The following is a 60,948-nucleotide window of genomic DNA, read 5'->3' as shown; positions in this document are numbered from 1 at the left end:
GATATTATATTTAGAAATGAGAGGGTTGATGTATTGGAAATATTATGTATGACGCATATAAGATTTTAGGCATAGAAAAGGAGTAAAAATAAATAATCTATATTTTTATACTCCGATTAATACTTTGACCTGTGTAATGGATCAAAACACTGGTGTGAAGAGCAATATTATAGTGGTCACAAAGAGAAAAACATTACACATATACATAAATAAGGACATTTGTATATGGTTTTCAAGGTGTTACTTTGTCTTCACTTTGCCTCCAATAACATGAACATTACATGTAAGACAAAGTCATTTAATAGAAGACAAGCTAATAAAAAACTAACCCATAACTCAGACTATTTAGCTCAGAGATTTATTTTGTTTTTGTATATGAAAATTAAATGTGAGAAAAAATGGATGAGGAGAGCATCCTAGGAAAGCAAAGTTGTTGGCTATTGACATAAAACAAAACCAAAAGAAGTATCTTCAACTCCTAATGTTGCAACAAACTTGAGCTAACTAACAATGGGTTGCTACAATGTACAACCAGATGATCTTTAATGGGATTTACTATGTCTAAAGCTACCAAACTCATTTCTTATGTTAGGCCAGATTGTAATATGTTAATACGAACAATCTGAAGCGTTGGTAGCAACATCTTGAAGGATGATCCTGCACATTAATGTTTCATGTATGTGACAATAATAGACTATATGGTATAAGATAGAGATATTTTGATGTCAAATGTAAATGTTTTAATCATGCTTATAGAGACGTAAAGTAAATAACAATGTAAATATCTTTTGTATAAGGGTTAGAGCACCTTAAGTTTCTAATATATATAGTATATATACTTTACTGATAAAAAAAGACTAACTGCTATTTAGCATAATCTTTTTCTTGTTAGCATTGACTTTTGGCCAATACTAAATACCTATTTTATTATAATGTGTTTAACTTGTGATTGGAAACCATTCCTCAGTACCATTAAGTTCATGGATCTATTTAATTATGTTCTAAAAGAATTTAACTAAACTTGTATATTGCTTGAAAAGCTTTGTTTCATAATTTATTCAGATAAAATTGAAAAAAAAAGTTATCATATATTCAATGTATCATCTTAAGTTATTAACTTATACCCACATAATATATAATAAGTATCTATTCAACCAGAGCTTAGTTTATTTGTTGGTTTCATAACATTTTTGTTTACAATTTCTATCGAAATTATTAATATGGTTTCTCAATTTTTTTAAATATAGTTCTTATTTTTGTTAAAACGAGTCAACATGGTTTATTTTGTTAAATTAATGCTTACACCGTTTAGAGAGTGACAATGTCTTATTATAAATGGCACATAGCATTGTGTAAGTCCAATTACCTTACTATCACATTAATTAGATAAATCCAATTACATTGATCATACGAAGTCATCACTTATATGGTCACTTTCTAAACAATAAACAATGTCAATATCAATTTAATAGAATGAATCACTCTAATTTTCTTTAAGAAAACTACAATGAATTTTTTTTGAGAGAACATAAATTAAACAAGTCCCACAAAAATTAGAACAAAAGACTATTAAACCTTTTATATATCTTCGATTAAAAGCACAAAAAGTAAAGTTTACACTTGTTGCTGGATACAAAGTTGTACCAAATCAAACATCCGAAGCTAAATGTTTTATCTCTAAATCTGTTGAATTTCTTTCTTGTCCTGCAAACCATTGCACTGTTCGTTGAGCAATTGTCAACCAAATCCTTCTCATCCTCTCTTCCCTCTCGTTATTCCCACTTGATGCCTCACCTTGTTCCATTCTATTCTGCTTGCATGTTTCTATCAACCTTGGAATATGAGCAATATCAGACATAGATCTCTTCTGAGCTATATTCAATAACGTAAATGAACTTTCATCCTCGTTGAAAATAGAGGAAAGGCTCGGATTTCCACAAAAAGTTTCATTAGAGGGAGAGAATCTTCCAATTGAAACATGATGAATCATCTCACTCTTCAATGATAACATGTCCGAAGAGTTAAGATCACTCCACCTGCTTCTTCTAACAACATCAGAGACAACAATTTTGTGATAGAACTTGTGCACGTGTGTCCCATTTGTTCCACAAACCTCTTGGTCAACGAGAAGCTTTTTCTTGTTGCTCCAACCCAAATTCCAAAACATGCTTCCGATGTTAAACCTTGATGATGATGATGAGCCTTGATGGGAAGAAGGTTCCCTGTGTACAAAGATTTCAAGGTTAGTGTCATCGGTTAAATTTGAAGGAACTCTTAGGGACCTTGAACTGATTGAGTAGGTGAAGTTCTTGATGTCTAAGGGGTCAATATTATTCCTGCAAAGAGGGCATGTAGAGTGACTTTCTAACCACTTGTCAATGCAATTCATGTGGAAAGCATGTTTGCACTTTGGCAAGAGCCTAAGAATCTCAGTGTCCTCAAACTGTGACAAGCAAACTGTGCACTCTAGGCCTTGTTTGGACCCCTTAAGGGAAGAGAACATGAAAAATGGGAGTGCTTCAATCACTTTCCTGTCTATCCCTGAATGTCTTGATCTTGATTGTGTTTGTGCTTGAAAATTTGGTGAATCAGGGCTCCTTCTGTTGGTAAGTTCAAGAGGGATGCTTCTGCGGAACCTTATGTAGACAAGTAAGAGAAATGATATAGTGAACAATATTGAGAGGGCCAATACTACAACCATCTTGCTTGGACGAACAGGTTGAGGAAGATCTTGCATGCTATCTGTGTCATTGTTTTGTGCTTGAACATTAGAAATGAAAAAAAGAACCGTCATGATGAACACCAGTAAATGGTTCTTGAAAGCCATGTTCATGAAAATTTTGATCATGCCACTAGTGATTCTCTGGTTATGTTACTTTTCCCTGATATAAAAATATCTGGGTGGAAATGCATAGCAAATCATATTTAGAGCTATATCTATCTGTATCTGATGAATGCAGACAATGAGAAAGTTTTCAATCTCGGCTTTTAATTAGTTTCAGTCCCCAACTAGGAAGGTTCATCTGTTTGTTGGTTTATGCAATGAAGGCATCAAAAATTAATTAAGAATATCTTGAGATCAGTGACGACAAAAGGGTACATCATCCTGCAACTGTGACTGATGGAAAATATAGAAATTTATGTACAAGATTCAAGTTTAAAATGTGACGGATCGCAATATGATATTTTCTTTTTTCATATTATTATTTGTTTTTCTATATCTCTTGTTCTTTTCTTTTTCATGCATAAATTATCACAGTTTCCTTTGTCTTCTATTTTTTTAAAATGTATTTTCTGTCTCTCTTTTGTTATCCAAAAAAAATAGTGATAAGTATTCAACTAAATATGTATTGTTAGGTAGATTTCTATATCACAACCACTAATGGCATCGTTTACTTTTCTATTTGAAAGATCTATTTGCATGAGATTCAACTTTTTTTTAATAATCTACTCTATAGGTCAAGTTGTAAGGTTTGACGCTACTTAAAATACCTTTGTGCCATATCAAGCCAAGTTTTTAGAGGGGTAGTTCTGGAAGTGTGGGGATGCCTCCATAAACAACAAAGGAAGTGTAGAAACCCTTTTTTGATACAAAATTATAGGTTTAACAACTTTTATTTTGGGTTTAATAATTTATTGTGGTGTCCGTGAGATGCGCCTTCGGAAGGAAGAAAGTAAATGAAGAAAACTTTTATTACGAAAATTTTCTATTTTAATTAATTGATCAAAATCTTCTAACGAAATTTTACAAAATTACCACGTATATGCTTATTGTCACTTGACTTAGTTAAGGAAACGCAAATAAGTTAAGAAAAGGACTACAAGGTCATACATTCTTACCTCAAAATTGCTATAGCAATGGATAGAGTGTTCAAACACCTTATATAAGAAAAAATATTGAGGTGTATGTAGATGATATATATAGCGGTGAAGTGTCTTATCCTTAACCAACATTCCCAATAACGATGAAGTACATGAAATAGATGGAGGTAAGTTTCTGTGATTCATGTTGATGCAAGAGGGATCGAGACAAACTCTCATAAATGTCAGGCTGTGATTGATACGAGGAGCCACAAGAATGTTAAAGAGATCCAATAGCTAATACGAAGGTTAATGACTATCACGTTTCCTCCCAAAGTTACTTGACAAAATCAAGACAATGATAAAATAACTGAAGAAGTATACCAAGTTTTTGTTTAGGATTGCCAGTTCTAGGGCTAGTTCAAGCAAGTCGAGCAAATCTTGACATCCTTGCCCATCCTTTGCAATCTATATTACTAGACCACATCTTGGTCTACAAAACGGCTACCATAGATGCCATCAATGCAACTCTTGTTAAGGAGACTTATATTGAGAAAAAACTCATATACTTCATAAGTAGGAGTCTTCAAGATGCCGAAACAATATAATGGTGGAGAAAGTGTGGCTATCCCTTGTCACCACAATAAGAAGGCTGACACCCTATTTCCAAAGCCATATTGTAGCCATAAAAACCGACTACTCGATATAGAAGATCATGCAAAAATCAAACCTATAAGGAAGGATGTTGTCATGGTCTGTGGAATTCTAAGAATTTAACATTCATTAGTAAAAATTTCTTTTTAACGCGCCCTATACACTTCGGTTTTACAAAAATCGAAGCATATAAAAAAGCGGTGACATTTCTGTAAAAATAGCGAAGTTATATGCCTCGGTTCCTTGGCAACTGATGTAGAAAGGTTTTATTGCCTCGGTTATAAGAGCAATTGAAGCATAATAACCTGTTGAATCCACTGCAAGCCAGACTTTTCATCTGACACCTTTTCTGGAATGGACTTACTGCCTTGGTTCAGAGGGGAACCGAAGCATAAAACCCTACCAAATCCCTCTGCAACCACTAATGTACCCTGACATAATTCAGGGGAAGACCTATTGCCTCGGTTACTTACAAAACCGAGGCAGTATGTCTTGTCCAAGGCCTGACAGTTCTACTAACTCGAACGTTCTAATTTGTTTTGTCAAACCCTATTGACTTGGTTCCTTTAGACCCGCTGTCAAAAGCCCATTATGCTTCGGTTATAGCGCCAACCGAGGCGTATAAGTTGAAAATAATTTCAAATTTACCATTTGCTTTTTTATTTTGATTTTTCTCTTAACGTTTTAGGAATCGGTTCTACTAATAATCGAGGCAATAAGGGGTATATTGCCTCAATTTTTGGGTGAATCGAGGTAGTATGACTTACTTATGACCATAATCGCAAAAATGTTTAACCTACGTTGTTCATTGTCTTCCTCATAGATTTGTTTCCTACTGCTTCCTCTACTATTTGTTGCGGTCTTCTTCTTCTTCGTTGCGCTAGAATCACTCTTCTACTTCCTCGTAGCCCAATGGTGCTTCGTCTTCCTCCATTGGCGCGACATCTTCCTTCATTTGCACGACGTCTTCCTCGCGGCCATTGCCACCACCTCGCGGGCCATTGCCGGCAGCCATCTCACGAGCCATTGCCACCACCTGTGTTTCTCCCCGTTGCCCACCATTCGTTTTTGCCACCACCGTTCATCGTCTTCGCTGCCCGTTTGTGCCGTTACGCTCCCAGGTTCCTCTTCATCATCATCAATGAAGAAGATCCATGCTTATATGTCTGCTTTATTTAATTTTGTAATGGTATATTTTAATGGTAGATTTGTGTTAGTTATTTGGTCTCCAGTATAATATATTTAAAATGCTTATCTAGAAATTGAATTTGGTTTTTAACAAAATAAATTGGCATGTTAGTTATGTAGAAGATGAATTGCTTTTAGAATTTTATCATATTTAACCTTTAGCATATTAGGTCTGGTTATAGGATAACTGAGACTTATTGGTATCTTGATAAATGAAAAAATTTTGCTTGATTTTTCTAGACATAGATGTAGTATTGTGCAACTTTAGAATTGTGTTATTGTTAAAGTAAATTTCGCAATGTGCAACTTTATATATTAAATGTAAATTTTGCCTACAATACTAGTGGAGGATAAACATCTAATTATGTAGTTACTATCTAATTAATGTGTTGTTTGTTTTTTTCAAATAATTACTAGCTTTTCTTCCTTTATATGTCCTTTTTAAGGCCTTGTATTTGGGCCAAGGTTTTCTTTTGGGTTGTTTTTGAGTCAACATGAACCTCATGGGTTGTTTTTGAGTTCAATATATGCTTGTTGGGTGAGAGCAACAAATTAAAGGTGTTTTGGGCTTGCTTGCGGCTTAAAGTAACTTCTAGAATTTGGAGAAGGCTGAGATGCATTTATCTAGTCACATTCAAAGGAGAAGGCTCCTAAAGTATAAAGGCAAGATCAACTTCACATTCCAATAGGAGAAATTTGGTGTTTCGAAACCCAGTATAAGAAAAGCTTAACATTGAGACCATTGTTGATGGAAACCCATCTAGGGAGTTGGATGGAGATCCATCCAGTGAGCTTCAACTTGACCCATTGCTAAAAGATTGGAAGAAGAAGGGTTTCAAAGAACTATACTTTTATGGAGGTTAATTTACTAACTTTTCGACCTTTCTCTTATGCTTTGTTAATATGTACATATGTCTTTTTTAAGGCCTTGTATTTGGGCCATGCTTTTCTTTTGGGTTGTTTTTGAGTCAAGGAAGAAGAAGGCTCCCAAACGTTGCACCTAGTAAAGGAAGATTCAATAAGATTTTAAAGTTCAATATATTTATCTTTGGTTCATGTATTTGAGTTCCTTCTTTGTTAAGTTTTTGAGTCACTCCTTCTCCTATAAAAGGAGTGCTCAACCATTGTAAAAAGAGAACTTGGAAATATATGTTAGAGAATTACCAAAATTGCATCTTCTCTTCTTCTAAATTCACTTAGGATAGTCTTCTATCAAGAATTCTCCTTACCCTTACTTGTTGGTTGTCCTAACCTCATTCAAGAAGCATATAAAGACCACTCTACACGTACCAATTCCTTCATTAATTCATTGCTTCGGCTCATCTTTCTTCATTTCCATGGATACTTCATATAGTTGCTTGAAGAGCTTTCCATCAATTGTAATGGTGAAGCTCGGTGGGACATTCTTGAGCCGTCAATTTGTGTTAGGAAAATAATAGCCAAGGACAATCCAATGAACTCAAAGAGATAACCAATATATCAAATTTAATGAAATAGTCATGTAAGAAAAGTAGTGGTTAAGCAGATAACAATCCAACAATACAATACCTCGGTTCAAGAAAGAACATTCCAGAAAATAAAGAAAGCTCAACGACACTCTAAGACTTTAAGTAGAAGGAAAGATTGTAGCCAAGTGGGGCGAACTATATCCCATTACAAACCCTTTTTGAAACAGAGCCAACAAAGCCAAAAGAACTTAATGAAAAACTAATCAACGAGATCACCTTATAAGACAAATCTCAAAAGGAACTAAGTACGAGGACAAACATTTATTGATAGAATGCCTAAGACAACACAAAGGCAAACATTTGTAAAAAGCTGCTTAAGACTAAACCCACTAGAATAACCTAGTAAAAGCTCGACAATGCTTGCCAACTTAAAGCAAAATACCAAGGGCAATGACAAAGCAATCACTATTTTGTTTTGGATTTTTTATAAACCCTTATCTGTTTTGTTGTTTTTTCATGCTAATAATAATTTCATCTAGAGATGAGCTATGATCACACATTGCAAAACATTGCAAAATGTAACCATAAAGAAAGAAAGCCAAAGCAAAGAAAGTTGAAGGACGAAAATACTTGTAAGAGCAAAGAAGGCACCAACCGCAAGGGAGGTTTCCTTCCTTAGGCTTCTCTTCTGAACGCACAAGGAGAAATATCCACTCCTAGAGCTATCAAAATGGGTAACTTGGCCCGACCCAGCATGGGTTGGTCATTTAGTGATCCAACCTAACCCGACTCACTTATTAGTAAGCCGAAAAAATTCGAACTTGGCCCGACCCACCACGGGTTGGTGGGTTAAACGGGTTGGCTCACTTAATCACAAGGTTTTTTTTAAAAAGAGTACAATTTGATTTTAATTCAAATCTAAATAAATTTCACTCTAAAATGATGTTAAACTCCGAAGATAATTCAAAATAAATAAAAAAATATCATACAATGCAAGTGTAATCCAAAAACAAGCACAAAAGACGAACAAATAATGTCTAATATTGATAATTTTTGTGTCATTTATCCATTTATAAGATTAGACTCTTGAAGGGATAAATTCATAATATTTTTCTCTCTTAAAGCATCTTCTTCTTTATCTCCATCTATAATACAATAAAAAAATGTTAACTAATAATATTGAAACACAAAATAATAAATAATTAAATTAGGTGGGTTGGTGAGCCAATAAAAACTAACCCATATCAAAAAATTACATTTTTTTCAAAGCCTACCTAAGTTGGTAGCACAAGTTAAAGTTTGCTTGGCAGCACATGAGCCTACCTAAGATGGTAGCACCAATTAATGCTTGCTTGAGATGACATCACATACAAATCCTACCTAAGTCGGTAGCACAAGTTAAAGTTTGTCTCGATAACTCATGAGCCTACCTAAGACTATACCACGAGTTAAAGTTTGTCTCATCAGCAAATGAGCATCCCTAAGTCGATAGCACAAGTTAAAGCTTGCTTCAACAATAAATAAAAAGCTTGTTGAAGATGACAACACATGCAAAACAACACAAAATCTACCAAAACGATAATTCAAAACGTTTAAAATGGCACCTATGTCAATAAGCTGACCACAACTCGACGAAAGGTTTAGTTAAAGTCACAATGAGATATTCCAACTGCACATAAAAGCCGACTTCAACTCGACCAGTGGCCCAATTATTGCCGGGATAAAGTTCTTTTTCACCTACATAAGCAAGTTGGTCACAACTCTACCAAAGGGTTGATTGTCATCTTATCAAATTCAATTATTATACATGTCAAACTTTTGATTTTGGAGGACTTGTGTAACCAACCCATAAAAATAAACTTAAATGTGTTATTAAGATAAAAAATTTTACTTTTAATGATATTTTCAATTATATAGTTGTTGTGTCCTAGCATGGATGATGTCATTATTTGTCATTACTTCATATAAGTCTTATACAATAGTCATATATATGCACTCAAAAATCCTATAAAAGATGTATTCCAAGAAGTATGTACTCACTCAAAAATTCATTTATACTATCTTATACACATTCACAAATCTCAAACTCTTTTACTTATAAGAGAGTTTTTTTACAAATGAATCTTTTACAAATGAATCTTTTGCTATCCAAGTCATTATCAAGACCTACATATATAGCACTCTATTAGATTTTCTTTTCACGTGTTTTGTAGATAAAATCAAAACATTTTATATGAACTTTAGAGGCTAAATAATGAAAGAATTAATGTACAAATCACATATGCTTGTTTAAGACACTTTTGCGCATTTGTTGATTTCTCAAACGAATTTTCAAAAGCACGATTTCTGTCTATGGAAGTAAAAAAGAAATTCATTGTGACAGAATGCTTTCGCTTTGTCTTTTATTTAAGAGCATTTTCAAAACTTGCTTATGTTTATGTTTTTTTTGTCGTGCACCTTTTGTTTGGTTGAGGGGCAAACTTTTATCTGTCCAAGCACTATTACTGTACTTAACACACCATAAGGATGCGCAAGTGTTAGAATGTTCTTTGAAAACTGAGACGTCACCTATTGAGTAAGACGATCTTTCATGAGTCTGAATGTAACATTTGAAAGTTTTCTACTAATGTCATACTCATCTTAATCTTTATAATGTTTAATGCTTCTTGAGACTATATCTTGTTTAACGACAAAGTGTCCAAAGACGTTGATGTTATTGAGATTCATCCAAAACATGAAATTGTTACCTTCTATGAACTCAATCAAATTTGAAAGTGAAACTGTGGATCCATATAAAGTTAGAGTCCAGTTAAAATCATGATCATATGTATGTTTTAGACAGTTGTATGAATGCGGTAGACATTTATATGAAGATAGTAAGCCTCAAAGTAGTCATATTTTTTCCTTTCTGTTGAACATCCTCAATATGCAAACATTGACAAATAGATATAAAATTTGAAGCCTACTTCATTTGTTTTTGTCTAAGATAAGTGATAAAGTTTGCGCCAACATTTTCTTCGTAATTATTATAATCAAAATTTAAAAATAGATTTAGAAATCATGATTCGTTACGCAATTAAACGATAATATGTTTAAATAAACACAAAATTTATCTACTTTTTGTAGTTCACTTTTTCTTTTTGTTTGTATTTAAGTGTCTTTTATCGTATAAATTATATTTTTAAAGAGTATATATAAAAATATTACTATTACCATTATTATCGCTGACTAAAATTTAAACATACTGAATGAAGTTTGTGATTAAGTTTTTTTTTCATTAGTTATTGCGTTAATTTCAACTTTTATATCTCAAGCCACAACAAAGTCAGACGCCAATTCTTACATATTTAGAGGTGGAAGGTTGCTAATAAAGTAATAAAAGCTAAGTAATAGGAAAATTCTCTTCCAATATTCTTTTACATGTAAATTTTGATGCTAAAGGACACATTTTTCCCATAGATTTTTTTTGACATTTTTTTTGTTGATTATAATTTATTGAGTATTATAAAAAAAAATTAAATAACATGAATAAGTTTCATAAATTTCTATAACTTTTAATAAACTTTAGTTAGTATTAAGAGAAAATGTATTGTTAAATGTTTGAAGTTAATAAGGCGACATAGTCTTGTTTTGTTTGCAAATGTCAACTTGGAAATTCTGGTAGCTTTCTTGGTGCGGTGACTCATGGGTGTTGTGTCAGAATATGATAACTTCTGCCATTTTCCTTTGAAAATTTTGGATATATAAATTCAGTCACATTCTTATGGTTTCCAACTTGGAGAACTCAACCTGTGAATGAAAGAGCGTTAAAGGAACGTAACCTCCAACATCATCAGTGTCTGTGCCACACGTAAGGTTCCGAGCCAATGTTTAACTCTTGTTTTACTTTCATTAGTGTTAAGTTAAATAACTCTTCACCCACCTCACCTCGGTCTTTGCATGCAAAAGAATGAGTGAAAAAGAACAAATCTTGCAACCTTGATTCATTGATTAACATCAAGTAGGCACAGGATTCTGTTTTTCTCGTGCGTATATCCAAATAGGTGCTCAAATTTTTAAGTGGGTCTCTGCAAGTGATTTCTTTTGTGATCTTTTTTTCTTCTTAATTTCATGTCTTGGAAATTATAAAAAGAACTTATTCTTAAAGTAATTTGCAGTTTGGAATTAGACTTGTGGGTTGCATTGAGATTTGCATGCTGTATAGGTGTGCTGTCATTAGAATTGAACTTTTCTTGTTTGCATGTTGGTGTAAACTGTTAGTTTGGTGACTGGTAAGTGGTAAGATAACTTCTTGGTGCTTTTTTTATTAGGAAGATACTGCATTTGTTGTGTTTTTTCTGATCTTTTAGGCGCTTGCTTGAAAATTAGGAGATCAGTTTTGGTCTTTTCCCACTCTGGTTGTTGATCTGTTAATATTTTTCTTAGGCCATTTGCATCTTAGTTAAGCCACAACTTTTTTCACCTGAAACAACCAAGATTTTGAGTAGAGTGAACTGGGGCAAAAAGTATATTCATCTTTGTTTGGACATTGATAAATCTGTTTCTGAAAGTGAATTCTGATATAATCTTTAATTTGGTTGCCCCTTTTTGGTTTAACAGTACATTATTTTTGTGGTATTATCTGTAGAGGGGCTATGAACATTCTCTTCAACGGAAATAGTTGAAGAATTTCAGCTAAATGGGTCAAGAATTTTTATCCTTGTTTCAGCTGGAAACAAAGAGATTGCTATGGCTTATTGGCATTACCTATGCGGTCATCTTAACTTTTCACTACCTTGAGTTTCCATATGGAACTGTTTTAGTTTCTGTGTTCTCTGCTGACAAGATACCAACGCCAGGAAGTAGTACTTTCAAGTCTTCAGATGTGCCCTCCAAATCCAAATTGGTTAGAAATGTCACACTTTTCAAGCCATCAAACTTTGCTGTTGACCATGCCTTTGAGATTGCCAATAAAACTTTGATCTTTGGGCAAAATGAGACCATTCCAAGAACTAGTTTTGACTTGGAACCAGGACACAAATCAAACAAGTCTTTAGGATTTGATGGTTCTGACCATAGTTCCACTATCGGAAGTATTGTAAGAGCAGACAGAAAATCTGAATCACAGCAGGCAGAAGATTCTCAAACTTGCAGTTTTAACAAAACTATCAGCTTGAATTTCTCTGCAAACCGTTTCCAAGAAGACAACCTTTCATCACCTGAACAAAAATTTGAAAGTCCATTTGCTTCTTCGAGTAATGTGAGCACAGATATTACAACTGCAGTGATATCAAATGATTCCACCATATCTTTATTTCAGAAAGATAACATAACTAAGGTCAGTATGCCTAGTGAGAATAAAGATTATCATACACCAATTCCAGAAGTTACAACAGTATTTGAAATGAAGAAGTTATTACTTCAAAGCCACACTTGGTATCGCTCTATGGTATGTGAGTAAATTATGAAATTTCAGCTTTATTATAATGTGAGTAAAAAATTTTCCTTTTTGATATTACAGTGTTGTTTTATGTTTTTAATTTTCTTTTAGAGACCTAGGTGGTTTTCAGCTGTTGATGAAGAGCTACTGCACGCCAGATCAGAAATTGAAAATGCACCAATTGTAAACAAGGATCCAAATTTTTATGGTCCAATTTATCATAATGTTTCCATGTTCAAGAGGTAGTATTTGATCAATTCCATGTTGAGGATGCTTGGCTTTTATTAAATATTTGACCTTTTGAACAGTCTTGTGAGTGTAAAATTTTCATTTCAGGAGCTATGAACTAATGGAAAAGACTCTAAAAGTGTATGTATACACGGAAGGAGCCAGGCCAATAATGCACTCGCCATTTTTCACTGGACTTTATGCTTCTGAGGGATGGTTTATGAAGCAAATGGAAGCCAATGACAGATTTGTAACGAGAGACCCAAAGAAAGCCCACTTGTTTTACTTACCTTTCAGTTCTCGAATGCTGGAGGAAGCATTGTATGTGCAAGGTTCTCACAGTCATAAGAACCTTATTCAATATCTGCATAACTATGTAGAAATGATTGCAGGAAAGTATACTTTCTGGAACAGAACTGGAGGTGCCGATCATTTTCTCGTTGGTTGCCATGACTGGGTATGCTTCTTCTGATTCAACACTTTTCTGTGTTAATATGTTATGATACAAAATACTAGTCCATTATGCAGGCCCCTGGAGAAACTAAGGTTGAAATGGCTAATTGCATAAGGGCTCTTTGTAATGCTGATGTGAAAGAAGGATTTGTTTTCGGGAAGGATGCGTCTCTTCCGGAAACGTATGTCCGGAATGCTCAAATCCCCACTAAGGATCTTGGAGGAAATTCAGCTTCAAAGAGGACAATTTTGGCCTTTTTTGCAGGGAGCATGCATGGATATGTGAGGCCAATCTTGTTGCAGCACTGGGAAAACAAAGACCCTGACATGAAAATCTTTGGGAGATTGGCAAAGTCAAAGGGCAACAGGAACTACATTCAGTACATGAAGAACAGCAAGTACTGCATTTGTGCCAAAGGCTATGAAGTGAACAGTCCAAGAGTAGTGGAAGCCATTTTCTACGAATGTGTTCCTGTTATAATATCTGACAACTTTGTGCCACCATTTTTCGAGGTTCTGAATTGGGAATCCTTTGCAGTTATTGTTTTGGAGAAGGATATTCCTAATCTGAAGAATATACTCCTTTCTATCCCGGAAAAGGAGTATCTTCGATTGCAGATGAGGATCAGAAAGGTGCAGCATCATTTCCTTTGGCACAAGAACCCTGTCAGGTATGATATATTTCATATGATACTTCATTCTATTTGGTATAACAGAATCTTCTCTGCTCCAACTAACTCTCGATACTAGTCAATTTCTAGAGCAATTTTTCTCTGTACTGAATTTGTTTGTTCATAAATAAGAAAAAAATGTATAGTTTTCCAGTGCTGATTCAAATTTTACTGTTGTCTTCCTCTCAATATATTGGCATGACTATCTTCTAGTTGGGCATTCATTTTCAGTAATGTTTTTTTTAAAAGAAGGTTAGGTACAATGGTTTATTGGAAACATATGGTATACTAATAGTACTGGACTCAAACAACTATATAAAATTTTTACAAACACATAGATGGTACATATTTGAGATAGCATTAAAGAGAAAACTAATATTTATATAAATACTAGTTTGTGTCACGGGTGTTTTTTTAATAATATTTAATATTTAATAATAAAATTAATTTTATAGAATTGATTGATTTTATATATTAAATTTTGAATTAGTATAATTATAACAATAATTAAAGTAATGAATAATAAAATAATTATAAAAGAATTTTATATCTTAATTTGAATTATTATTAAATACTCCTTTATAATTTTTTGATATAACTTATTATATTAAGTTTGGAATAGATTTGACAAATAAATGATTTTTGTGTGAAAATATCATTATATATTATTTATAAATAAATAATTCAGGATTATTTATGATAAATAATTTATTTTTTCTAATAAATTTAATAGTTAGAAATAATATACAAAATAATGTATAAAAATTATTGTAATAAGTGTTAATTTGAAAATAATATATTTGAATTTACCATTATACAATGATACTTAAATCAATTATGAATAATTCGTTATAAAAAGTTTTCATTTTATTCAATAAATAATTATGGAATTAAATTTTAGATAAGATATAACAAATAAATAAATATATAAATAGAGTAATAATTATACTGGAGTTGCTTTTTGGACTTAAAGAAAAGTAAGTATAATTCTTTCTAAACAATAAATTATATTTACATGGATGGACAATATTTACTGGTTATATCAGGCAATGAATGTGATATATGTTACATATATCTTTGTTTTCAAGGTCATACATTTTTTTTCCATCCAAGATAAGTAAAAGTATTTTTTTTTAATTCTAGTAGGAATAACATATAATTGATATGTGTGAAAATTATATATGAAAAATTGACTTAAGTTATTGTAGATTGTCATGATATCAAAATATAAAGAAATTTTTAAAGAAATTGAAAATTGTCTTTTTTTTAAAATTTTAAAGTCATTAATAATTATACTGGTCAAAAATTAGATTAAAAGTTTAATTATTTATTTTGTTCCTAGTTTCGTTCAAGTGTATGAATTTGATCATACCTTTGAAAAGAGTGTCAAATGTATTCTCACTTCGTAAATTTTGTGTCAATAAAGACCCTTTCGTTAAGTTGAAACAAATAGAATTAAGGGATTGGTGATATGGCAGAAGACAATGTTAACGTGTTATTTTTTAGGTGTATTTGTGCTACGTGTGAGTGAATTAGAGGTTGATGTGAAAAGTAAAGATTTAGGGTTTTTAATTGGGGAAAAATTAAACTTCCTTGAATAAGGGATTTTGTAAACGAGACGAACTTAGGGCATTTGTGAGAGAGAATCGAGAATCGTGATTGCATAGACTTGTTCGTGTACATTGCGAAGACAAAATCAAATGCTTTTGGAGGTTTTCGTTCACAAAATGTTGTTTGGGGATTTGGATACGCATTTGCAGAGTTCGTGTTCATGGAGTATTTCGAAAAGCACCATTTGAAGGTGCGTGTATGTTACCTTTTGTTGTGTTTTTCGTTGTGGTCTCCCCAAAAAGTTTGATTTATGTTTGATTTGTTTTTTTTATTATCCCCCATTATCTGTGCTATTCGTTTGTTTGTGGTGTCCCATTGTCATTGTGATCCTCCATGATGGTGTGTGAAAATATTTGTTTATGTTGTGTTTATGGACCCTAAACAAAGTTCTTTTATTTGCTTATGGTCTGTTAAATGATGTGTTTATGGTTCCTATAGTACTATTTTATTTGTACTGTAGATAACATTTCGGTTACACATAGATTAACTATCAAAATTTCTTGTACTTTATAATCTTAATAAAAACATTGGTTTTATGTTACTTGGGTAAAGTAAATGTAGTCTAACAATTTTAATATTAGTTGAGATGGCCAACTCAGACATTAAAGTCGTCTTTCACCATGGGATAAATTTGAGAATAATGGGACATTCAAATATCACTATGGTCAAACCATTACTTTAAAAATTGACCCAAATCGATGGAGCTATTTTGAAATTTTGTTCATTCTTAAGGAGATGGATTATAGGAATGTAAAGGAGTTGTGGTATTCATTGGGTCATGGTTATTTGTTAAATGATTGTTTGGAACTATTATTTGATGACAAAGGTGCATGTCATCTGGTGAATATTGTCATGTTGAATGGTCAAGCTCACCTTTCTGTTATACACATGGTGTGTGAGCCTTAATATCTTGATATATTGGAATACTTTCCTGAACCTGAAGTTGAGAGACATAGTGGTGAAGCAAAAGTTGAGAGAGAGGGTGGTCAACCCCAAGTTGAGATAAAGGGCGGTCAACCCCAGTTGAGATAGAGGTTGGTGAACCAGAAATTGAGTTAGACCCAGAGGAAGAGGATGATGGTCCTGTTTTGGGAGAGGTGACAATGGTGTTGGTGTGAAGGCAAAGGGGGAGGGAGAGGATGTTGGTGATGTATTGGGGAAGGGTCACATTGATGTTGGTGTGGATGTAGAGGGGCGGGGAGAGGATGATGGTGTTGTTTTGGGGGAGGGAGAGGATGATGGTATGGAGGTAGAGGGAAAGGCAAAGGTTGTTGATGATGTATTGGGGAGGGTGACATTGATGTTAGTGTGGAGCTAGAGGGGGAGGGGGAGGGCGATGGTGTTGTTTTGGGGGAGGGAGAGGATGATGGTGTGGAGGTAGAGGGTGAGGAAAATGAGGTTGGCATGTATGTACCTCTGCTTGTGACACCTTAGTCAATAATATGTCTGAATCTTTTAACAGTGTCATATTAAATGTAAGGGGTAAACCCATCATCACCACTAAATGCCACTTCACTCCTAGGGTTTATAACTAGTTTCTCTTCTTCATAAACACTGGAGAGGAATCTAGGACATTCGAGCCAACTTTGTGTTTGGTGTTTACCAAGAACATCTTCGCGTCTAGGTTTTGAAAGTCATTTGTGCTGCTTTTCTTTATGAGAAGATGCCTCGAGAAGCATCAATTCTAATTTGATTCGCTTGGAGCGTCATCCATCAAATTAAGTTAGGTTTAAAATGCACTTCTTAAATGGTATCAAAGTCATGAATTTGAGTCTATCGTACGTAACAATATTTGTTGTTTGTTAAGGCTATAGTGTCATCCATTATTGAGTCATTATCAAACCACCATTTAATGTATAATCTCACACCTGAAATATATATACCCAATGTATAATCTCACGCCTAACGTAAGTATGTTGGAGATCTCACATGTAAAAATAAAATAATTTTATAAACTTTACTTTTACAAGTCGGAAATTCTAACTTTTAACAATTATCACTCATTCCATTGCTAAAAGTAAATAATGTGTTACTTTCCAATATATATTATTATGATCAATTTAACAACTACTAATTGAAAGAACAAGTTATATGACTTTTTCTATTATAATGTGCTTCTTACTTTTTCTTCTTACTTTTTCTCGCTTAATATGAAACAGTAATTTCACACTTAAATTAATGTTAAAATTTAAAAATAAAAGAGACGGTAATAAGACAAAGAATTACTTAGGAGTAAAAGGTGCATAAAAGTTAATGCAAGTGCAGATGTCACCTGAGTTCCATGTGAATAGAACATGAGATAACATCAGAATCATGCAGAGACCATAATATGCACAGGATATATATATATATATATATATATATATATATATATATTATTGTATCTTATATTTGGTAGTGAGAGACCGTACTTCAAACATTAACGTGGTAGAAGTGTGCCATCTTCCACATGTATGGGCAATGCATGTGACACAATAGCTATGAAGCGGTGAAAGCTGCATGTTTCAGTGACGACTCACTCACTCATTCACTTCCTCATTTTTTACCCATCAATAATTAAATTCAGAGAACCACCCTGCAGCTACTTATTTTTGTCTTTGATGTATACAGTTATAAAATCCATGTAACACCCGAGATATTGAACTGCGTTGCCGTTTACTGTACATAAATGCAAGAGTGTGCAAATATGGGTGTGCCCTAAGTTTCCCTTTCTGTGCCACCAGTTATCATTTTTCTTTTCCTTTGACTAAAACTTGAAAAATCCTTATCTAGTACACAGAGGCCTCAATAATGGTTACCAAAGTTTCAATATTGACAAAAAAGTAAGTATATTAAACAGTAGATACTCCAATCCATATACAATATATTAATAAGAAAAATTCCGAGTCTGGTATTTTAAATACTCAATCTTTTTTACATTGTAAACCTTTTTCTCCCACGTGTTAAAGAGAACATACATACACATTAAGCACAACCAAAATTGAATATAGTAAATTATTTCACATGACATTTAAATCTTCAAGTTCTAAACGACTTTTTAGTACATGATTTTATAGATAGATAATAATACTTTGATAATTTTTTGACAATATTTTAACATAATTTACGTGTCATTATGTGATTGGTCCAAAAATAATCTACAATTAATAATAATAATCATAAACATTAACGTGATCAATCACAGAATAACACATAGATGATGGTAAAATGTTGTCAAAAAATTGTCAAAGTATCATTATTCTATGTTAATAGTTATTGTTTCTAATGTGTTTGTATACATTTTTCAAAAACTACTTATAAAAATTTAATGAATGTGTTTTTTTTTTGTCATTTATTCTAGATATAATAATCACACATAAGAAGTATATTGTTATTTTAGAATTTCAAAGGTTGAAAAAGTTACATTAATATCCAACTCTACCTATGTAATATCGTTATTATTACTCATGTAACTTAAAACCAGTTTAACAAATACGTTATATAAAATGTATTATTTATATTATGTTTCTACAAATTTATTTTAATTTGTATGTAAATGTAAATGAATTCCGACCAGTAAAAAGCTTTTTTTTTTAAATGTTTACAGAAAATATTAATAGAATCTTCATTCTTGGACTTTGTTAATCACCAACCCTTAGTTTCATCTGCCAAAGATATTAGTACATTTAAAGGTTAAATATGTTTTTAGTCCCTTAACTATCAAGGAATTTTAGTTTTAGTTACTCTTTCAAACTTTGGTACACTTTGGTACACTTTGATCCTTATCCTTAAAGAAATTATAATTTTAATTTTTCGTCCTCCAAAACTAACGTCGCCGTTAAAAATAGGTTGAGCTCGCTAACGTCTGACCATGTGTGGTTTGCGTATTTTTCGTTTCCTAGGAGGTCGTCTGCGGTTTCTTCTAGGTCTCCACCGCTGTTCTCTCATCCACAATCGACGAGAATGACGCCTGAAACGCTGCAAGGGGCTCCTTCACAACGAAGAAGGAGCTGTTGGAGAAGAAGTGGAGAAGAAGTGGAGAAGAGATCTAGGACAACAAAGAGTCGTGACGCGCCGAAGACGCTCTGATAGCTTTCGCAGGAAGGGAAGACGACGACAACGAAGCTAATCCTTCAACGACGTCGTTTGGCGACGGAAAGGAGTTAGGGTTTCGAGTGGTTTCATCTTCGAAGGTCGAAATCGAAGGTTTCGAAAACCCTTGTTGCTGTCTTCGTTTATACGCCATGGAATCAATCCACCACGATTGTGTGGATCGAATGAATCAATCACAGAGAAGAAAAACACCGAAACGATTCGCACTGGAAACAAACTGAACTGGCGCCACTGCGAGTGCCACGGACTCGGAGCTACCAGAAACTGCTTCCTCCCCAACTCCCGACAGTGACACCGCCTTGTTCAACTGTGCTCGTCATTTCCCCGAGTTTGAAATGTCAGAAAGTGCTTTCTTGGTACCAGTAACTGATTTTCCAGAAGCTTTGTTGGTGATTCTTTGTTCAGTTTCAAGATTCTTAGACTTCTGCAACTTGGGCGCTTGATTAACAAAGGGTTTGCCAATGTTCAATGAACCATCAAGGGCTTTCTTTCCATCAAATTGGTTGATGAGGTTCCCTGCATTGGATAGATCTCCAAGTGGTTTTCTTCCCCAGCTCTACATTTCCTCTGTCCTGGTAAATCTGCCTTCCCAAAAACAGATTCTGCTCTTGCGCCAGTATCATGAATAAGCCTAATATTCTCCATTAAGATCCTTAAACTAAATCCCAATATTTCGAGTGATGCTTGATGCAAATGCTTAATTGAATGAAACGAGATAAGCCCTCAAATCATACGCTTGACTAAAAGAAATAGAAAACCCCACTCAAGATTTCAAATTTCCCAACCCAAAAACAATCGAAGATTTCAAAATCCAAAAACATAAAACCCTCACATTTTTTTTCTTCTAAACTTACTGGAGAAAAAAAAAATGAAACACGATCTTCTTCTTTCACACTACGGAGAAACAGATAACAAAATCTACCAACATGCACGCAAATAAAGTGAAAATTTCACAACAAAGCGAAAGGAAAACTTACAAATAACTCCTTTCTTTGATTTCTGGATTAATTGCTTCTTTCTAACTACTTCTTTTGGTAACAATTCGCTCTTGATTTCTTTATTTCTACCAAGTACGGTGGTTCTGGTCAACGAGGTGGTTGCGACCGTGGACGGGGACAAAGATGCAAGAAAGGAGACGACGCTCGTGAAAGAAAGAGAAAAGGTGAGAAAGATTCAGTGAGTGTGAGAAAAAAAATTACTTGGCACACACTGTTAGTCACCTTAGCTAAATTTTAACGCCGTTAGTTTTGGAGGACGAAAAATTATGGTTTGTTTAAGGAGAATAATCAAAGTGTACCAAAGTTTGAAAGAGAGACGAAAAACAAAATCGCTTCATACTTTAAGGAGTAAAAACATATTTAACCCTACTTTCAATTTTAGTACAACCCTATTATAAATTTTTTAATTTTTTTATTAATTGATTAATAACCAGTGTGTGAAATTTGTTGAGAAAGTAAAGATCAGGGAGTTATGAAATTGGAATTAAATGCTTTCTTTTCTTGCCCTTCTTAGAACAAGGAATCCAATTCATTAATTCACCAAAATCAATCATAAATGGGAATGACCTTGTCGGGCCGTGAGATGATCATCCATGCTCGAACATGGCCCGTATGTGTCACCATTAACGTCGTTAATCGTTTTCTTATTAAAAATGTGAGGCAAATGGTTAGGTTTCAAGAGGTTTCTTTTGCACATTGTGAAGAAATAATCATGACCCTTATTAAAACATGTACTGTATAGTGAAAAAGTTTAAATTTATGGATCCATCAAGAGACAACAGCTCATTTTAAAGGTGCAATGTCAACTTCTACTCGCTAGTAGGGATACTCAGGAGAACGTACATAGAAAAACCCACCACGAGGAACATTAATGGGTGATCGTACTCATCCAACGACAATAAAATAATACTTTTATTGCAAAAATATAAAATAATACTTTTATTGCAAAATATAAAATAATTTTGAATAAACCAATTAAAAAATAAAAATCTCACTTTTTTATTTGGTATGAGAAGAGTGTAAGTAAATTGAATGGTATATATGTAAAAATTTTCAAAATTAATTTTCCTGTCGTTATTAACGCTATGTCATATTAATTGGGTTTCTTAACTTTCTTCCTTGTCCGAATTTGAATCATTATTCGATAATTGGCACCGTAATTTACATAGATTTTTAATGTGTCAATTCTAAAGATAGGACTCATTGTTCATTTTAGGTACGTGTGACATCGATTTCAGCCCCGTATCATTCTACAAGTGTCAGAAATTAATAAAAAATATAAATAACATCAAAATATAAATGTAAAATTTATATTATATTTCTAATTATCGAGGATTTTTTTTCTTGTTCAAATTCCTTTTAACCAAATCAATTTGATATGATTTCTATATAAATAGAACTAGTAAATAATTGTTTTTCAAGCTAAATTCAAGTGTTTTAAGGTAAGCTTCCACAACTAACACAATATTTATATGCAAATCATCTATGTTGTGTATGAATTTCGTAAATACATTTAATTTATTATATTGTCTCTTTATGTGAAGAATTAACAATTCATCCATTTCTTTTCGTATTTTTGTGTTTTTAGATAAAGATAGAATGGTGTAAATGGAGATTAAATATAATGAAGAGAAATGTTGAAGATGAAAATAAAGATGATCAAAGTAAAAATATTTGAGAAATTGAAAAAATTAAAGTGCAAAAACATAAAGGAGATAGAGTTAATAGGTGAAATGAACACAACATCATATTAACTAACATGATGTTTTTACCTTAAGTCTATGCTAGAAGGGTTCCTGTCCTAGAGAGGGATTGCTTCCATGATTGCCAAAACTGAAGAAATTGTTGTTTAATAGACTTGATTATGAAAAAACTCTAGAAGGAAGATACTTAAATCTGAATACAAAAAAAGTGATATAGAGGAAAAGTAAAACAAAGAATGTAATGGAAATTAGTTAGAAAGAAGATTTGATATTATCCTCGACCATAAAGTTTAATGGTCGGTTGATCATGGGGAGCATGATTAACTCCATTAGCAGGATCATTAAATGGATGATGCATTTGGAGACAAAACTGAAGATGACGTGAGCAGTGTGATCAGAGGATGGTGTTGTTCCATAGGAGGATTTGGTGTGATCTCTAAAGTAGGGCATATTGGACGTGATAACCCAACGTTAGCTAGAGTTGAGGCATCTGGGGCTAGTAGCGTCTCAGGAACCTTTAAAATGTAATGGGGCTACCTCTTTAGCTTTCTTTACAACTTTTCCTTGGATTTCTTCATATGAAATGTCTAAATCTTATAATTTTGCATGAACCCTTTTTGGTAAAAGTGAAGATTAACCACTTCATTTTTTAAAATTCTTATATATTGACACTTGATGCATAAGCATCTAATCTTCCATCAAGAGTATAATATTTATACTTTTGAGCTATCTGAACAAACTCTTCAACTCCTTAGACAAATTGTTCAACTTTTTAATCAAAAGTTTTTTCAAACTTCTCTTTCCATTGTAACAACGGTCATACTTCTATCTAAAGTGGTTGAAAACTTCGCTCACATTCTGTGATAAGTCGAAGGAGAAAACTTTTAGATATAATAACATAAGTCCATGTCACATAAATAATAAATCGATAAACATTTTACCATAAACAAGTTCTATGCATCAACATTAGCTTAGCTCTTCATCTCTATCCCATGCTTTTAATACGGAAAATAAAATAAACTAAAAATTAATTTCTCAATTCGGTAAAGTAATGGGAAATAAATATAAAGTTCGTAAATAAAGAGTAATGAGTGGTGAGGATTGAAGAATGTGTGCTATTTGGAAGATGTGATGTTTTGAGAAGAAAGTGAAAGACAGAAACGGTCGGTCGGCGAAAGGGAAAGAAACGGTGTATACATGGCTTCTCATTCGCTAATATTTATTTCAGGTTGAGTTGACGTTAAAATTAATTGAATTAATGGTATATTAATTTGAGTATTTAATTTATGTTTTTCAAAAACACTAAAATGATCTATGCTATTTTATAGTATAAAGAAGATTTTTCTTTCTTTTTTTTCGATTTTATCTTTTAGTAACCATTTTTGTAAATTTAAATTATCTTTACCTATATATTATATTTATATACAAGATGATTTGTTTTATTATATATATATATATATATATATATATATATATATATATATATATATATATATATATATTGTGAAACCCTAAATATTTAGCAATAATAATTCGATGTTAAATCAAATTAATGCACACTATAATCAATACTTATCTCATTAAAACCCACTTCTATTTCTGCTAAATCCTTCTGCTGGGCACTGAAACCAAACCTTTCATCATTCTCTGAAAACACGCACCACGTCATACACTCAGTGCATTAAAAACGCACCAAGCGCTGCATGCACGCATGCCACTTGTCACGCTGGAAGTTTCGGACGTCAGAGTGGAGGTGCAGGTGTCCGAAAGTGAGACGCTCGTTCGTCTGGAATTGGAAGGAACAAAAGTGATTTTCGAAAACCCTTCCGCTCACCTGCATCACTCATCTTCTTTCTCAGAAATCAAACCTTTCATCTTCTCCGACTTCTCTCTAGGAACCTTCATCTTCTCTCTACCATTACTCACTTCTTTCAACTCCAATCAACTTTCTGAAACCGTAAAAACGTTCACGGGCCAGTAAGCTCCATTTTGATCCGAACATCTTTTGATCCTGTAACCGGTAAGTTTCCCAGCCTTACCCTAGTTCTGGAGTTACTATGAACGTTGTTTCAGTTGCATGCAAGGATAAAATCTGAGTTTCTGAGTTTTCTTTGGTTAGACTTAGTTAAGGAGCGTAAGGAAGAGCTTAGCGGGTAGAAAGTCATAGTTGGGCAGATTCAAGTTACACTGTTAAACGTTCACTGCTATCCAGGTAAGGGAAGCTTATATGTTTAATTTATACTGTATGTTTATATGATCTGATGTGCATGTATGAAATGTATGATGTTTGAGCTGTATGGACGACCACTGTTATGGAAAATGATTTCTGATCTTTGCTTGATCTGCATGTTGGTTTGATACGTATGAAAAATGGATCTTATGGTGTATGAAGTAAATCTGTATGTTGATGTTGAATACGAAGTTACTGGAATGAATGTTATAAAGTTTATAAATTGAAAATTTATATGAATTATATGGTATAAGTTTAAATGTTGAAATCTGGAAATCTGTTAAGGTTGAAAAACCTGAAACTTAAATCAATTCCTATGATCAATGACGCTCGTCACTGTACGGTCTTAAACCGTTCGGTTTCCTTACAATAACCTAGAATGGAATTCTTTCATTTGGAAAGAACTCTGCCCGAGAACGAGCGTCCCATTTGGATGTCTGAGCGTTCGGTTTTGCTCAGCAGTATTTAAATATTTAAAACTTTATGAATATGTAACGTTCGGTCTTAGACCGAACGTTCGTCCTTAAACAGCGTTCGGCCTTATGTCGAACGTCCGTACTAAATAGCGCTCGGTCTCATACCGAAGCGTTCGTCTTAATTTGCGCTCGGTCTTATACCGAAGCGTTCGTTCTAAATAGCGCTCGGTCTCATACCGAAGCGTTCGTCCTAAAGAGCGCTCGGTCTTGTATCGAACGTTCGTCACGAATTACCTTCGGTCATCTATTTAGCGTTCGCTTTAATGAAGTGTTCGGTCTTAAACCGAACGCTCGTCCTTATTCTTAATTCCTTAACGAACGTAAATAGCGTTCGTCTTTGATAGCGTTCGGCCTTATGTCGAGCGTTCGTCTTTGATAGCGTTCGGCCTTATGTCGAGCGTTCGTCTTTGATAGCGTTCGGCCTTATGTCGAGCGTTCGTCCTTAATAGCGTTCGGCCTCATGTCGAACGTTCGTTAGTATTCTCAATTTCTTCTTGAGCATTCTTCTTATATTGAATCTGGTCCAAGGTATTTATTTTGAAATCTTCTAAGTACCAATACACTTCAAATTGAGTCAGTGCGATTGACTGGCCAAACAGAGAGTCACGTCTGTACATCCAGTATTATATTTGAACGTTCGTCCTACTTCTTCAAAGGACTGAACGTTCGTTCTTTTGTACTCTTAAAGTTAAAGATGAGATTGATTATGAATTATGACAAATTACAGTGCGAACGTTATATCAAGTGATTTTATGATTATGGAATTTGAACGAGCGTTTCAAGGAGGAACGTCTCATATATGTTGAATATTGGATTGGTAAAGTATGACTGTGGACATGCTAATGCTGGCTTGGTCCATCCTGATATTCCGTGACACTCATCTTCACGTAGAGGAGAGTAGTTCATGTGTGGGAATGGCAGGAGGTCCTTAGTCCATAAGTTAACATGGGCGACGTAAGAACGGACTAACCTCGAGTGGCAGCTGATTAGGTATATCCCGGCTACTACACCACTCGGGTGCAAGGACGCCTGTAGCTACACGGTTCATACAGTCCGGACGGTCTGTCTTATATACGTATTTCTATGATTATTATTTGATAAGTTACATGTTGTATGTGTGAATCGAAATGTAAATGTATATGTTAATTGTATAAATTAAATATTATAAGCCTACCCTTGCATTTCCATTGTGTTGTCCACTGTCCATGTACGTTCGTCTTGTCTTGCAATGATCATCCGTGTAGATGTGAGCAGATGGTGGTGCATCTCTTGAAGAAATGCTGGAAGAAGAAAATTTGGATGATGCAAGTCTGGTTGAGGTGGAAGTCAAGGCCGAGCCTTAAAGCGCTCGTAGACGTTAGGGTGTATTTGTTAGCTCGTTTTGGACGTTCGGTTAATCCTTTTGTAAAACCGTTCGTTCTGTTTTAATTCCCTGTACTTTGTTACGCTCGTTATTTTTGTACTGCAGCCGTTCGGCTTTGAACCCTTGAATTCTGTTTAATGCCAAAGACTGTTTATGTTACTGTTAATTGTAATTAATCCTAATTTATGGTAATTACGGTATTTTGGGATGTTACATTAGTGGTATCAGAGCAGTTTTGTTCTCTTCAGGACACTGTAGGGTTATGAGTGCATTGTGTTTGTGCTGTGTGATTATTGTATGTTTAATGAGTTATTATTGTTTTAACTCTTGGACATAACTAACGCTCGTTTTTCTCTGTATCCAGAGAACAAATGGCACCTAGATTGCCTCCCCCTCCTCAACCGAATGAACCTGATGCTTCCAACAACTCTAGGTTGTTGGAGAACGTCATTGAGAGACTCCAACAACAAAATACCACCCTCATGGAACAAAACGCCACTCTGATGCAGCAAAACCAAGCTGCTATGCAGAGTCTGGAGGCCTCTCGTGCAAATTCTGAAACCACGCAGAGGCAGTTGATGGAGATACTTGCAGCAACTAGAGGTGCGTCTGGAGCATCCTCTTCAAACGCTGCTCAACCAAATGCTGAATGGAGTTTGGAGAGTTTTCTCCAGCATCATCCGTCCAAATTCAATGGTAAGGGTCTCCCTGATGAGGCGGACCAGTGGCTAAGGGACATGGAGAAGATTTTCAATGCCAAGAGATGTCCGGACGAGAACTGCTTGGCGTACACTGAATACTTGCTGTCTGGAGAAGCGAGCCACTGGTCGGCGAGCGCAAGGGCTATTCTGGCCGACGCTCGACAACCGATCACTTGGGAAGTGTTCAGAAACAAATTTTATGAAGAATACTTCCCTGACAGCGTCCGTTTTGCAAAGGAAGTCGAATTTCTGCAGCTCGTCCAAGGCAGTATGTCAGTTTCAGAATACACCAACAAATTCAAACACCTTGTGCGATTCAATACTATGGCCACCAGTGGAGAGTGGCAATGTAGGAAGTTTGAGAACGGTTTAAGGAGTGACTTGAAAGTTATGATTTCAAGCTTGTGCATAAGGACGTTTCCTGCCATGGTTGAGAGGGCCAAGGTGCTGGAAAAGAACATGGCGGAAGCTGAACGACACAAGAAGCAACAACAGGTTGTAAGGGGACCAATCGTAGCAAGGAGTAATACCAATCAGAGGAGATCCCCTTACGCTCGTCCAAATCAGCTCTCGAACACAAGCGGGTCACAAGCATTAGTCCCTGCCGGACAATTTGGGCAGCAAAGTACTGTCACTTGTTTTCAATGTGGAGGGCCACACTACCGTTCATCATGCCCTCAGTTGGCGGGAGGAAAACATTGCACTCGTTGCGGAAGAAGTGGACATGTGGTGAATGAGTGCAACTTTGGTGGGCGAGCAGTGATGAGGCCACCAAACGCTGGCCGAAATCAGCCTAGAGGAGGACGAGCTCAAGCAGCTGGACGCGTGTATGCTATTACTGGTGCAGAGGCAGCCAGCTCAGGTACACTCATCATCAGTACATGTTTAGTGTATGGTAGATCTTGTTGCGTACTGTTTGATTCGGGAGCAACACATTCCTTCATCTCGAAGGCGTGCGTTGGCAAACTGGGATTAAAGTTGAGTGAAATGCAGTTTGATCTGGTGGTGTCAACCCCAACGGCTGGAGAAATCAGGACGTCCACTATGTGCGTCCGGTGTCCTATAGAAGTGGAAGGCCGTAAGTATAAAGTTAATCTCATCTGCCTACCTCTTCAAGGTTTGGAGGTGATACTAGGAATGGATTGGTTGGCTACCAATCACATCCTCATAGATTGTGGGAAGAAAGAGTTGGTGTTTCCGAATGAAGAGAGTGAAGAATTGAATGTAACGCTTGGTCAGTTAAAGGAGGATATAATGGAAGGTGCGAGCTGCTTCTTGGTCATGACGCATGAAAGTCAAGAGCTTGGAGAATTGAGGCGTGAACGAACGTCCGTTATTGGCAGTAAAGAGCGAACGTCCATTTTGGAGGAGTTTCAGGACGTTTTTCCAGAAGAAATACCAGGGTTGCCTCCTGTTCGTGAAGTTGAATTCACCATTGATTTGGTGACCACTGCAGCCCCTATATCTGTTCAACCATACCGTATGGCGCCTGCAGAGTTGGTTGAACTCAAGAAGCAGATTGAAGAACTTATGGATAAACAATTCATAAGGCCGAGCGTGTCACCATGGGGAGCGCCTGTGCTCTTGGTGAAAAAGAAGGATGGCAGCTCTCGTTTGTGCATAGATTACAGACAATTGAACAAGCTGACCATCAAGAACAAATACCCGTTGCCAAGGATTGATGACTTGTTGGATCAATTGCATGGGGCAACGGTGTTCTCTAAGATAGACTTACGTTCGGGATATCACCAAATCAGGGTGAAGGAGGACGACGTCCAGAAGACTGCTTTCAGGTCGCGTTATGGACACTACGAGTATGTAGTGATGCCATTTGGAGTAACGAACGCTCCTGCAGTGTTCATGGATTATATGAACCGCATCTTCCGGCCATACCTGGACAAGTTCGTGGTCGTTTTTATAGATGATATTCTCATCTACTCTAAGACACAAGCTGAACATGAAGAACACTTGAGGGCAGTGCTGAGCGTGTTGAGGGAAAAAGAGTTGTATGCAAAGCTGTCCAAGTGTGAATTTTGGATGAAGGAGGTACAGTTTTTGGGCCATGTGGTCTCGGCTGAAGGTATTTCCGTGGATCCATCTAAGGTGAGAGCAGTGCTGGATTGGAAAAGCCCGCGTTCGGTTACGGAAGTGAGGAGTTTTGTTGGACTTGCGGGCTACTATAGACGCTTCATAGAGGGATTCGCCAAGATAGTGGCTCCGCTTACCCAATTGACTAGAAAGGATCAGCCGTTCGCTTGGACTGACTTGTGCGAGGAACATTTCCAGGAGTTGAAAGTGAAGTTGACGAGCGCTCCTGTATTAGTCATTCCGGACACGTCCAAGCCCTTTGAAGTCTACTGTGACGCGTCTCATCAAGGGTTGGGCTGTGTGCTTATGCAAGACAGACGAGCAGTAGCATACGCGTCTCGTCAGTTGAAGGTTCATGAACGCAACTATCCAACGCATGACTTGGAATTGGCAGCGGTCGTTTTTGCACTGAAGATTTGGAGGCATTATCTATACGGATCAACATTTCAAGTCTTCAGTGACCACAAGAGCCTCAAGTATTTATTTGATCAGAAGGAGTTGAACATGAGGCAGAGACGTTGGTTAGAGTTCTTAAAAGACTATGAGTTTGAGTTGCTCTATCATCCTGGGAAGGCCAATGTAGTGGCGGACGCTCTAAGCAGGAAGTCAGTGCATGTCTCGTTATTGATGGTGAAGGAGCTGCGCTTAGTGGAGAGTTTCAGGGATCTAAGGTTGCAGTTTGAGTTAGAACCGAACAGCATCAAGTGCATTAACCTTAGAATATCAAGCATTGTATTTGACCGAATCTGGATGAAACAACGAGAGGATGAAGAGCTAGTGAAGATTTTAAGCGCGCTCGGTACGGATCAGGCCAAGCATTTCAACGCTGGAACGGACGGCATGTTACGTTACATGGGTCGGACGTGCATTCCTAATGATGGCGAGCTGAAGAGGATTATCTTGGAGGAAGGACATCATAGTCGTCTTAGCATACACCCTGGCATGACTAAGATGTATCAAGATCTCCGGAAATCTTTTTGGTGGCCTGGAATGAAGAGTGACATCGCTCGTTTTGTGGCATCTTGCTTGACCTGTCAACGTGCAAAGGCTGAACACCAAAGACCAGGTGGATTACTTCAACCATTGGAGATTCCAGAGTGGAAGTGGGACAGCATTTCCATGGACTTCGTGACTCATCTACCACGAACGGTTAGGAATCATGACTCAATCTGGGTAATCGTGGATAGACTAACGAAGAGCGCCCACTTCCTGCCCGTGAACTTGAAGATGTCAATGACAAATTTGGCTAAGTTATATATCAAGGAGATCGTTCGTCTTCATGGAGTGCCTTCAAGCATCATTTCTGACCGAGACACGAGATTCACATCTCGGTTTTGGCAATCATTACAAGGCGAATTGGGGAGCAAGCTGCAGATGTGTTCAGCATATCATCCGCAAACGGACGGCCAATCCGAACGTACCATCCAGACGCTAGAAGATTTATTGAGGACGTGCGTCCTAGACCACTTAGGCGCATGGGATGAGGTCTTGCCACTGGTGGAGTTCGCGTACAACAATAGTTTCCAGTCTAGCATTGGAATGGCGCCGTTTGAAGCTCTCTATGGGAGGAAATGCCGAACCCCACTTTGCTGGTTCCAAGAGGGAGAGAGCGTGCTGACTGGACCTGAACTCATCCAGCAAACAACCGAGAAGGTTAAGTTGATCCAAGATAGATTAAGGACGTCCTTGAACAGGCAGAAATCCTATGCGGATAGAAGAAGAAGACCATTGGAGTTTGCTGCAGGAGACCATGTGTTCTTGAGACTCAATCCGATCACTAGAGTAGGCAGAGTCGTTCGTCCAAAGAAGTTGTCTCCCAAGTTCATAGGGCCGTATCAGATTTTGAAGAAGATTGGACCAGTGGCCTACGAACTTGCCTTGCCTCCCCAGCTATCAAACCTTCATCCTGTCTTCCACGTCTCACAACTCAGAAAGTATTTAGCCAATCCCTCTAATGTCTTAGAACTTGAAGACATTCAACTGCGTCCAGACCGAACGTTGGAGTTACAACCAGTCCGCATTGAAGACGTTCGCACCAAGCTACACAAAGGAAAAGACGTTCGTTTAGTGAAAGTTGTGTGGGACGCTAAAACTGAAGATTCAACGTGGGAGGTGGAGAGTGCAATGAAGGATATGTATCCGCAATTGTTTACATGTAATTTCTGAATTTTCGAGGACGAAAATTTTTGTAGTTAGAGAGAATGTGAAACCCTAAATATTTAGCAATAATAATTCGATGTTAAATCAAATTAATGCACACTATAATCAATACTTATCTCATTAAAACCCACTTCTATTTCTGCTAAATCCTTCTGCTGGGCACTGAAACCAAACCTTTCATCATTCTCTGAAAACACGCACCACGTCATACACTCAGTGCATTAAAAACGCACCAAGCGCTGCATGCACGCATGCCACTTGTCACGCTGGAAGTTTCGGACGTCAGAGTGGAGGTGCAGGTGTCCGAAAGTGAGACGCTCGTTCGTCTGGAATTGGAAGGAACAAAAGTGATTTTCGAAAACCCTTCCGCTCACCTGCATCACTCATCTTCTTTCTCAGAAATCAAACCTTTCATCTTCTCCGACTTCTCTCTAGGAACCTTCATCTTCTCTCTACCATTACTCACTTCTTTCAACTCCAATCAACTTTCTGAAACCGTAAAAACGTTCACGGGCCAGTAAGCTCCATTTTGATCCGAACATCTTTTGATCCTGTAACCGGTAAGTTTCCCAGCCTTACCCTAGTTCTGGAGTTACTATGAACGTTGTTTCAGTTGCATGCAAGGATAAAATCTGAGTTTCTGAGTTTTCTTTGGTTAGACTTAGTTAAGGAGCGTAAGGAAGAGCTTAGCGGGTAGAAAGTCATAGTTGGGCAGATTCAAGTTACACTGTTAAACGTTCACTGCTATCCAGGTAAGGGAAGCTTATATGTTTAATTTATACTGTATGTTTATATGATCTGATGTGCATGTATGAAATGTATGATGTTTGAGCTGTATGGACGACCACTGTTATGGAAAATGATTTCTGATCTTTGCTTGATCTGCATGTTGGTTTGATACGTATGAAAAATGGATCTTATGGTGTATGAAGTAAATCTGTATGTTGATGTTGAATACGAAGTTACTGGAATGAATGTTATAAAGTTTATAAATTGAAAATTTATATGAATTATATGGTATAAGTTTAAATGTTGAAATCTGGAAATCTGTTAAGGTTGAAAAACCTGAAACTTAAATCAATTCCTATGATCAATGACGCTCGTCACTGTACGGTCTTAAACCGTTCGGTTTCCTTACAATAACCTAGAATGGAATTCTTTCATTTGGAAAGAACTCTGCCCGAGAACGAGCGTCCCATTTGGATGTCTGAGCGTTCGGTTTTGCTCAGCAGTATTTAAATATTTAAAACTTTATGAATATGTAACGTTCGGTCTTAGACCGAACGTTCGTCCTTAAACAGCGTTCGGCCTTATGTCGAACGTCCGTACTAAATAGCGCTCGGTCTCATACCGAAGCGTTCGTCTTAATTTGCGCTCGGTCTTATACCGAAGCGTTCGTTCTAAATAGCGCTCGGTCTCATACCGAAGCGTTCGTCCTAAAGAGCGCTCGGTCTTGTATCGAACGTTCGTCACGAATTACCTTCGGTCATCTATTTAGCGTTCGCTTTAATGAAGTGTTCGGTCTTAAACCGAACGCTCGTCCTTATTCTTAATTCCTTAACGAACGTAAATAGCGTTCGTCTTTGATAGCGTTCGGCCTTATGTCGAGCGTTCGTCTTTGATAGCGTTCGGCCTTATGTCGAGCGTTCGTCTTTGATAGCGTTCGGCCTTATGTCGAGCGTTCGTCCTTAATAGCGTTCGGCCTCATGTCGAACGTTCGTTAGTATTCTCAATTTCTTCTTGAGCATTCTTCTTATATTGAATCTGGTCCAAGGTATTTATTTTGAAATCTTCTAAGTACCAATACACTTCAAATTGAGTCAGTGCGATTGACTGGCCAAACAGAGAGTCACGTCTGTACATCCAGTATTATATTTGAACGTTCGTCCTACTTCTTCAAAGGACTGAACGTTCGTTCTTTTGTACTCTTAAAGTTAAAGATGAGATTGATTATGAATTATGACAAATTACAGTGCGAACGTTATATCAAGTGATTTTATGATTATGGAATTTGAACGAGCGTTTCAAGGAGGAACGTCTCATATATGTTGAATATTGGATTGGTAAAGTATGACTGTGGACATGCTAATGCTGGCTTGGTCCATCCTGATATTCCGTGACACTCATCTTCACGTAGAGGAGAGTAGTTCATGTGTGGGAATGGCAGGAGGTCCTTAGTCCATAAGTTAACATGGGCGACGTAAGAACGGACTAACCTCGAGTGGCAGCTGATTAGGTATATCCCGGCTACTACACCACTCGGGTGCAAGGACGCCTGTAGCTACACGGTTCATACAGTCCGGACGGTCTGTCTTATATACGTATTTCTATGATTATTATTTGATAAGTTACATGTTGTATGTGTGAATCGAAATGTAAATGTATATGTTAATTGTATAAATTAAATATTATAAGCTTACCCTTGCATTTCCATTGTGTTGTCCACTGTCCATGTACGTTCGTCTTGTCTTGCAATGATCATCCGTGTGGATGTGAGCAGATGGTGGTGCATCTCTTGAAGAAATGCTGGAAGAAGAAAATTTGGATGATGCAAGTCTGGTTGAGGTGGAAGTCAAGGCCGAGCCTTAAAGCGCTCGTAGACGTTAGGGTGTATTTGTTAGCTCGTTTTGGACGTTCGGTTAATCCTTTTGTAAAACCGTTCGTTCTGTTTTAATTCCCTGTACTTTGTTACGCTCGTTATTTTTGTACTGCAGCCGTTCGGCTTTGAACCCTTGAATTCTGTTTAATGCCAAAGACTGTTTATGTTACTGTTAATTGTAATTAATCCTGATTTATAGTAATTACGGTATTTTGGGATGTTACATATATATATATATATATATATATATATATATATATATATATATATATATATATATTTTAAGTTTATCTGTTTAAGTAACTGTTATTCTAAATTAAAATAATTATATTATTATTTTTGCTTTATAAATAATCATTAATTTAAATTTTATTATTTTATTAATTAAAATAACTATTTAACTATTTTATCTTTTTAACTACTAATTTTTTCAATTTCAATAATTATTTATATTAAAAAATGACACAATGTTTTTAATAGTAATTTTTATTAAAAACTATTTCTTAGTGTAATAGATTTTTACTTAAATGATAATTATTGGCGCTCCTGGTTTCAATGCTTATGTGAGGAAAACAATTAAGATGACATAAGGTAGAATTGCAAGGAACACACTAATGTCAATTCGAACAGGATTTAAGGATTGACACTGACAGTTTGGATTGGAGGAAAGTGCAGATTGGCTAACTCCTTCGGTCCATGACTAAAAAGCTTGAAACAGTGACTTAATAGAGAGAACAACTTTGTGCACCTACAGGAAAAAGTCTTAGCAATTAAATCGGGAGTTAAGGTCCAGAATGATATCTGACCAAAACAAAAACGCATAACCAAGTGTATTACTTTATCTTACTAGTTTATGGTGCAAACCCTTGGCTTTATATTTAAATACCACTGAAACAAGACAACATAAAAAAAACGTGTAGCATTTCGGTGCTGGCAAAGGGAGAAGAAATCAACACATGTGACTCAGCCAATGATTTAAGCACAACTCAAGTATCAACAGGAAAAAGAATTTTGCAAATTTGTTATAAGATGAAACAGGAATCCTGAATTCGAGGTCACGTACCTCCTAAGAAAATTAAGAGAAGAGAATGAAATATATTTTTCTGTCCTTTCCAAAGCACAGTACAACAATTAAAATAGTTACTCCCAAAATTCCTCTAGGACAAGTGGCACACAAGCCAAATAACACAATAACAAAAACCATAACTAACTTCTTGTAGAACATCCGGCACCAACAGAAACAATTAAAATGAGATATATTAGTGATGAATGAAATCAGACCACCCAGCTGGTCTTTTCACCAATTTTTTGGGTCTAGCACCCTCATCCAAAGGACCTTGCATAACAATACCATCCCCTTCGACAAGGACCTTGTCCTCAAGGTCATACAATAATTTGAGTTCCTGCCATTTTTCCCACCACGTGTCATCTGGAGACAACCTGTTCCACTGAACCAAGGCAAAACGAGTGGGAACACCATCCACAAGAGTTGTCTTAAAATCCAAAACAGCCAATGGAGTGACAAGAGGGCTGTTCTCCACAGACTCAGGAGGAAGATGATCAATACTTGGAGGAACGGGTCCTTCATGACGCTTCAACATAGAATAGTGAAATACATTGTGTATCTTGGACTGTGGCAGAAGCTCAATCTTATATGCGACTGGTCCAATACGTTCAAGCACTTTATAAGGGCCATAGAAGCGCTCGGCTAGTTTATGATACCTGTGTCCAGAAACTGAAACTTGTCTGTATGACTGAAGTTTCAAATACACCTGATACGGGCGTCGCGACCCGTCAAATTTGATTACACGAAAATATGCAGTATAACTAGGAAGTGACTCCTAGGTCGTCTCTCAAGGACCAATTTTGAGTTGGTTCAGTCTCAGATTTTTTTACACGAAGGGGGGGTTTTGTGATTGTGTTTGTTGTGGTAAAATTAAAGTTGACTAGAAATTAAATAACACAAAATTAAAAACACTGAAATAAATTTTAAAGACTGTAAAAACTGAACGGTAAAAGATGGTAAAAATGGAACAGTAAATATTCAGAAACGGTAGAATTGAACGGTGTAGAAAACAATAAACGATAAAATAAAAGAGACGGTAAAATTAAAAGCACTGAAAATGAATGAACACTTGAAAATAAAATTCTTGAATAGGTAAAAATTCAACGAGCAAAACAAACTTATACTGCTTGAGAAATAAGAACTACATTTTTGCACTGTTTGAAATGGAAACTGAGAACCCCTGGAAGAGAGGAACCGAGAGTGTTTCTTACACTACTCCTAAACTACTCTAAAATCTAATCAAATCTTCTACTTTGCTTCTCTGCTGCTGCTCCAATTTATAGCCAAAGCTCAGAATTTTGTTGCTGCTGCTGCCTCCCGTGACTTCCCTTAATTTCAGGATTTTGTTTTTGTCTTTAGTTGACAATTGGCAGCCCCTGAATTCTTAACCAAACATTCACTAATCCCTTGGATGTATGAAAATAGGTGGGACCCTCTCCAAATTGCTTGTCCGTTTGTAGCTGTGTTTGCTGGATGCTTTCTCTGTTGTAACACTTCAGTTCCTCCTGCTATCCTTTCACCTCAATTCCAAAGAAATCGTGAACTCCTCTCCTTCTTGTCCGTAGCCTCCTCATCTCCCAAGCTGCTGGGTTTGTTTTCTGCTTCCTTAATCCAAGGGGATGTTGCCAAATTCCTTGAAAGGTGGTGCCCACACTCTCTGTAGCTTCCTCTGTGCAAGCTGGACCTTGAAGCTTCTCATTCTCTTTGCTGCATGGATGAATGCTTTCCCCTTCTTCCTTCCAGCTTGTGTGCTTTTTCTCTTTGGACCGTGCTTCTTCAAGGTGCTGCACCGTGAGCACCATTCCAGCTTCTTTGCTCACGGTTGTTCCTCTTTTGCTCCATTAATCATCATGCTGCATCTTCATTCCATCTCAGCTGGACCATGTGAATACTTGAACTTGGATGTGGCTGCTGGATGCCTCTCCAACAATACCGTGACAGCACCTTCTGGTGTTGGTCTCTCATGCTGCACTTTCAGCTGCTGGAATTTTAAGATCATTGCTTCTTCACGTGGACTGTGAGTGCCTCCCAAGCTCTGGATGTTGCAGGCTGTGCTGCTGTCCAAACACTTCTCCTCTTGGTGGCTTCTCTTTGCTTTCTCGGTTGCTGGTGGTGATGAAGCCTTGCAGGATGATGATGGACCGTGAGTGAAGATGGTGGGCGTGTGCTGGTGCAGCTGCTCCGTTCTCTTCTCTCCCGTGTGCTCCTCTCCTTGGCCTTGCTGCAGGTGGCTACTCCAGCTTCAAGCTGCTGGACCGTGAAGCCTCTTCTGCTGGACGGTTCTCCTTCTTCCAAGGCCTTGTGTTCGACGTCTTCTTCTTCAAGTGCTGCGTGAGCTGCTGCCATGGCCGTGTCTCTCTTCACCTTGCAGCTTCCAAGCTTCTCATGGGTGTGTTGCTTCTTTCCCTCAACGTGATGGCTTTGCTGGAATGAATGGGTACATGTGCTTTTGTTATCAATTGAAGACTCAAAACCGTGTAGTGGAAAAACATGGGAATTAAAATCTGCACATGTAGTCAAAGTGGGCCGTCCACTTCCCTCTTCCTTCTTTATGTGAGTTGCAGCCAAAATGTATAGAAAGTGGTGAAGTGCCCCCTTGTTTCAGCAAGCTTCAGGTTAATTATTGGATGTGCAATATGGAAAGCAACGTGGTCTCCTCTCTTTACTCTTACTTCAAATAAAATTCAGAACTTCTTGGTGCTCCTTAGCCATTAACTAAATGCCAAAATAACCTTGAATAGGGAATAAAACGTGAGTGGTGGCTTTTTTTCTTCAATTAATGGCCAAGAAGCCACTTAAAAATCACGTTCAGCCAAGAAAAAGTGTGCTTCCATTATTCTTTCCAAAACCGTGAGTGATGTGTTGTTTCTTTCTCCAATTTTTCAAGCTAGCGGGGCCATGAAACCACTTCCCTTAATAAATTCCATGAACTTACGTGAACTTTCATTTGGTGGCCCTTCTTCATTCCAAATTCTTGCCAATTGCAAAATTCTTCATTTGGGAACAAGGAGTTGTCGTAGCCTTTTCTTAAAGAATGTGGTTTCCTCCAAAATAAAATTGTTATCTTCCAAAAGAATTATAAAACCGTGAGTTTGCAATGTAGTGGTCTCCTCTTTTATTTCATGTGCTTTTCAACATGGTTTGGCCGTGTGATGCTCCTAATTAATTTCTTCCACAAAATTTAATCCCCAATAATTTTCCTGCAATCATTAATGAAAATAATAAGCTCAGATAATTCAAATTAATTAAAATAAGAATTTCTGATCAAATTACGCATAATTAACGAAAACGGAATAATATCAGACATTTAAGCACAATTTCCCGATTAATTTTAGCACAATAAACTAAGTGAAGTGAAGAAAATAATGATTCATCAACACCCATGTCCCAACCTCAAATTTCAAATCCCTACGCTTCGAATCTGCAAGCTTCTTCATTCTGATTTGTGCCTTCAACAAATTGGCTTTGAGGAGTGAAAAAATCTCCTCACGGGATGTAAGCCTCTGATAGACTGTCGTTGAAGCTATCAAATTAATAGTACTTTTCAAGGCAACTTTAGTATTTCCAAGTAGTATTCAAGAAAGTAGATAGGGTTAAAGTAACCTTGAGTCGTCTCCCAACGAATACAGAATTGCCTTTTAATATTTGAATCTTATGAATGCAATGCAATGTTCAAGAATAAAAATGATGTTTGGAGAAGGTTTAAAGAACAAATAAGAAACTTAAAAACGATTATAATGAAATAGGCTAATTCCACTGCTTTTCCAAGATAGATTCATCATCGGTTATTCACAGATAATTATTCAAATGATTATTATTTAAGTTTCAAATTAATTAAGTACATTCTTAATTAATTTGAGAGCGATTATGCACTTAATCAAAGTAAATTCTCAATCAAATGCAAAACCTCTTTAGATTATTCACAATGAATTCAACCAAAGTACATTCTCAATCAAATCCTATTGTGTTTAATCATGTCTATTGTTAAATCGCCTAACCAAATTAAAAACTAATCAATCAAAGTAAATTCTCAATTGATTATAGTTGAAATTATTACTACCAATCAAAGTACATTCTCAATTGATAGTAAAAACCATTTAATCATATGAAAGTTCCTAAATTAAATCAAAGTAGATTCTCAATTAAACCTAGAAACCCTAAAACTCATATAATCAATATGCATGTAGATTCAAACACATTATGATGCAAAAATCTTTGCTTTTAATTTGATAGAGAGATGAAAGACATACAGAGAGAACAACTTAAATCAATAATCAAAATAAACAATTGCATTAACTCAATCTAACCTCAGAATCCATAATGGAATTACAGTAGAATAGGCCTAGATGCTTAGCTCTCCCTGAATGGAGTTGAATACAAGATGAAATAAGAGAGAGAGAAGTGGTGAATGAATGAATGAAGTGAAGTCCTTTTCTGTCTCCCCTGGGTCTCTTTATATAGGGCTTGATTAGGCTTGGACTCTGAAAATTCAGTTGATAGAATCTTTTATCTTATATCTTCCAAATAACTAAAAGATTTAGATAATTATAACATTATTTGGAAGATATTTTCTGTTGATATTCCCAAATTAAATTAATTCAACAACTGAATTTTATCTTTTAGCTTTTCTGACTTTCCAAAATTTCACAAATCCCTGAAATTTCTTCTATCTACACTTTAGCCCCTTCAGAATTCTCCAAAATTGCACCAGAAGCCCCTGTTGACCAGCTTTCACTAAGGGAGGGCGTGGCCAATGAGAGTCTGCCATGTGGCAGCCCTCTTTCTCACCCAATTAGGGTTTTCTAATGCAAGGCAATTAGTGTCGTCACGCGACCTGTGCTTGCACCGTGAATGAAGAACACTTCTTTGCTTCTCGCACCAGGATTTTCGAATGGAGATGACTCACGGCTTCTGAATTGGATTTCTGTGTGGTTATTAAATATGGTTTCTTCTTGCAGGTGATGCATCGTGATCAATGGAGAAGAAGTTCATGGTGGTGACGCGAGGGAGGAGAAGATGATGGTGTTTCGAGTTTGGCGAACTCGTAGAGACGCGATCACGATGATGGATTTTGAAGTAGCGGCGACATTGATGCACTAGGGTTCGGCAAAGGAGATGACGGCGAGGATGCGGCACGGTAGCAAGGTGTGTTCATGGCGGAGAAGATGAAGATTGTGGCGGCCTGATGAGGAACTCACGATGAAGGAGGAGGAGTGTCGTCACGATTGCTTCTGGTTTCTGTTGTAGTTTCCTGGATTTGCAGGTCTAGCTTTGATGTAGGTTCGTGTTGATGGTGGGGAGCGGCAGTGATGGAGAATGGTTGTCCGGCGAGATGATAGTGGATAGTGGTCGTGGTGGTGGTGCGGTTGTTGTGTGTGACAACAACTGTCGATGAGGAGGGTGGCGACGGCGTGAAGGTTGACGGTGGTGCGGGGTGAAGCGGTGGAGGCGGTAGTTGACGGCGCGTCCACGGCGGCTAGGGTGGTTGCTGGTGGCTGACGGCACCTAGGGTTGGATTTGGGAATTAGGGTTTCTGGGGGAGAAGATGATGATGTGGCAGAGGGGGGTGATGTGGCAGCATGTGGTTGGTCTATTTGGTGTGCAGAGGATTAATGACGTGGCAGAATCTGGTGGAGAAACTTAGGGAGGTGTAGTAGAAAAGGCTTAGTGTTTGGGCTTGGTTGTTGGCCTGTTTCAGAAATAGGAGTGTATGTAGGGATTTTAGGAGGTGCAAGGGTAAAGTCTGTCTGTTTGGCCCATCTGTACATTATTTTCCAAATAAAACCTGATTTTGGGCCTTGAATTGCCATTTGGACCAATACAACTTATAATTTCAGCTGCACAAATAAACGTAAGAACATCCAAGAATATTTTATGCGCTAAAACTCACTTTTTACGTCTCTTTAATTCTCAAACCCAACAATTCCAATCATCACAAATCCTCTTTAAATCAATCATTCAAGCACATGAATTTCATCAAAAATTTAATTTTTAAAGCATAAATGTGGGCATAAATATGCACTCATCAGCCTCCAATAGGTGTTTCATGGAACTCTCTTAATAACAAAGAAATGAATTGGGACTTGTCGCTAAGCCAAATTTTGCCACGGTAAATAAGCAATTCACCATTCCAATTGAAATGAGGATACGAAGAAGAATCTGAGAGATATTTATCCCTCATGAGGATGAAATTTGGGTCAAGTAACTGTGATTCTTTTAAATCACGCAAAACCACAAATTGAGGGATAGTGAGCATGTGCATCTCACCTTGAGTAAGGCAATCAGATCGTGAAAGGGCATCTGCAACTATGTTTAGCTTTCCTGGTTTGTACTGAATTTCATAAACATAACCGAGAAGCTTAACAAGATAATGTTGTTGTTTTGGGGTCTGAATAACCTGAGTCAATAGCTCTTTCAAGCTCCTCTGATCAGTGGATGATAAAGAAATGGCCTAGCAAGTATTGACGCCACCGTTTCACTACACTCGTAATGGCATGAAGCTCCCAAACATAAGCAGAGGACTTGGATAAACGAGGGCAAAACACTTTATTGAAATAGGCAATCAGATGATTGTCTTGAGTTAATACTACACCCATCGCCAATCCAGAGGCATCAGTTTGTACATAGAATGTTTTAGAGAAATCAGGCAATGACAAAACAGTAGTACTAGTCATAGCGGATTTCAATGTATCAAATGCTTGTTGAGTTGTGAAAGACCATGTGAAATTCCTTTTCTTGAGAAGGTCTGTCAAGGGTTGGGCAATTGCCGCATAACCACGTACGAATTTGCGCTAAAACCCTGTTAATCCCAAGAATCCATGCAATCCCTTAATGCAAGAGGGAGTTGGCCACTGAACCATAGCTTGGATTTTTGCAGGGTCTGGAGACACACCCCCTTTAGCTACAATGTGCCCCAAATAGGCGATCTTTAATTGGAAAAAGGAACACTTCTGAGGTTGCAAATAGAACTGATTGCGTTCAAGTATCTCAAATACCTGATGAAGATGTGACAAATGTTGGGCAAAATCAGTGCTAAAGACCAAGATATCGTCAAAAAAATACAATAATAGTCTTACGTAACAAGGGCCGAAAGATGTCGTTCATAGTAGATTGAAATGTTGCTAGAGCGTTGCACAAGCCGAAGGGCATTACACAATACTCATAATGACCGTCGTGTGTTCGAAAAGCCGTTTTGTGGACATCAGTGGGTTGAAGTCGAATTTGATGGAACCCGGAGGTGAGATCTAATTTCGAAAAACATCGTGCAGATCCCAGCTCATCCAACAACTCATCGACAGTGGGAAGTGGAAATCAGTCCTTGACAGTGATGGCATTCAAGGCGCGATAATCCACGCACATCCGCCACGAGCCGTCCTTCTTTTTCAAGAGTAGAATTGGGGAAGAGAAAGAACTTGAACTTGGTTATATCCAACGTGATGTAAACATTTTGGAAACCTGCTTTTCTATCTACAATTTCTGAGAGTGAGGATACTTGTAAGGCCGGACATTGACAAGATGAGAATTAGGGAAAAGGGGAATGACATGATGAGTTCCACGTGATGGGGCAGAGATGTTGGCTCAGAAAATAAGGAGGAGAAAGAAGTGAGTAATTGTTGTACCCTGGGATCAGAATGTGTAGGAAGAGAGCAGTGTGTAGAAGCTGTCCTAACGACTAAAGAGAAAAGTTGGACCGTTGGATTTGAACGAGCAACACGTCTAAGCTGATGCAAGGAAATGGAAGTGGGTTGTGGCCCAGAATCTCCTTTGAGTTCTATGATAGATTGATTAAAAACAAATTTCATAGTGAGTGCTTGATAATCCATTAATATGGGCCCTAATTGCTTTAACCATTGGGCCCCAAGGACTACATCAGATCCCCCCATATCCAGCACATACAAATCTATGTGAAAGGAATGCCCCTGCATTAACAACTCTATTGTAGAACACACTGTAGTACAGGCCAACTCTTCGCCACTCCAACCCAGTACTTTGAGAAATGTGGTGGGGGATTGGGGAGGCCCAAATGAATTGCCACTTCCTTGTGAATGAAATTATGGGTGCTACCCCCATATACCAACACACAGATCGGGTTCTGGCCAATATGACCCGTGAGACGGAGGGTTTCTACGGCCCCGGTGCCAGACAAAGCATGTAAACTAATTTGAGCTGGTAAGTCCAATAAATCTATGGGTTGTTTCGGATGTTCATCCATTGGCGGTTCAGGATTCAAAGTCGTTGGATCTGAGGCCAACCCACCCGCAGAATCATCCTCTTCAGCGATAAGAAGAAGGAATCGAGCTGGGCACCGATGAGATCGTGAGTATTTTTTATCACAATTAAAGCAAAGCCCCTTCTCACGGCGCTCTGCCATCTCTGTCTCTGTTAACTGACGATAGTGAGTTTTTGGAGATGGAGAAGGCGAAATGGGAGGAAGAGGTTTCGGTGGTGGTTGCTGTATAGGAGTGGGAACAGTGCGCGTAGGAGATGAAGATGGCCAGGATAAGAGTGGTTTCACACGTTGAACCCTAGAAAGAGCCCATAATTTCTCTTCCTGCAACCGAGCCAAACCCACTGCTAGCGACAACGTCTATGGTTGTTGAGCCACCACCTCACGGAAGATTTCCTACTTGAGGCCGGAGAGGAAACAACTCAATAGGAAAGGCGGTGACAACCCAGTCACGTGATTTGCCGTGGCCTTAAATTAATTGAGGTAAGAAGAAACAGAGAATGTCTGAGAAAGCTTAAAGAGCTTACCCCTTGGATCTTCAAATGCGTTGGGAGCAAATCTGGCCTCGAGAGCTTGCAGCAAATGAGTTGAGGAAAGAATTTGGTCGTTACGGTACATCCATTGAAACCATGCCAAAGCTGCCCCATTAAGATAGAAAGATGCAACAATGATACGTTCCTCTTCAGGTGTGTTATGATAGTCAAAAAATTGGGTGATCTTAAAAATCTAGCCAACAGGATCAGTACCATCAAAACGGGGTACATACAGTTTCAAGAAATGACGTTGTGAAGGTGTGTTTTCAATGGAATGGAATGGTGGAGGAGATGAAGGGGATTCCAAGTGAGAAAGACGAGTGTGCATATCGGTCATTTGAGTGGAAAAGATTGACATCTGTGAAAGCATTTCATCAAGCTTATCAGAAAGGGTTTTAAGGCGCGTGTTGTCTGCCACGGAAAAGAACATGACGAGAGCACCAAATGTTATAAGATTAAATAGGGAACCCTGAATTCGAGGTCTGGTACCTCCTAAGAAAATTAAGAGAAGAGAATGAAATATATTTTTCTGTCCTTTCCAAAGCACAGTACAACATTTAAAATAGTTACTCCAAAGATTCCTCTAGGACAGGTGGCACACAAGCCAAATAACACAATAACAAAAACCATAACTAACTTCTTCTAGAACATCCGGCAGCAACAGAAACAATTAAAATGGGATATATTAGTGATGAATGAAATCAGACCACCCAGCTGGTCTTCTCACAAATCTTTTGGGTCTAACACCCTCATCCAAAGGACCTTGCATAACACAATTCAAGAAGAGGCAAAACATTAGCCTATTCTGTCTTAATGGCAAACACCTGACTTTAAGTACAATTTAAGTTCTTTCTTGTAACTAGCTAAAGCTACACCAATATGCAGTGTGACTCATACCATATAATAAGAGTGGAAAGAGTTGGTTCTTATGCAAGGTACTCTGCCTGCGGTAGCACAATGGCCAAAAAAAAATGCATTACAAACTATTGACCCGCCACAAGACATTCAGCGTTGTATCACACAAGAATGAGTCAGAACCAGGCTTGATGCAGCCACGAGTGAGGCTCAATAGAACACAAAATGGTTACGCTCAGCAACACATGATCAGTGAAAGTTGATACAACTCAAGTAATTCATCACTATCCGCATAGGCCAAGACAGCCACAGCGTATGGTGCGTGTTAAAAAACCAACAATCATTCGCATTTATGCATGAATTACGAATTAGAGAGTAGTAGGAGTGAATGTTAATATTCAATTAGGTCTAGTACTTCCGTGAAATTCAAGTATGTCACACACCAAAACCAAATTCCAATATTCACTTAATTGATCAAAGACCACAAAAAATGGAAGCAACTTCAGAAGAAACACCACAACACAAAAGTTGATGGAAAACAATTTTTCCCCTCACAGAGAACACATAAAATAGATTTTAACACCCTAAGAAATCATATTCGACAATATCATTGCACACATATAACACTTTATAAAATAGGGGTTCAATTTTTACAGTTAATTGTCAAATACAAAACGTACCTAAACCAAGATCCCTCAATGAAGATCCCACAAACACATGACGAACCTTCCACTAAAGTCGTTGAAATTGTAGCACGAATGAACTGTCCAATTAGAACCCTCAAAGCAATAGCCAACCTCACGTCCTAGCAACGGCCTCCTCACAGTACAAAAACTTGTTTCTTAGAATGCTAGGAAACCAAGGAACTACCTAAAAGGTGACATGTACCACTTGTGATCTTTCTATGATTGTACAACCTCCATAATTTGCATTTGAAAATCCTACAAGACTAGGTTCAGCCTCTTAAGGTTACCATAAACCAAAGGACATAGTTCCCTTAAGAATATACTTAACTATGGTGAGATGAAATTCCCTAGGACTAGTCTGGTACCTAGCATATACACAAACACTTTGCATGATATCTGACCTACTTGTAGTAAGACATAATAATGACCTTATCATGCCTTTATACAGAGTTTGGTTTATGAGCGTACCTTATTGATCATTGTCAAGATAACATGTGTTGCCATAAGAGTGTATACCTCCTTAGTTTTGTCCATTTGAAAAAATTTTAGGATTTCTTTACAATATTTAGTTTGGGAAAGAAACATACCTTCTTTCGTTTGCTTTATTTGTAAACCAAGGAAGAAGGTCAACTCACCCATCATTGATATCTCAAATTCATCCTGCATAATCTTAGCAAAATATTTATTATTTGATCTAAATATAATATCATCAACATATACATGGGTAAGCAGAATATGTTTTCCCACTCTTTTAATAAATAAAGCGGAATATTAATTTTGCCTCGATTAAATCTATTTTATAACAGGAAATTACTAAGCTTTTCATACCAAGATCTAGGAGCTTGTTTTAAACCATACAAGGATTTCTTTAATTTAAAGATGTGACTTGGATATTTATGATCTTCAAAACTAGGTGGTTATTCAACATATACGTCTTCTTTTAGAAAACCATTTAGGAAAGCACTTTTAACATCCATTTCATATAGTTTAAATTTCATAATAGATGCATAAGAGAGAAGTAGGCGTTGAAGTACCTGAAAAACACTAGAAGAGGGCGGGGGTGAATAATGTTAATGGAAAAATTCTTTTTGCAACCCTTTTGATATAGAACGTTGTCGAGTTTTCAGTTTTTCTTATAAATGCTAGATGCTCAACCTGGTGAGTGATTATAATAGATAGTTACTAAACTCAATCCCTTATGTGTTTTGTTTTTTATCACGACAACAACATATATGTTTCCATGACAATAACAATAATGTTTCTTTATGTTTAAATCATATATTGCTTGAAATGTTTGGTTTGCATACTTACTACGGTCATACATGTGTTTATATCTGTAGTATGCATACTCATGTTTTCAAATGTTAAAACCACTTACACAAAGCATATATGTATGAAGTAATCGATTATACTAGTTATGTAATCAATTAAGTTCATCATATTAGCTAATGCTTAAATTGTGACAAACTACAAGTTTTAACCGATTACATTATATGTATAATTGATCTAAACTTGTGCCTATGCTAATACCTATTTGCGATCTGCTATGATGAGTTTTGAGAAGAAAAAGTTTTCAAAATTGACTAAGTGTAATACTTAACCGATTACACAATTTCCTTAATTCGTTAAATCTGGTATACATTGAAAATTGTTTTCATAATAAGTCTTAACTGTCATAATAGTCATATTTTCAAATGTTTTGACTTAAAATTTATGTGCAATCGATTACATTAATTACTTAATCAATTAAATTTGTTTTAATGTAATTCTGGTGAAACTCTGTTAAATGTGTAACCGATTACATTATTTTGGTAATCGTTTAAAAAGCGTCAAACATGAGGAAATCTTTATATTGATGTGTAACACTTTGCATTAACAACTTTTGTTCATTTGAACTTTTAAATTTGACATAAGAGAGTCAAGAAAGATTTATGCAGGTGCGCTGGTTCTCCAAGAATCAAAATGCAAAAGATTTCCAACTTTGAAGGATTCTTGAAGGATTGCTTTGGATTATCATTGGCTGATCAATCATCTGCACATTGAGGTGTTTTCTTTCTAGATCAGTACTATTGTTTACAATCCGTAGATTGTTCTTGTGAGTTTAAGAAGGGTCTCAAAAGGGTACATCAGATAGACGATTGTTCTTTATGTACTGTGTTTTCCTATATTAGATTTGTTAGTTAGTGAGGATATTACATTTGAGAGCTGGTCTCTGTAAGTCTTGTTGTATTAAATCTTTATAGTGGAAGGTCTTTCAATCTTAGGTTTATTGAAGGAACTGGATTAGGCATTGAGGCCAAACTAGTATAAAAATCTGTGTTTGTTTTCTATCATGTGACTCTTTTACTGCATTATTTCTTTATTGTCTCTAGTGTTAAACATCATTCTAAAGATTTCCAAAAACATAGTAAAAGAAAGCATTTTTATTCAAAACCAATTCACCCCCCTTTTGGTAAGAGAAATAGGCCTTACATTTCTTACAATTGGCACTAGAGTTGGTTTTCGAAAAGTACTCGAAAACTCATTGATTAGATTTTTTGTGTAATCAATTAATTTGATCCTGATTGCCTCTGTTTCTCTGATCATGAGTAACAGTGAATTTAATGATGATTGATCGAATGCTATTTGTAAAGATGTGTGCAGTTCTATCATTAACATTTCTTATGAGTTCTTTAAGACATGAACATCTCAAAAATATTTTCAAGAAGGAGAAAGCAGCACCAACACTCTGAAATCTGAACATAAGAAATCAAATCTTTTGGCAGAAAAGTTCACCAGATTTCTGAATACTAAGAATATTGGTATCAAACCCAAGGACATTCTAGAGTTGTGTAAGGACCAAAATCTACAGCGACTGACCTTAGTATGATGGTAAAATAAAACACTACTGAAGCATGTGTACAAGAAGGAGAAAAGGAATCAATGTGGTATCTGGACAATGGGTGATCTAGACATATGACAAGTGATCCAACCAAATTCACCAGGCTCTTTCACAAGACAAGCGACCAGTGTTGATGGATTGGCAAGTATACCAAATCGCACAAGTAATATAAAATGATAAAACCAAGTATCGTATCCTAGAAGACTCTCGGCACTAGACAGTTGTATGATAACTTGATTAACTAAGACTTAAATAAAACGATATTGTTGGTTTCAAATGCAAAGGCATAAAGTTAAATATGAATGCAAGTTGATCAATAGCAAAAGAGCATAATGATAACAGATGTTGTTTTAATATGAGATGAGTATGTTGTTGGGGTCAGATTTCACCAAGTTCCTTCTCATGTATGTAAGAATTCTTCTTTATGCATTAATGTCAACGTAACTCACTAAATCACTTAAATTCGATCCCTCGGCGAAAAAGCCAATCCTTAATCACCAGTTCATGCAATTCCTAGCATTCCTAGTAATTAAATGTGAAGATCAAGAGCTTAAGAAGACCAAGACTCATACCCTCATCCGTCAGAAATATTACTCTTGGAAGAATTCAACAAGAACCTGAATCGTAAGGAACCTCCCGGCACTCATGCAATTCATAAATCATGCGATGAATGAGTTAAACAAAGCATGTAATAAGCACATATGAATTACTCTAAGATTTGATGAAAAAGCATATGGAATTAAGAATCAATTCAAATACATGAGAGTTCACAAGGTTACATCATCCCCCAATAACAAATAGAGTTTAGTTCCCCATAGACATGGAGAAACTAGATGAATAATGGAAAAGCATAAGATAGTAAAACCCTAAAAGTAGAGGATGGAAGCTCCCGCCTCCAGATCCGCCTTCAGAGAGTAAAAGAGTGTGATGTTGTGCTACTCCAGCCAGAGATACCAAACCTAGGACGCCTGAGTCCTTTAAATAGAACAGAAGCATAACAGAAACAAAGCCCAAGCCCGAGTCGTCGGCACTCAAACGACCCACTTAGGGCGCCTGGGCGGCGAGCGGTGATCTTCCACGCTCAAGCCTCGTAGAGGTCGCCCTAGCCTTCTACATTCGGCGCTCAAGCGCCCCCAAAAGGGGCGCCCGGGCAGTGAGCGACACTTCCTGCGCTTAAGCCTTCCAAAGGACGCCAAAGCTTTCTGCAATCGGCGCTTAAGCGCTCCCAAAAGGGGTGCCCGGGCGGTGAGCGACACTTCCTGCATTTAAGCCTTCTAGAGGACGTCCAAGCTTCGTGCAGTTGGCGCTCAAGCGCCCAAAAAGGGGCGCCCGGGCGGCGAGCGGTGGTTTGCTGCACTCAAGCCTCCAAAAGGGCGCCCAAGCCTCGAGCTTCTTTCCTTCTGGTGCTTTTTCTAGACCTTTTCTGAGCTCTATCTCCTTAGCACTTTATCCTTTCTTTCCATATTAACTCACTTTCTATCAAAACAAAGGGAATTAGTCACAAAATCATCAAATTCAACCTCAACTCTCTTATTCACATAATTTAACAGAAAAACATGATTCCAAGCAAGTTTCTAAGTAGAAAAAGGTGTATTTAGTATCAAAATTGCATCACAAATAATGGTATTTTCAACCGTTATCAACCACGTTACATATGGAAACAACACTAAGGGTAAGATTAATGGAGTTGGTAAAATCCAAACACCATCTTCATATGTAATTGAAAATGTTTTGCTTGTTGAAGGTGTAAAACATAATCTCCTTATTATAATTCAACTCTATGATAAAAGGCTAAAAATTACCTTTGAACTTAACCACTATTTTATCTGAAACGGCTCATCAGATGAACTTTTTCTAATTGAAAAAAGGTGTAACAATATCTATATGATTGATTTTAGGGAAACATCCTTTAAATATGTTATATGCTTGTTGTCTAAAGATGATGATGGTTGGTTGTGGCATAATAGGCTAGCTCACATTCATATGGTACGATTAAATAAACTTGTATCTAGGAATCTTGTTGTTGGTTTACCAAACATAAAATGTTTTTGATAGGCTTTGTGATGCTTGTCAAAAGGGAAAGCAAACAAAAACATCTTTTAAAACCAAGAGAGAAATGTTTACCAATATACCTCTTGAGCTGCTTCACATGGATTTGTTTGGTCCCTCTAGAATCAAAAGCCTTGGAGGAAATCTTTATGGTTTGGTAATTGTAGATGACTTCTCTAGGTATACCTGGACTTTTTTTCTTGCTGTCAAAAGTGATACTTTTAGGATATTCAAGAAGTTTGCAGCCACACCAATGGAAACAAATTGCTATCTTGACCTGGATGAGAAAGGTAATTCTGTTGATAAAAAATTATACAGAAATATGATTGGTTCCTTACTCTACCTCATTGTTAGTCGTCCTGATGTCATGCATAGTGTTTGCCTATGTGCTAGGTTTCAATCTAACCCAAAAGAATCACACCTTACTTTGTAAAAAGAAATTTGAAATACCTAAAAGGAACTATGAGTCTTGGATTATGGTACCCCAATGGTGTAAATCTGTTCCTAGAAGGATATAATGATTTTGATTTTGGATGGTTGCAAACTAGATAGGAAAAACACTAGTGACATATGTTACCTTCTAGGCTGATCATTAATCTCTTGACATTCAAATAAATAGGCTTGTGTGGCATTGTCCACTATAGAAGCCGAGTACATTGCAGTAGGGAGTCGTTGTGCTTAGTCTCTTTGGATATAGAGTCAACTTAAAGACTATGACATTCATTTAAACCATTTACCTTTGAAATGTGATAACACTAGCACCATAAACTTGACAAAGAATCCCATTCTTCATTCCAAAACTAAGAACATTGAAATAAGGCATCACTTTATAAGAGATCACATTTTGAAAGGAGAAATCAAAATTAAATTTGTTGATACCTTACATTAATGGGCTAATATTTTCACAAAGCCACTGAACAAAGAAAGAGTTTATACAATACAAAATGAACTTGGAATACTTGATCAAAACTGCATAAAATAACGATTGAATATGTCTGTTGTATGAGTGCAAACTGCTAATTTCACTATCATACACTTTGATGCATACTCATACTCATTTAGTGTTTTGTTTCAAACTATGCCTTATCTCTATACTAACACTCAACAAAGTTGAGAAGAGTGTGACTTACAAGTATGTTACTGAACATGATATGCTTAAATGAATTTATCAATTGCTCTGCAGAAGTTAACCGATTGCAAAAGCAATGAAATCGATTAAAACTCAAGAATGTGGTTTGAGTTTCTTTTCTACTAAGTCATATATTCTGAAACATTCATTCTGATGATATATGTTTTCATGGATTCTAATACTCACTATTTCAAATATGCTATTAATCATTTTGAGTATTCTGATACATTGATCACAAAAAAAAATCATGATCTTGAAGCATTACTTTTTACTCTAATAAATACTATTAAATCTGCTACATGATTGAAACTGATTATGCAGTTCTAAAGCTGCTACATGAATGAAACATCATTATTGTTAGCTCTGATACTAAAACCTTATATTTGATATATGTTTGTTTAGAGCTACTGCATAATGATAGGGGGAACATCAATTTCTGATATTGATATGAAAAAAATACATATTGATGTATCTCTATATGCTATTATGTTTCTAATATTTTTTTTGTTAATGTCCAAAGGGGGAGAAATTAGAGAAACTAGAAATTTAGAGAAATTGGTGAAACTAGAAATAACTGGTAAAACAATTTCTAGTTGTGCATCATGGTTGTATTGTGCATCATTGAAGAATGTGAATGCTAAACCCAATCCCTTATGTGTTTTGTTTTTTATGATGACAACAACATATATGTTTCAATGACAACAATAGAAATGTTTCTTTATGTTTAAATCATATATTGCCCGAAATGTTTGGTGTGCATACTTACTTGGATCATACATGTGTTTACATTTGTAGTATACATACTCATGATTTCAAATGTTAAAACCACTTGCACAAATCATATCTATATGAGGTAATCAATTAAAATGGTTATGTAATCAATCAAGTTCATCAGATTAGCTGATGCTTAAAGCGTGACAAACTACAAGTCTTAACAGATTACATTATATGTATAATCAATTAAAACTCGTGCCTTTGCTAACACCTATTTGCAATGTGCTGTGATGAGTCTTGAGAAGAAAAAGTTTTCAAAATTGTCTAAGTGTAATACTTAACCGATTGCACAATTTCCTTAATTGGTTAAATCTGGTATACATTGAAAACTGTTTTCCTGATAAGTCTTAATTGTCATAACGGTCATATTTTCAAATGTTTTGACTTAAAATTTATGTGCAATCGATTACATTAATTACTTAATCAATTAAATTTGTTTTAATGTAATTCTGGTGAAACTCTGTTAAATGTGTAACCGATTACATTATTTTGGTAATCGATTAAAAAGCGTCAAACATGAGGAAATCTATATATTGACGTGTAACACTTTGCATTAACAACTTTTGATCATTTGAACTTTTAAATTTGACATAAGAGAGTCAAGAAAGATTTATGCAGGTGCGCTCGTTCTCCAAGAATCAAGATACGAAAGATTTGCAACTTTGAAGGATTCTTGAAGGATTGCTTTTGATTATCATTGGTTGATCAATCATCTGCATATTGAGGTCTTTTCTTTCCAAATCAGTGTTGTTGTTTACAATCCATAGATAATGGTTTCTCTGTGTTTTGCAAGGAAGAGAACGTGTTGTTCTTGTGGCTTTGAGAAAGGTCTCAAAGGGGTACAACAAAGAGAGCGTTGTTCTTTCTGTAGTATGTTTTCCTATATTAGATTTGTGAGTTAGTGAGCAGATTATATTTTAGAGTTGGTCTCTGTAAGTCTTGCTGTATTAACTCAAATCTTTATAGTGGAAGGTCTTTTAATCTTAGGTTGATTGAAAGGAATTAGATGTAGGCATTGAGACCGAACTAGTATAAAAATTTGTGTTTGTTTTCTATCCTTTGACTCTTTTACAACATTATTTCTTTATTGTCTTGTGTGTTAAAGATCATTCTAAAGATTTCCAAAAACATAGGAAAATAAATCATTTTTATTAAAAGCCAATTCACCCTCCCTTCTTGGAAAGAGAAATAGGCCTAACATTTATTTTAGTTTCTTTTATCTTGGACGTTCTTGTATTTAGAAATAAAAACACAATGGCATATTTTATAAGAGAAGCGTTTAGACAAGAGAATTGATAACTTCACAAATATTTTTATACTAGTTCACTCCAACTAAGCTACATCCAGTCTCCTCCATAGAGGGTTCCACTATAATCTTCACCAAGATTACAACTAAGTATTCGCACCACTCTTGATCTCCATAGTCAGCGAATAAGCTCCTGCTACTCTAGACTAGATGACTATTCTCACTACTCCTAGTTTCCTCAGTTAGCGAATAACATGTTGTTACCCTAGACTGAATGAGTATTCGCACCACTCATGGTCCTAAGCAACCTTGCCTAGCTTTCCTTAACTCAACTGAGTTCAACAAGTGTTTTAATTCTCTTCATAATTGTAATAGAAGATTGCTTACAAGTTGTTCAAGATATTACTCTCACAAAGAGGATGTGATTACAATACCATGCATTCTAAACACTCGCAGAGAACAATTTTACAATGAAGCTAGAGAGTATTACCTTTCTTTTTTTCTCTTCTTCTCTTTTTTTGCTGACATTTTTTTTTATTTCTGTGCTTTTCTTTTGAACTCTTCTCAAAGGATGAATATTTCGTTGTATACTATCCACTTGATTCTTCATTTGAAAGATATTATATTTAAAGGCTTTTTAGATAAGTGTCCGTTAGACTAAGCTCTTGGCCTTGATTATTGTGTTTTCTCTTTCTTTGTGTACAACAGTTGTTGGTTAAAGTCAACTTGTCAAAGTAGGCATTCTATTTCAGTGATTTTCTTGAAGTAGGTTGTACTTTCGTTTAGACACCGCTTCAAGTGATGAACATTTTGTGAATTTCTCTTTTGCCTCTAACGTCCATTTCTGATATTTTAATTTCAACCTTGTGGAAGTTTGTAAAGTAGCTTTTCTACAAAGAGTAGAGTAGATTATGCATGTAACAAATATGTTTTTTTCTAATCATTTTTGTTATTTTTGAACTTTGAGCATTTAATGCTTGCTAAGAAAAACAAAGTGCTTTTTGATTTTTTACTATTGAGGTAGTGTTTCACAATTAGGCTTTTCTTATAAAGATATCAAGTGTTTGATGCTAATGAGAAACATTGATGCTTTAAAGAGATTTTGATGCTGATGCAGTTGAAGACTTGAAGGAACATTGATCAAGGTCGTAACTGAATCAAATTAATGTGCAAATTAAAGAGCTGTATATTAGGAGAATGACCGCTAGGTCGTCTCTCAAGGACCAAATGTGGTTAATGAATTAGGTCAAACACGTGGTGGGGGATGGTTATGTGACAATTTATGACTACGAATTAACACGAATTAAAACAATGATTAAGATAGGTTGCCTATTGGCTTCCCTACACTAATTCCAATCCCTGATTTCCACTAATTATATGTTTTCTTCACCTTAATCCAACACCAATCAACCAACTAAGCGAAGATTAATTGGGTTTCAATAACCACGAATTAAGCAAACGTGATTGCACGATTAATCAATTTTGCACACACGAATTAGGAAACCAAGCGTATACCTAACTTGAAATGCCCAAAACAGGTAAATACTATGCAAGGTCAAGAGCACAATGATAGCAAATTAATCTCATGGAGACAATGCAATTTCACCTATTACCAACCCAACAGTTTGACCCTTCAATTAAAATAATTGTTGAACAAAGCCAAGCATAAAAAAACGCAAACAAAGTGCACAAAATGGGACTACAAAGCAAACAACAACTTCAAAAACAAACTTCAAATGCACAAACGAAATTGGCATAGTGAAAACGAAACCCAAACAAAATCAAAACCGAATTGCAGTATTAGAAAATGAACCCATTGCAGAAATGAAAACCCTAATCCTAAAACGAAAATGAAACCCAAATACTGGAATGTAGCGGAATACGAAATTAAATACAACAATCAAACTCATATAACGAAATGGAATTGAAACCAAAGTGTAGAAACGAAAAATGAATGTTGGAACCAAAGGGAAAACGAAATTTAAATTGGAGAATGCAAGTGTAGAGACAAAAACGAAAATGGAGAATAAAATTAAAACCAAATTCGAATTCGATACAATGAAGAAGAAATAGGAAAACGCAAATGAAGATGGAACCTAAACTTTGAGAGCTCTTCTCCGAACAAGAAGAAGCAAAAAACAACCAAAAAGAGAGAGTGTCGGAGAGTGAGGAGGTCTACCCCCCTTTGGCACAAAAACTAGGTCAGCCACCCAAAACGGGCCTTTTCCAATTCTGCCCAAAAATGGGCCCAAACCATAAATCTGCCTAAAAAATTTAAATATGGCCCAATATTCACTAACTACGAATTTGCAATTTAATTCTAAACTAAAATGCTGATGTGGAGAATTTAGAATGACGTGACAACTCTTAATGTCCCGAAAATATGTTTATAAAAATTCCCCTACAATTATTAATGAAAGTAATTAGACTCATATAATTCAAATTAATTAAAATAAGAATTATTGGTCAAATTAAGAATAATCAACAACATTGGAGAAATAATGGACATTCTAGCACAGTTTCCTAATTAAATGTAGTACAATAAGCTTAGTGAAGTCGAGAAAATATTGACTCATCAAACATTCACATACATTGTTAAAACATCTTTTGTAGAAACATTTGTATTAGGCTTTATCTTTTAATTGTAAGCACTTAGAAAAATTAGAAAAGACTTCGTCTTGGAAATAATTGATTATCACTAAGGATAATTGATTATCATAAGTAAAATTAGAAAATGCTTCGTCTAAGCAATAATCGATTATCACTAAGTGTTGATATGGGGAACAATGTGATAGCTGAACCAAATCTTTGTTATAATGTTTTTGATGATGACAACACATTAATATCAACAACACATTAATAGCAACAACACATGAATATTGTAATATCAAAACAGAAAAGTGTTTCTATGTTGCGCTATACATATATGAATTTGTACATGCTTTGCTGTGATAAATGCATATACTATGACAAATGCATATGTTGGACATACTGCTGTGTTGCACTATACATATGTGAATTTGTACATGCTTACTGTGATAAATGCATAGATTATGACAAATGCATATGTTGGAGATATTGTGTGATTTATGCATACTATTGTGATTTTGATGTGATTATATCTGTGTATGTACATTTTATGTTTATGTGTTTGCATATATCATTTTCAAATGTGCCATGATGAGTTTTTGGGAAGAAAAAGTTTTCAAAATACGTTGAAGTGTGAAGCTTAATCGATTACATGTGTTGTGTATTCAATTAAGTCTGTTAAGTTTTGAAAACTAATTTCATGCTAGTCATAACTGCTTTAACGATCATATTTTTAGATATGTTTGACCAGAATTTAATGTAAATCAATTACATTAATTGAGCATTCAGTTAAAGAGCTAAGTTTGTTGTAATCGATTGTTTTGCGTCAGAACTAATGAAAACTATATATTGACATATTGTTTTATTATTTGTAACTTTTGATCAATTGAAAATTGTCATATCTGATATTCTCTGTGAGTAAAGTGTTATAGGTTGAACATACGCTTCAAGAATAGAGAACACGGAGAATTTTAAGACTCTTAAGGAATTCTTGAGGTAAATTGACTGAAAAATATTGGCTTATCACATTAGCACGACTTAAGGTGCATCTGGTTTGATCAGGAGAAGGTTTTGCAATCGTTGATTTGGTTTTCCCAGGATGTGTGCGTCAGGAAGAAGAGTGAGGAGCTCTTGATTCTGAGAGGGGATTCTCAAAGGGTTTCTGCAATAGGGACAAGGGGTTCTGTGTTAGCAGGTGTTTTCTATATTTGATTAAGAGTTTGTGAGGTGTTTACATTTGAGTGTGCTCTGTAAAGCCTTGGTTGTAATACTCTGATCATTATAGTGAAATACTCTCCAATCTAAGATTGATTGGGAGGGTGACTGGATGTAGGTATTGAGGTCGAACCAGGATAAAAGTTGTGTTTGTTTTTCTCTCCTTATCTCTTTACATTTCCAGTTTCATTGCATACATATCTACTTACTACACAAGAAAGATTTCAAGATCATTCATATTTGCGAAAAAGATTTAAAAAGTGAACATTTTTATTAAACACCAATTCACCCCCCTCTTGGTGTTGAGAAACAAGGTTCATTAATTCTAACACTAAGGATAATCAATTATCTCCGCTAGTTATAATTGTCCAAGATTCGACAATAATCGATTATCTCTAAGTATAATCGATTATCACATTTTTCAAAATCCATAACGGCCTAAAATAATCGATTATCACTTTTGATAGTCGATTATATCTGGAAGTTGGAAGTTGTCTTTTCATTTTGTGACCCCTGACCTATAAATAGAAGTCTTCTAAGGCTTTCTAAAGTGACCTAAACTATTGAGAGTCCAAAATTGGTTCTGAGGATGCTCTTGTGTTTAAGTGATAGCTTGATCAAAATCTTGAAGAAGGAGAAGCTTGGTTTTAGTGTGTCTAAAGGTGCAAGCGATTCTCTACCAAGTTGTTCAAGATGGTGATCATTCCCTCGTGTGTCTAAATAAGGTGCTTTCGTTCTTGATTATTTCATTGTTCATCGTGCAACATCAAAGTGATTTTAGTGAAAATTTAATCACTCATTATAAAGTGATTAAGAACTGGACGTAGAATCTTTTGATTCGAACCAGTATAAAAATCCTCGGCTTAATAGCTTATTTTGTCTCCAGTTTAGGTGTGTTGTGTCAATTAGGTCCGTCCTTTTAAAAAAGTGTCAATTGTATCTCCACTTGGTAAAATTTGCCTCAATCAAGTCCCTTCCTATAAATACTCACAAGCGACATTAAAATTTTTTTCTCTCTTCTACTTTTCTGTGCAAAGCAGTTTCTGAATACTTTTTCCTCTCCACGAAGCCTACTCCTAATTACACAAGTAATAAACTTGCACATGTGTACCAATTTGTGAGTTTGATTTGTTACAACAGGAAGAAGACACCATTTATGACATCTGTCACATTGCACCCAATTATCTTCCATCTTACCTCGAGGTATCATTACAAGAATCTCTTTTCCACTCTGAGCATCAGTATCATTTGCATTTCCAATGCACCAAATATTTGTGGTTGATTTAGGGTATATTTCAGCTATTAATAGCTTATCAACTTTCTTAGCACCTGGTGTCTCTTTCTAGAACTAGTTGTAGGTGCACTCCTCTAGAGATTTCATTTTCCTACCACTCCCTGTGACAATTTTCTATCTATTTTCACATTATTAGATTCATTTAGTGACATGTCAAAACTTTCTGCATCATCCAGATGAACAAGATCAGGAATGCTATCTTTGGCACGCATTTCCTCTACAGTTAATTCATTGATACTATTAGAAAGTGGTGACAATAGGTGAGGGAGGTCGTACATAATCACTTTCTGAGGGACTGTCATCTGTACCCCTTCCAACGCCCTAACTCTCCGCAAATCCATCCCCTCCCACCCCTTCCTCTACTTCCACACCTTTCAATTTTCCTCCCAAGAATGCGACCACCATGATCCAAACCCCCATCCAGAACTTTGTGGAGGAGAATCTACCTGATTGCACCGTCGCTGGCTTTCTATTCCCCTAGGTTCATGACTTGGCCAACAACCTTAAGATCCCTAGACTTGCCTTCAACGACTTCTCCCTCTTCACCATCTACGCCCTACACTTCGCCTCCCACTCTTTCGAGAATGCAGAGAAGGGGATGGTTATCAGGGGGTGGGCTCCACAGATGGTTATCCTGAACCACCGTGTCGTTGGAGCATCCTTGAGCCATTGCGGGTGGAATTCCAACGCGGAGGCTGAGTGGTGGCGTCCCCATGATTACTTGGCGGTGCATGGAGAAAAGTTCTACAATGACAAGCTGATAAGCGAGGTGCGGGGAATTGGGGTGGTGGTTGGCCCAACAGAGTGGAACTGCAAAGGGTTTGCTGAGAGACAGATGGTGTGTAGAGACAACATTCAGAGACAACATTGATGGACTGGCAAGTGTACCAAATCGCACAAGTAATATAAAATGGTAAGACCAAGTATCGTATCCCAGAAGACTCTCGACACTAGACAATTGTGTGATTACTCGATTAATTAAGACTTAAATAAAACGAGATCATTGGTTTAAGATGCAAAGACAGAAAATTAAATATTAATGCAGTTTGATCAATAGCAAAAGAGCACAGTGATAAACAGATGTTGTTTAATATGAGATGAGTATATTGTTGGGGTTAGATTTCACCAAGTTCCCTCTCATATATGTAAGAATTCTTCTTTATGCATTAATGTTAACATCACTCACTAAATCACCTAAACTCGATCCCTCGGCGAATAAGCATGTCCTTAATCACCAGTTCATGCAATTCCTAACATTCCTTGTAATTAAATGTGAAGATCAAGAGCTTAAAGACGACAAAAACTAATTCCGGAATCCCTGAGCAATATTACTTTTGGGATAATTCAACAAGAACCTGAATTGTAAGGAACCTCCCAGCACACATGCAATTCATAAATCATGCGATGAATGAGTTAAATAAAGCATGTAATAAGCACATATGAATTACTCTAACAATTATTGAAAAAACATGTGTTATTAAGAATCAATTTAAATACATGAGAGTTCACAAGGTTACATCATTCCCCAACAACAAATAGAGTTTAGTTCCCCACAGACATGGAGAGACTAGATGAATAATGGAAAACCGTGAGATAGCAAAACCCTAAAAGTAGAGGAAGGACGCTTTCGCATCCAAATCTGCCTTCAGAGAGTGGAAGAGTGTGTTGTTGTGCTGCTCCAGCCAGAGATACAAAACCTAGGACGTCTAGGTGCTTTAATAGAGCGAAAACAGAACAGAAACGAAGTCCGACCCATTTTGTTGGCGCTCAAGCGCCCTTAGTGGGGCACCCGGGCATCGAACGAAACCTTCTGGCGCTCATGCGCCCATGAGGGGCGCCCTAGCGCAGTGGTGGCCGAAAATTCTGCACTCTGGTTGACTTTTCTACACTCTGGTTGACTTTTCTACATTTTGGTTGACTTTTCTACATTCCAACTATTTGATCTTTTAACTCTTCTTTCAAATCATTCCAATAGCTTACAAAATCAAGGGAATTTTGTAATAAAATCATCAACTATAACCTCAACTCTCTTATTCACAAAACTAAAGCAAAAACATGATTCCAAACAAGTTTTTAATTAGAAAAGGGTGGATTTAGTGTCAAAATTACATCATAGATAACGACAGTATTTTCAACCGTTATCAGACAACAAAGTGAACTTATTTTGCATCACTTTACTAAGAGGTGCAGAGGAAAAAGTACTGACAAACTGTTGTGCACAGAAAAGCAGAAGAGAGAGAGAAAAATTTAACGTCGTTTGTGAGTATTTAACAGAAGGGACTTGATTGAGGCAAATTTTACCAAGTGGGAATGCAATTGACACTTTTTTAAAAGGAAGGACCTAATTGACATAACTCACTAAAACTGGGGACAAAATAAGCTATTAAGCCAAAATGCTCTGTATGATTTTCTTCCTAAGATATCATCTACCCATAAAACGTTCTCAAGCATCCGTGGTTTTGCACCCTTCATATCTAACTTGCAAGCAAGGTAACACATATTTCCACATCACAAAACAAAT

General features: G+C 36.4%; 2 protein-coding genes across 4 annotated transcripts; one reads left to right on the top strand and one right to left on the bottom strand.

Annotated features, from left to right (window-relative positions):
* Window positions 1-1,569: 1,569 nt before the first annotated feature.
* Window positions 1,570-3,093, bottom strand: LOC108336893 (E3 ubiquitin-protein ligase ATL42). The gene has a single exon (XM_017573338.2). It carries the CDS (start codon window positions 2,846-2,848, stop codon window positions 1,649-1,651), a length of 1,200 nt encoding a protein of 399 aa, XP_017428827.1. The 5' UTR covers window positions 2,849-3,093; the 3' UTR covers window positions 1,570-1,648.
* A 7,664-nt stretch (window positions 3,094-10,757) lies between these two features.
* LOC108338274 (probable glycosyltransferase At5g03795) lies at window positions 10,758-14,074 on the top strand. 3 transcript variants are annotated; one of them, XM_017575055.2, is made up of 5 exons: window positions 10,758-10,946; window positions 11,719-12,519; window positions 12,622-12,752; window positions 12,847-13,195; window positions 13,267-14,074. In XM_017575055.2, the coding sequence occupies exons 2-5, from the start codon at window positions 11,770-11,772 to the stop codon at window positions 13,939-13,941; spliced, it is 1,905 nt and encodes a 634-aa protein (XP_017430544.1). In that variant the 5' UTR covers window positions 10,758-10,946; window positions 11,719-11,769; the 3' UTR covers window positions 13,942-14,074. The 3 variants fall into 3 exon arrangements, with proteins under 3 accessions (XP_017430544.1, XP_017430543.1, XP_017430545.1); XM_017575054.2 differs by having other exon boundaries at window positions 10,759-10,941; XM_017575056.2 differs by lacking the exon at window positions 10,758-10,946 and adding an exon at window positions 10,995-11,134.
* Window positions 14,075-60,948: the final 46,874 nt, after the last annotated feature.

Source organism: Vigna angularis, chromosome 7 (assembly GCF_016808095.1).
Source record: "Vigna angularis cultivar LongXiaoDou No.4 chromosome 7, ASM1680809v1, whole genome shotgun sequence".
Lineage (NCBI taxonomy): Eukaryota > Viridiplantae > Streptophyta > Magnoliopsida > Fabales > Fabaceae > Vigna > Vigna angularis.
The sequence above is the reverse complement of the archived record's forward strand: the minus strand, read 5'-3'. Positions and strand labels throughout refer to the sequence as shown.

What these genes read in the sequence shown, in the direction of transcription:
- LOC108338274 (XM_017575055.2), top strand. Translation starts at nt 11,770, where the DNA reads ATGGGTCAAGAATTTTTATCCTTGTTTCAGCTGGAAACAAAGAGATTG. An exon ending in ACACTTGGTATCGCTCTATG is followed by an intron (nt 12,520 to 12,621) that starts GTATGTGAGTAA and finishes ATTTTCTTTTAG; the next exon opens with AGACCTAGGTGGTTTTCAGC. An exon ending in TCGTTGGTTGCCATGACTGG is followed by an intron (nt 13,196 to 13,266) that starts GTATGCTTCTTC and finishes TCCATTATGCAG; the next exon opens with GCCCCTGGAGAAACTAAGGT.
- LOC108336893 (XM_017573338.2), bottom strand. Translation starts at nt 2,848, where the DNA reads ATGATCAAAATTTTCATGAACATGGCTTTCAAGAACCATTTACTGGTG.